This window comes from Lissotriton helveticus, chromosome 2_2 (assembly GCF_964261635.1).
Source record: "Lissotriton helveticus chromosome 2_2, aLisHel1.1, whole genome shotgun sequence".
NCBI classification, from domain to species: domain Eukaryota; kingdom Metazoa; phylum Chordata; class Amphibia; order Caudata; family Salamandridae; genus Lissotriton; species Lissotriton helveticus.
Genome location: NC_136060.1, coordinates 4,866,702 through 4,938,790, shown reverse-complemented (window position 1 = coordinate 4,938,790; position 72,089 = coordinate 4,866,702).

The following is a 72,089-nucleotide window of genomic DNA, read 5'->3' as shown; positions in this document are numbered from 1 at the left end:
AGGGGCTAGCGGTGTGCGCTCCATTGCGGTGGTTTCAATTACCTAAAGGACCGAGCCTGGTGATGTGATTATTATGTTTTAGGGCGCCATCAAATAAGAGCAAATGCTCTTGAAATTTGAGTGGTACTTCCACCTCCTTGAAAGGAGTGTACGTTTCAGGAGGTTCCTCTATTTTGTAATAGTGGAAGTACTTTGTTACAGGATTTGCTGCTGGAAAGTTTATCCATGAATAGTATACCTCTGTCTGCCGATATTCGTGTGCCTCAATTACGAATATGACTGTGCCACCTCTAGGTGTCAGTCCGTTTTCTATAAGTTTTAAGGTTATAGATTTCCTTTTGATGACCGGGATGAGTATTATATCCGGGTCTGCTTCTTGCATGGTAGCATCTGCTGCCGCGAGTTCAGTTGCTAATCTAACTGCCTCTCTTTCTTCATCACTGTCTACCATTTTACTGACAGGATGGTTATTTCTTTTGTTTGCAGATCAGGTTTCTTATGGAAACAAAGATTAGATGCACAATATTTTGGAACAGTGTATCCTTCAACGTTGACTATACCAAGAACCATACATAGGAGTTCCCTCCTGCGAGGTCTGGCGGATATAACCTTTTACCCACTCCAGACGTCTTTGGAGTATTATGGGAGAAAGGGGTCTGAGTGAGAAAGCACGACTGAGTTACTTTAAATGTCTTACGTTAGTTTTATCGCCCTTTCCAAACGCGTTGGGCGCCATGTAGTGTAGTTCCTATTATCCCAATAGGCTCTGCGCATTGGAATAATACCTTCAATAGTAAAGGCCTAGACCAGACGTTAACTAGGTCTACTACTGTCGATATTAGACTTAAAGTTTTGGGTTTGCCAGCTAGCTCAGAGTTCACTAGAAACTTTCTCGAATGTTCAGGAAGCAATTAACTTCCCTGATTAGACAAGAAGGGATTTAGTTTCTGACAACCATAGAACATGACAACTTTGCTCTCCCCTAATCAAGAGTGTATCTCGAGAGTCGTGTGAACAAAAGGCAATTTATTTTACTCAGTCAGTACGTGCATTCTTAGTCTCATCAGAATGTAGAGAAAAGGAAGAGACGGGCGTGTTCAATAAAAAGGTGTTATTTATTGATCAGTCTCTTTTCTCATACAAGAGAAATGGATCGATATTATTGCAATACTTATAGCTAAGTAAAGTGCATACATTAAAAGCAATGGTATGAAATAATACTGTAAAAACATTGATATGGTTTCTAAGCCATAAGATGTTTTAAAATGAATAAAATATATTACATACACATATACATTTGACTAAACGTACTCAACTGGTGTTTCTAAATACGCCTACCCCGTGTACCTGACCTAAGCCTAATACGTGGGCGGGAATAGAAAGTTACAGTTTAACCCCTTTAAAGCGTTGTAAATAGACCTCCCCAGTGCTGCGCTGTCCATTGGAACTAGTGCTGAATGGACGTCCAACGGTTGTGCGCAGCACTGGGGAGGTAGTGGCCGTGACGACCGTTGGCCGACCGCAGCAATTAAGGGGTTAAGTTAAGTTTGTTTTTGCCAAGTGAATAACTAAAGAATTCTCTGCGAGGGGTTATTCAGTTCTGTACCTGGAATCTAGGTTGAATGAGGGATGGTATCTCTCTCTCTGGTCTCGATATTCCAGGCTGCCTGCGAGGGCTACCCGGAAGCGCCGGTGCTGGATTTCTCGGCAGGAGAAAGCAGCGCGTCTCGTTCTCAGCGCGTCAGGAAGGCGGGGCTGCGCCAGCGGGGTCTGCTCTGCTCTTCGCTTCGGCAAGTATGGCTGCTCCGTCTCGTCACCACCGCGTGTGTTTGCATAGGGCAATATCGGTAATATTTATACCGTTAAGGTGCCGAGATTGACGTAAGGATGGACATAGATACGTCAATAAGGATGTCATACGACTTGCTCGTTAGCACATTCTTTTGCTGAAGTTCTCGGTGAAATCAAAACAATGGCCGCAGGGTTTTGCCCAGGTTGTCATAGGTTTGATTTGTTATGAGAACTCCGTATGCCTTATCAGGGGCTGGAGGAATATCGCTTGTCTAATTAGATCGCAAGCGTTATGACCTAATCAGATAACACGTTCCTGTGCCGTAGTGTGACTGCGTCAGATAACGGTATCTGCATCATGGGGGTTTTCTGCCTCATGGGCTGACTGCTAGTTAACTTGTTGGTTTGTTTAACCAGAATAGGGTCAGGAATAGGGGGATCGATTCAGAACCTATAGGAATACATCACAGCGCAGGGCTTTACAACGTGACGCATCTCCTAAAAAAGTGACGCAATTGCGGCGCAAAGAGGCACAAGGGCCTCATAAATCTGCCCCTATGTTTTCAGTGTGTGTGTGTGTATGTGTGGATGTGTGTGAAACAGAAAACCTCTGAAAAAAACAAAGTTGAAAATATTTTTTTTTAGCAAAATGCATTTAACCTTAAAGAGAATGCAAGGGATTAATTTAGCACTGCAATGGAAATTCTGACTGAAGAGATCTTTTGACTATAGGAAGAGTTGTTTCAAACTGTAAAATATTTAAGGTAATTGGCATATGCAATTCATGAGGTAATTATATATTCACTATAAATAGATGAAGGTTACAGGGGTGTTATAGTTAAATTAGCAATTAATGCACACAAAACCAGAAATTCAGTAGTTAGAGTTATCTCAAGAAATATAACACATGTCCTTAAGTAACTATAACTCTTGGCCTCACCATGCACAGTGTTCTTATCAATAATTTTACCTCACATGTTGCACAGACATTATCAATGGCATAGAAGATATCAAGAGTGAGGCAATATGTGCGCTAATTATCAGTGCAAGGCAAGGGTGTGAATTTTAGTTACCTTAGGGCATGAGCCTCCTGTAATCTTAGATTTTTTGTCAATTACTTCAGTTTTTTAAATTCAATATCCTAACTGCAATGTCCGCAGCCCCTCTCCATGAACTGATTTTGGCCAGCAGGACTCCATCCCCGCAGGATCATCACATTTTGTTAGGTGAGGGGGTATGTGGTCTCTCTTCCTGGGCTGTATTTTGGCCCTGGGGACCTCATTTCCCAGGGCTCAGATTTATTGAAAATTGGGAGGGGGTACACAGCCCCACTCCCGAGGCCAAATTCTGGCCCGGGTACCCCTTCATCTAGGGCCTGACCCTATTTAGAAGATGGATGGGAGTATGCAACCACCCTCCCCATGGTCAGGCGACCCCTTCCCCCAGGACCAATTTTTATTAATAATTGGGAAGGGGGTTGCACAGCCCCCCTACCCAGGCTACAAATGATGCCCCCTGTGGCAGGTTACATTTTTTCATCTGTTTCCGTGCCTGCTTCCCTGCAGGTAGGGAAACAGATCAAAAGTCCGCTCCCAGCAGCCGAGCTCATACCCGCTCGGAGCAGACTCAGGGGTCTATTAGGAGGGCGGTCAGATGACCGCCACCTGGCCGGTGGTGGCAAACGCCGGCCCAGCGGCGGTCATCTGCCCACGATCCCAACCCAGAAAACCGTTGGTCCCATTAGCATGGTGGTGACGACCTCAGCAGTGAGATGGACTGCTAAGAATGTGGCTGGTGCAGGGCCAGGCTCCTCTGGCATGATTATGATGCCAGCGCTAGCCAGCCTTTCCGCGGCGGTGGGACCACCATGGAAAGGCATGCAGAGAATGTCTCTGGGGGCCCAATGCGGGCCCCTATTGTGTTTGAGGGGATGTGGGTGCACTGGGGGTACCTATGGTACCCCCCTACATGTCCCTGTACCAGGTGGCAGGCACTGTGCAGTGCCTGCCACGCAGTGCAGGGATATGCAGGACATGCTTTTTTGGACATTGCGGCAGTGCTGCTGGTAGCAGCAACGGCTGCAATGTTAAATGCTGCAATCGGACCGACGCATTCAGATTTTGACTGCCGAGCACACTAATTGGACCGACGTTTATGCCGCAGTCCTAGAGGTGGAGTTTACCCGCTACCATGGCGGTCGGAGGGATTTTCCAACGGCCATCCTAATAGACCCCTAAATGTTTACTCTTGCTTGGGGAGCTTCAAAATTGCTCCTGCCAAGTGAGAGCAAACACCGGTATTCCTGCATGCACCAGTTCAGGCAGGAAAACAGCTATGTGCTGGGGATGGGCACCCCAAGACATAGCTGGAGCAGGCCCTCGGGGTGGGGTCCCCAGGGTCATTAATGGCTCCAGGAGTGGTGCTGTATGGCCCCTACCATTTGTAGGCCTGACTGAGTCCGATGAGGGGGAACCACACCACCTTATTTTAATGGGTGGACCTTGGGGGGGGGGGGGTGACAGTCCCCGGGGCCAGATTGGTCCGAGAGGGGGACAGAATGACTTTCTCTCACCTAATTTCTAAGACTGGGCCGTGGAGGGTGGGACCCTATGACCCAAATTAGCATTTCCCCAAATTCTATAAAAAAATTCACCAGCCCATCCAGGACATGGCCCACCATGGGGTCTAATAGAACACAAGAGCTTGAGTCCACACATGTTTTAAAAGCCTTTTTACAGTGGATTTGCAAATCCACTGCCACTTGGGGGCAAAATTGAAAAAAATGTTTTTGGCTTCAAGCAGGCTCGCTTTGGGACCCACCGCCATTCCTAGGGGAGGGTTAGGGGATATCTACCCTGAAATTGTCTTTTTTTAAATGTTTTTTCTTGGAACTCAACTGAGTCTGAGTCCCAAGATGGCTGCCAGCACTTCCTGTTTTAAGTGCGACAGCCAATCATATTGGCCATGAGATCTGTAGAACTGGCTAAGAAGTTGCATCTCCAAATATCTATAAATCTTTTGTCTTTAATAACTCCAAAAATATTGAACGGAGCTATTTTTCTGCAACTTTGGTGCAATTCCGTTCAGCGGTTTGGGCTGTAGCGATGTTCAAAATCCATATGGGAAATTGCATTGGGAAAATGCGTTTTGGGATGCAACTTTTTCTAGGCCCCCTTGACAAATCACCCTGAAACTTTTTACACAGCAGCTAGAGTGATTATTATGCCAATTTTGAAAAGTTTGTGAAGATACTTCAAATGGCGTCAAAGTTATTAAGAAAATATAAAAAACTCTTCCTATAGAAAATAGGCCCTAACTACTTCTGCAGATCAGGTGGCGCCTAGTTGTGAGACTCATTGCTTGTAAACTGTCCGTCGGTCATGGATATCTTGGACATCTGCAGTATTATGCCACTGTTGTGTCTCTTTGCTATGAAATACACAGAGCCTCTTTAGCGTTATTAATATTAATAATAATAATAATAATAATAATTATTATTATTATTAAGCGTTGTTAGATCATAGAACACTGAAATGATTTGCAACGTCTTTTTAATATACCCTAAAAGGTATTTATTCATTGTAAGACACAATTACACTATAATCCTTCCCACAAGCTACAAACTCCTTGGTGTCTTGTAAGTAAGGAAATGGTATGGTAGCAGACAAGAAAGCTAAAAACAAAAAGTCTGAATTAATACAATGCTTTAACTCAGATTGTAAATACATAATACAGAGAGAGGCTATCTTTTCTGTAATGACACATAGCATGCAAAATTAAACGTTTCCATTAATATCTAATTTCTGCTGACTTTTTGTTTGAGATCAATGGATCAGAAGAATGAATAGCTAGTTCTTCTTTCCATTGAGTACAGTGAAGCTGTAATTATGTTTCATGACCCGTGGTTACCACTTAGCTGTATAACCTATTACAGTACAGTTTCAGCAGTTTAGCCATTTTTGTATTACAGATGTCTAGTACTATGAGGAGTATGTGTTCCTATGTTCATTGTTACATGCTAACTCCACACAGTACAGATGGGTAAATCAGACACAATCCTGGATTGGAATCACTTTTGTCTGGGCCTGCACGCACCATCAATGGATAGGTCAGCCTGAAGAAAACCATCCAACCACTATTAGGTGTATGTACTGATGAACATGACCACACAGGATATGGAGCACTTGAGCATCAGGCTGGTATAGGTTTTTTATCTGGTGCTTAGTGACTCTTTATTCATGCTGATGTCTTATGTGTATACTTGTGTTTTGGAATGTATTGCCCTAGATGTTTCATTAGATACTTTGCAACATTATAGCAACTATTGTTTTCTAATCAATAAAGGTGAACGCATCTGAAACACAAGTCAAATATCACAAGTAAACTGTTCAATGTACTGCATGTATATCTTGATTAACATGATAAATATGGATTTTTGCACCAGTCAATTGGAACTTGTGCTTGCAATTCAATGGCATATTCTCATTCCTAACCAACCACTACAACTTTGACTTAAATCAACATTGTGAATCATCTATGCTTTAGGTAATATTCAACGAAGAATGATCTTTATCATGTTATATACATGCACCTATTGTTTAAGAGGCAAACTATTCACAGTCTCTGAGTTTATTTTATGAGCTCATTAATTTAGGAGATATTGTTTTCCTACCATAATATATTAATCCTATTGTTGTACTTCAGGCTACATCAAAAAAGATTGCATATCACCTTTCACTGTCTTTCATTTACTCAAATGATTTTAAATGATTAAATAATGCATAACAGAGGACACACACAACCTCATACCCACAGAAATGCATGCTTATACTTACGTTATAACTTGAAGCCAGCTGCACCAATTACATTCAGCAAGGTAGCAAGGTAAAATAAAATATGTGTGTTAGAGACATTAAAGCACACGTCTGTGGTTCTCATACACATTTAGAAAATTGATCCATCTCTGTGTCACCACACATCTACCTCTGGTACTAACAAAACACATTAAGAGAATTATTGAAATAGCTTGACTAGTATAAAACATTACTGAAGTAATAAACAGTGTCACCTACTTACATCTAGTCCAAGACTAAAATGTTTCACAGAGTATAACATGAATTCAACAACCTAATGTGAGTTTTTGTTGAGTTATTGACATCAAAAAACAACTAGTTAAGATTCATGCTGATACATGAACAGTAGAGCTAATTGGTTGGAAAAGTATACTTCAAAATGGTGCAGGGTGGGACAAATCCATATTGTTTAAAAGTCTTAAGTGCTCTAGTACTCATTTAAGAACAACATTTTGTGCTTTAATCATATCTAAGGCCACTGGGGCAATTCAACAAAGATATACAGTAACTAGAGGCAGTTTGAATTGAAACACGTTAGTAGTATTCTTACAGCTTGACGATTGCCACATTTCAGAAATCCACATCCTTGATCTGACCAGTCTAATTTCATTTGATTGTCAGTTAGCAAGCCACTTTAGGGACTTAGTGAATTGCAATGCTGAAATCTTTACATTCTTTGCAATTGATAGAGTGAAGACAATAGAGATAGGTGGAGCCTGGGAAAACACTCCATGCAAACTGGAATCCAAATAGATACATAATCTTAATTGCAAGGTCCCAACAGGACTGAACATTGATGAAGAACTGTTGATACATATTGACTAAGAGCTACCATAAATGTGTATAATATAGTGGACCAGTAACAACAATGAACTATCCCCTGATGTTAAAGAAGGTGGACTTAACCGTAAAAACGTCATTCCATTTGAAAACCTAGGATAAGTGTTTATAGATTGCTTCTTCCTAGATACATAACAACTGGGGTAGGAAGTTCAATGGATGAACTGTGTATTTTTCATGATATGGAATGCAGGCAATTGCATAGTCTGGGGTTTTAATAGAAAGGGGGATACTTTCCAAAGATTACATTACCGATATACAGAAACAATATATTTTTCATTTTTTAAATGTTTGGCTTGGAAATGGATTTGGTCTCCTATAGTTAATAGTTATTTGTATCCCTCCCATATTGACCATAAAAACCTTTACCTACATGTGCAGAGACCTCCACCACTGCGGTGGAAATCTCCATAGAGAAAAGATAGGAGAGGCGGAGTTAGAGCTACGTTTTTGAGTTGTATTTTGTAGAAAATAAATAGTACCATGTCAGAACCCTGTACAGAGGGCCATGGGAAAAACAGGGGTGTTAGAAATGGGAGTCTCTAGTTGGCAGAGGTAGGTACCCTTGTCCAAGTAGGGACCCTTCTTCCTAGTCAGGGTAAGGGATACACTTCTAAAGTAACCCCTATTAACCCCCTTGGTAGCTAGGCATGAGCAGACAGGCTTATCTCAGAGGCAGTATGTAAAACATTTGTGAACAAATACAGTAATAGTGAAAACACTACAAATGAACACCACACCAGTTTAGAAAAATAAGTATTTATGTATTCATTTATTTGTTTATTTGAAAAGTTTTATATAGCGCTGGCTAGACCTGGAGGTATCAGAGCGCTTTACATGAGGATCAGCGAGTTACAGGATACATAGTTATATCAGTTGAATCAGCGAGTTACAGGTTACATAGTTACATCAATTTGAATCAAAGAATCACAGCGGGAGGAGGAGGGGGAGGGAAGGAGACACGAACGGGGAGACGAGGAAAAACAATGTCAGATGACCAGCTGGGTAGGTGACGACCAATCTTTATCTAAACCAAAACAAGACCAAAATGATAAAAATCCACAAAACAGTACTAAAAATATATTTCTTATAAGGTAAAAACGGTTCTGTTCCAGGAAAATGTTGGATGCAATACTTTTACACAAAGTACCTTGGATGCGTCGAGAAATGCAATCAAAAAGGATTGCAGGGAAGGTGATGTGGCGGTTCCCGACACTCAGGGAAGGTGATGCATCGTTTTTTTACTCCAAGGGGGTAATGCGTTGGTTCCTTACTGAAGCGCAGGGAGGTGATGTGTTGGTACCTTACCACAGAGGAGGTGATGTGTCGGTTTCCTACTGCGTGGCGAGGTGATGCATTGGTTTCTTACTGTGTCCCCCAACGATGTGACAGACTTGATGCTTTGATGCGATGCGTGACAATACGGTACAATACGATGTATGAAGACCCGCGATGCACTGCGATGATTTCAGCCGCATCCCCTCCATGCGTCGGTTCTATCACAACAGGGCCTGCATAGGCATCAGTGAGGTGATCTTGGACAGTGGAGATCGGTGCACAGGATTTGTTGCACAGCAGATAGTACAGCCGGGAGAAGGCGCTGCGTCGATTCTTTGGCTGCGGCGATGCGTCGGAAATTTCTTCTCGCACCTCTGCGATGCGTTGGAAACAGGCGATGTGACGATTTTCACAGTTCTTGCATTTTACAGGCCCATAACAACCTCCAGAGGTCCAGAACACTGGCAGGCACCTCTCAGCAGCTCAGAAGTCCCTGAGTCTTCAGAACAGGAGGCAAGAACTATTTCAAGCCCATGGAGATCTTCCTCAAGCAGTGAACACAGCACACAGCAAAGTCCTTCTCCTTTCTTTGGCAGAAAGTAGCCACTGCAGGCTGACCCCAAACAGCAAACAGCACAGGGGCAGTATTCCTCCTCAGTTTCTCCAGTTCTTTTCCTTGGCTAAGGTTCCTCTTGAATCCTGAAAGTGATCTAAAAGTCTAGGGTCTGGGCTATTTATAATAAAAAATCCTTTGTTTTTGTGGCAGAGAAGCTCTTTGCCCAGCCAATAACAGTTCTGTCCCCTCATGTGCAGCTTCCTTTTAGGAGGTGGAGACAGATTTGGCCTTAGCAGACCAGGCCCATTCAGGTGTGAAAGAAATCTCCTCCCTCTACTCTGAATGCAGCCCAGGTCTATTCAGCCTAGTCCTGACTCAACTTGGAAAGGCAGGACACACCTCAAGCAACCCAAGTGGCTGTCTGAACAGAATGCACATCCCTAGCCCCAGTCACTCTAAAGCCGTACAGTCAATATACAACCATAGTCAAGGCACACTGGATGGTTAGGCAAGGAAAATCCCTACTGTCTAAAAGTGGTATTTTCAACACCAAAATGTGAAACTCACCCTAACTAAAGATGTATCTTAACATTCAGGGGTGCCATAGGCCTACCTTAGGGGTGACTAACATGTAAGAAAAGGGAAGGTTAGGGCCTGGCAAGTGGGTGAACTTGTCAGGTTGACATGGCAGTACCAAACTGCATACAGGCACTGCAGTGGCAGATCTGAGTTACATTTACAGGCAGCGTATGTGGGTGGCACAATCAGTGCTGCAGGTCCACTACCAGCATTTGATTTACAGGCCCTGGGCACACACAGTGCACTGTACTAGGGACTGACTAGTAAATCAAACATACCAATCATGGAATCACCAATCCGAAACAACAATTTACAGGGAGCACTTGCACTTTGGCACTGAACGGCAGTGGCAAAGTGTTTAAAGAATCTAGACCATGAAAAACAAAGTCCAAAATAACAGGAAGGAAACCCATTGCAATGATGCCAGGTCTAACACAAGTTACTGGACTCAACCATTAATGTTGAGGTCTTTAACTGCTGATGTCCTGGGGCCTAACCTACTATGGATCCTGAGCAACTGGGCCAAGAACCCCTTCAGCACTTGACTGAATGGCGTGGTCCAAGCAGTCCAAGGATCCCTCATTGGGGAAGGTCGGTACAGGGAGATGGACACAAGCACACAACAAGCTAGCAGCACCAATAAATGATTGTCCAGCCAAATACTTACTTTTATGATAAAAGAAGTCTTTTATTTTATTGCTAACTGCTAAGGAAAATACAACATTTACAAACAACTACACAGTCCTGTGAGGTCAAGGCTCTCGTGTTTCTTCAGGTGGTTCCCTGGGTCTTACCCCATTCAGTATAGGTGACATCGTATGTAAGTCCCACTAGTAGTCTGAGACTCAGGACTCCACTCCGGCACTATTTTGAGGTCATCTGTCTTTCAGCACAGCAAGCTCCCCAGGGTTGACTGGCCCAAAATCAGTCTTACCCGCACCTGCAGGTCTAGAGTGACTGGAATTCCTGAGCGTGCCCTGTTAGTGGGTGTTTTGAGTGGCATCAGCTGAACCACATGAGATTGTTGCACACTGCCCAGGTGGACTACACTCATTGGTTGTAGAGTTCCTCACACACAGTTGCACCACCAAACCTACCTGAGGTTCTTTGTGGCTTCTCCTTTGAGGGTAAGTTGACTAAAATATGCTACTAAGATTATATCTTGCACTAGCTATTTTTTAGGTCTCGCGACCTATCAATGCGTGCAAGCGCATTGAGGGAGCGAGAATTCAAGTGCTCAAAAAACTCGTGAAACCAAGGGTTTCACGAGTGCGGTTTTCTTTAAGTTCACGTGAATCACGTGAGCAAACAAGCACGCGCATTCACGGCCGCACAGCACATCAAAGGGCTTCGCCCAGCGTGCGCTCTGCGGCTTCTCCTCCCCTAACACGCTATCTCAGCTCTCCTGCCCCCGGCCGCACAGCACATCAAAGGGCTTCGCCCAGCGTGCGCTCTGCGGCTTCTCCTCCCCTCCGGCCATCTGCCACACTCCTTGATTTTCTGCCTCCGACCCCAGCACTTCTGGGCTCGTCCAGGCAGTGAGGGAATGGAATAAAAACAAGCACTGGCGTTGCCAATAGGTCTCGCATTAGGAAAGTTTATGTCATATACAATACCAATAGGTTAAACTTTCCTAATGCGAGACCTATTGGCAACGCCAGTGCTTGTAATAATAGGAGTCAACCCTTAGTAAGCGTAGGTAACTTAGCAAATTTAGTTGTTTTACTAATGGAAATACATTTTCTGTCTGTGAAACAAAAATGCTGTAAAAGAGTGTGTCTTTTAGAATAACTAATTTGTTTTCTACACTTCATTTTGGATTGTCTGCCTTTCTAGACAAAACATTTCGCCTGGTTCACAAACTGCATTTTGGAGTATGATAAATAGTACTCTGATAGCACATTGGGACAGAACATTTCTCCACAAGGTAATAGACATGCACCCCAGCACTGAGTGCCCAACTGTACTGATGACTGGGTCCCTAATGCTGAATTTTGTTGTCATACACAAAGACAGATAATGCATGTGCCCCATGATCCGTCTCACAGATTGTGGTCTAGTTGGACTGGGAGGGGTTCCCAAAGTGCTACCCTCATGGTGGCAGAAGTCTACAACCTTCACCAGGAGTTAAACAGTATGACTGCAGTGGTGGCAGCATACTGTGCAGTGATCAGTAGGAGTGAACAGAGCTTTTTCAACCAGTGTCACTGGAGTGAGACCTACAGGCTCACTCATTTTAAAGGTATGCTGCAGTTGCTTAACTCAACATTTGGCCTATATCAGTTTGATATGGATGGCAGTGCAGTGCAGGAGTGATGTCTCTTTAGGCTAGGTATATGTGAGCCTGGGAAGGGTAAGATACAAGGATAATACAGTACTGTGCAGTGTGTGCATGTTAAATGCAGGTTCTGGGTGTATGTGTACCTGTGATTGGTACAGTACATGAAGGATCCAGTGCTGCGCAGTGCATGTATTTTAAATGCATGTATTGGATGCATGTGTGCCTGTGAATGGTACAATACATGAAGGACTATGGGTTCCAGGCCTGCATAGTGAAACATGAAAAGAGGAGGTAGGGGAATCACCACAAGCAGATTTGTGGATGGCTGTATTCATGTAAGCTGGATGGGACACGTACTGGACAGGGGAGAGCCAGACTTCCCCCATACATTTGTCTACATTATTCAGTAAGGAGTCCCCAGGAGGTGACCAATGCACATCTCAGGAAGAAAATGGGCAGATAAGAGAATCATAACGAGTAGCGCTGGGGCCCTAAGAAACCCTTTTGATACACATATCACTGTGGCTGACGTCCAGGTATGAAATCTAGACATCCCCATGGCCTGTGTTGTGGGTCTATCAGCTTTGGAGTCACTCCTGCTGTGACAGGCTGTTTCAAGAGAGAGTCCCAACATAAACTTTAAAGACTCTAAATCACATTTGGTATCTGGAAATGACTAGAAGAAGGGGATCAGAACACTAGAAAATGTGGTCATCTGGCAAGATGCCAGACAGGCTGTGTGAGGAGGAGAAGCTCTGCAAAATGTCTGCCTGAAAACAGGAATGTGTGACAAGGCCTTCTGGTCTTCCTGCTGGGATACTAGAACAACAAGGATTCCAAGGGAATCCAAGACCTCCTGCCATGCAGCCCGGACCACCAGCACCCTGCCTGTTTGCCAAGATCAGTGTGCCCTCATTGAGAGAGAAGAGAGTTGGAGTGATTGAGGTCTGGTGGGGAGCCCTATCCAATCGACTCACTAAACAAGGAATGAGGAGATAGCCACTGTACCAAATTGATAATTGCCTGTGTGTGGGACAAAGTCAGCTACCCTCCTATGCCATAGGAGGGCTGCCAATGAGCCATGTGCATCGCTGTGCTGATCCGGACCAAACTTGTTCTTATTGAGGAGCTAGTGGCCCCATATGCCAGAATGAGCTTCCACCAGAAGACTACTGTGGTGTGAGGGACCTTGTCCTTGTGCAACGGTGGGCCATGACTCTTTATGGAAGTTGTGGCAGCTGCCAAGGACTTGGCTGTGCTGAACAGGCACAAGCCCATGTACATTTAGAATACTGGGACCCTGTACTCCAGTGGAGGGTCACCAGGATCAGCAAGATGTGAGACTTGACCAGAGGCCCCTTTTCAGAGTACTAAGGCTGATGTGTGAGCATCTGTGCACCATCATCAAGGTGAAGGTCCCACTTTATAATCGTTGCATTACTTCCCCATCCTGGGACATACTGGACATGTCTTCTGTGAACAAATCATGTAGGGCCAGATGTAGGAGAGCAAATACCGGTTGGTAACGGCAGATTTTGGCCGTTACCGACCGGTATTTGGTGTTTGACATGTAGGGGCCATCATTTTACAGAATCGGTACATTTACCGAATCGGTAAATTTACCGATTCTGTAAAATACCGAATCGGTAATTTTACCGATTCGGTAAATCCATATGTAGGTGACACTCCTAAGAGTGCCACATTCCCTTAAGAGTCGGTATTTTACCACCCAATCCTATTGGGTGATAAAATACCGAATTCAGGTGTGCATGCACATCTGTGCATGCACACCTGTGCAATGTGACACACAGACCTGCCATTAGGGCATATATGTGTGCCACATGTCATACATGCCTGTACTTGGGGTGCTAGAGGGTGTCAAAGTGACACCCCCTGCACCCTTGAAGGATTCGGTATTTACCCATTCGGTAAATACCGAATCGGTATTTCCCATTGGTTCCTATGGGCTTCAAAGCCCATAGGAATCAATGGGAAATACCGATCCGGTATTTACCGAATCGGTAAATACCGAATGTTACCGATTCGGTAATTCAAATTTAAGAATTACCTACATCTCCCACCTTCATATTTACCGATTCATAAATACCGAATCGGTAAAATTCGGTATTTATGAGTCGGTAAATTGAAGTTACCTACATCTGGCCCGTAATGTGTTCTAAGCAACAGTGCCAAACCCACATTGATCAGTGTGTCACTCAAGCCTCCCACAATTTATAAGGTAAGTAATGGTGAGTTACTGCTAGTGAATGGTAAATCCCTAATCAGCTTCCAATTAAAGATTCACCTCGAAGATCCAACCTAGACCTATCTGAACATTCACTCGCAAGAGTAAACAGTCCTTTCCATTGAGGACAAGAATCAAGCATATTATGTGTGGGCCCACTCAAAAAAGAAGTAGATATGGCCAAAAACTTTTCGACCCTCATTAATTCAGATTCTGTCTAAGGAAAGCTGACCAACACCAACACCCAAATCCCGCAACAATGCAGACACCGTTCAAGGCAGTCTAACACCAACAAGGGAGGCTGACTACACCAAAGCACAATTCCTGCAAGTGGAGTGTGATCATGGCCCTCCTACTTCCCACAGCAACAGCCTTTTGTGGTAGTATAGGGGACAGGGACCATGGAAATTAGGAACAACATCCTCCTTTCACTGCTGTACAAGGCCAACTAGGAATAAAAAAGCTGATATAAAAATATAAAATTCTTTAATACTAATCAGATGCCTCTCAGACCATACCAGAAAGGGGACATACTTAGGTAAGACTGAATAACGTAATATTCTGTGAACCTTCTGAAACATTTTAATATTTTGTACTTAAAAATTGGTCTGTCTATTTATGAGGATAGTTTTAATTTTTTAATGACTGTATATTTATTGCATACGAACTTTTATGGTCTATTTCGACCAAAATAAAGTATATGAATGGAATGGAATAACTTAGCGAAAGGATAATGCAGTTTTTCACAATATATTTGGGTAGGGTCCTACCCAGGCAACATATTGCTTCCTGTGCAAAAACAAAGCAGACCATCATTTTTCATCTGTGTGAGTTACATAATTATTAGTAGGGTTGGATGATAGTTCACTATGGGTAAAAAGGTTAGGTCCAGTAAAAGGTTTCAATAATTTAACCTGAATCAAACACCTTGTAACTGTGGAACAGGGCAGTCAGGCTTAACCTAGGAAAATGTGTTAATTACTACCAAAATTGTTTAAAAGTCAAAAAAACAACAAAACACAAATCAAGAATAATTTCATGAACACAATTAAACCAAAATAACAAAAATCCAATGAGAGAAGCCAGTGATATGAAATAAGTAAAAATAGGGCCAAAAAGCACAAAACAGCATGCGTGCAAATTGGTTGCGCTAGATTCAGACCTAGGAATTATTTCAGGCCGAGTGCAAAGTTGAGTGAGTCAGATATACACATCAGTTTTGAATGGAGGAAGATTTTACAATGGGACCTGAGGCCAGATGTAGGTAAAATAGATTTACCGATTTTAAATTACCGAATCATACCGATTCGGTAATTAAAAATCGGTAAATCTAAGGGGTTGAGATGTAGGAACATCCAGATGTTCCTGCTACCGAATCGGTAAAAATCTGTATTTACCGATTCGGTAAATACCGACCGGTAATGGCCCATTCATTCCTATGGGCTTTGAAGCCCATAGGAATGAATGGGGCATTACCGGTCGGTATTTACCGAATCGGTAAATACAGATTTTGACAAGGGTGCAGGGGGTGTCACTTTGACACCCTCTAGCACCCCCAAAAAAGATTCGGGGGCCATGTGGCAGGCATACCTGCCCTAAGGGCAGGTCTGCCTGTCATATGGCACAGGTGTGCATGCACACATGTGCATGCACACCGGAATCGGTTTTTTACCATGAAGTTGGATTTCATGGTAAAATACCGATTCTGTAAGGCTTGTGGGACTCAGAAGAGTCCCACCTACATATCAAAAATACCGATTAGGTATAAATACCGATTCGGTATTTTACAGATTCGGTAAATTTACCGATCGGTAAATTTACCGAATCTGTAAAATAATGTGTCCCTACATACCGATTACTGAATACCGGTCGGAAACGGCCGAAAATACCGATTTTCGGCCGTTACTGACCGACCTACAACGGGCCCCTAATCTTTATTCTGGACGTCAAAATATTTCAGTGGGGCAAGGCAGCAGGCTGTAGTCAAGGAGGGCTGCACAATTCCTGATGTGTGTTGGACATGGCCCATTGAAACTGTTGGGTTTGGCAGAAAAATCTCAAATAGGGAAAGTTTTATTTCATGCCCAAGGAAGGGCTCTCATCAGTCAGATATTTTTGGCAATGTCGCTTGTTCAAGATTTCAACCTTTAAACTTACTCTCATTTTTGGAGCTTGAAATTTTCAGGTTGGGCAAAACTGCAGGCTGAATCTAAACAGGGCCAGATGACTAACGTCTCAATGAGGTCCGGTCAATCAAATTTGCTGCTGTGGAGAAGCTCAGAGTGGAAAAAAACGTGTTTTTTCATTCTAGTGGCAATGCACATTGAAGCAATCAGCTTGGGGAGTTTATTCCAGTCTTCTTGAGGTCCAAATATCTTCTAAGTTGGAATTGGGGAGCACAGCTCTTCAGGACAAGTCCACCTATTTCTCAATGTCATCCTGATGCTTATATAGGTGGTCAGCCAACTTATCCTTGCAGTACATCCTTTGTCCTGGGTACAAGTTGGAGCAAGTCCAGGCGTTAATGTCTCCTCACAGGTCTCAACAGCATATTGCCCTTCTTCTGTCTTCCATAGGTCTATTAGTGCTCTAAAGAGGGTGCTCAGTGGTGCTTCAGTTATGCCTGGCAGAAGCCTGCAGGTGGAGTTAAACCCTTGCACCTTCCTAACCAATAGGGAAAGTTCCCATTTGTAAACCTATTCACTTTTGCAGCAGTTCCTGTGTGCAATCCCACAAGTGTCCGCCATTCATTATATTCAAGTTGGAAAAACCCTTCATGCCTTGTGCAGAGACTATGTGCCCTTCCAGAAGAGTGACCACTTCCTTCCTCCTTGGTTACTCCAAACCATTTCTGGGAGCAGTTTCCCCCCCATTGGGATTGGTACCTGCCTGAATGGTAAGAGAAAAGAAGGGGCTCTTCAGGTGCCATCTGACATCGGCTTGTTAAAGGAAATTAAGTTCCTGGGCACTAGCCAATTGGATTTCTTCACAGAGAAACTAAACACCTCCCCACACCCAGGCCATTGCCTCTGCTCTAGGATCAGATTCCATACTTCATCACATCTATTTACTAGCTAGGTGACAGTTGGAGACTAATACAAACTAGCCTCCAGGAGCACTAGGAAGAGCAACCTACCTTTCAAAAAGTCCCTATTTCTCAATATTTATTAGAAATCTGCCTTCAATTATTTTTCCAGCTGGTCCCTGAATTAATACTTAATATTGCTTCCCAGTGTTTCTATATGGTATGGACCAGTCAGACTTCCTACAGTGAAAATAACTTTTTGGGACTAGTCACTGTAAGGGCATGTCAACTTTAAATGTCTACATGTCCTTCTTTAAAAATCATTCACCCTGCCTTGCAGCCTACGAGCTCTACATGTGGTGACCTATTAATATTTACAAGGGATGTTTTATCCGGTATAAAGGGTTTATTTTTAATGGTCAGGTTGCAGTTTTAAAAACTACAGCAGATAGGCTACAATGGAAGGCCTGCAATCCTGTTTGCTTTGTCACACTAGTGGATGGCACAGTAGTTCTGTAATCCGTATGTGAAATGTAACATTCTATGCCATGGGTGTACTTAGGTGTCATACACTATGACCTTATAGGAAAGCTAAATATGCCAATTAGACTTTGGCCAATTTCATCATGGGTAAAGGGTCAGAGCACTTGCACTGGGGCCTGGTTAGCAGTGTCTCAGTTCACAGAGTAAAAACAGCATAGAAGGATCAGTCCACAAAATAAATGGGGGTAACTACGGAAGAAAAGGCACTTTCTCACAATTTAACTATATCATTTAGGTCAATAACTTGATTTATTCCTGCTAGTTTACTCTTAAGAGCCATACATTTTGTTAAATCCACAAAGGTATTCCTTGGGAACTAGAGAATGAAGAAACACTGGGACTGGGAAAAGGTGAAATAGGGTCTATTCTTCCCTACCTACCCCTCCCAACTAGGTTAGTAAACTTGGTAAAAATAGGATTCTTTATAGTCCCATAAGTAACAGGACTGTACCCGCAACATTATAAGATGAAGATAGCGGGTACAATCCTCAATAAGGAGCATAATTCAACAGAATATTTGCTTTCACAGGGGTTTACATTTGTGTTAAATTATCAAATATTATGTTTTTGGGGCAGGGTCCCTTAGTATCTGTTGCTTCAAATGCAGACAGCGCTTTGTTGATTGTGTATAATGGTGCCTCTGTCAAATGCTTGTAAGGATTTATATTGTTAAGACCCTTTATCGTTGAAATGTTATACCACTACTCCATGCGAAATTACCAATCAAGGCAGCAATTGAACAAATATGTACTAAAAGAATAGTTGCAAAAACTGGTCACAAATTGTGAACTGATTCTTTATACGCCTATTGAATTATTAATTAAGCAGAAGGCTATTGGTGACTCCCTGTGATTGCCTTAAAACACTGGCATGGTATCTGGCAAGGAACATCAGATTACTATAATTTCCTTTGCCTTCCCAAACTGGAATAGGTTTAGGCAGTCCGTATTCCTTAAACCAATAGTAGAGGTTATAAAAACAAATATGTCATCCAGCAAGACTTCAAGGGAGCAGTCAATGGCTTGTAGACCACTGACTACTCCTACAAAAGTTGCCTGACATGATTCTCAAAGTGGAAGCTGTCCTTTAGGGACGACTTCTCCTTTGCAAATCAGTTACCATCTCCTTTGAAGAGTCAGTTACTGGTCAATGGTCTGTGACTGACATCATGGTTGCAAACTGTTGCTACATAAAAAAACTAAATAGCTATTAGGAGGATTCGCCCTTTCATGCCCCATAATAATTACAATTCAATATGTTTCACAAACGCCAATAATTACCGGCTTGGAAAAATAGTTTTAGTACGTAATAAAAACCCATTTTGTGGTTTGAATAGGTGTGATTTTGTTAATCACAGGTTTTAGAAAGGCAAAATTACCTGGTACAAAAAGGCCTTACCGTTGCAAAGCTTTCAAACACCAGAGAGTCAGTAGATAATGTAATCGTCAGCGTTTTCTTATTTACAGTGCCTCATTGCATTATATATATATACATTTTATTTGATTGCATATTTCACAAATATAAATACATGTTAAAAATGACGCAAAAGTGTTGCCAGGGGCTTGTAAATCTGCCCCATGGTGTTTTGCTCAAATATGTTGTTTCAGGTTTGCTTTAAGGAAGCTATTACTTGCTATGTGCAGATGAAGTATTAACCTGTGCTTCGTATTGTTTAATGTTGATTTGTTCAGATATGCCACTTTGGACGGTACAACCTTTCTCATGTATTTCTGAATCCATGTCTGTGTGGCGTTGGAAAGAGGGAGGGTGGCAGCTGTTGAGGGATCTCTATGTTAATGGGCGATTTATAAGCCTTGAGGAGGCAGTGACTTCCTTTAACCTGGGAGCAGGACAATTTCTGCAATACGAAAAGGTGTTGTGTGTTGCGAGGGAGGTCTGGTCATACTTCACTGAGGAACACCCAGCACTAATATACTGAAGGTAATGTTGTATATGGCCCAGGGGCTCCGATTGGTGGGCCTTACGAGTTGACTTACCAGGTGGGACTCTACTCATGCAAACAAAATGGGACAGACTATTTGGGGGATCCCTAACGGAGGGGAAATGACTGAAGGTCCAAGAAGGGGTCGAAAATGTAAGCTCAAATGCACATTTTAATCTCCTTCGATATAATTTTGTTGGGCACATGCCCATGATGTGGGTCACCGGAGACAGATTTTTTCCATATGATGTTGGCTTGTTCGTCCCTTACCCCCTACTGGGAGGCCGTACATGTTCGCCTACAGGAAGCTTCAGGTTGGTTGGTGCCCATGGAGATCCGACAGGTGCTGCTCGGTCTACTTCCCACCCCAAAAATCAAGAAACTAAATAGAAGATATGTTCTTCTAGGATTGGTACTAGCAAAGAGAAGCATTGCTATCATGTGACTTTAGCCTATACACCCGCTCATTGAGACATGGTTGAGAGACATGTATGAATGGGCGTCTGCAGAAGCGGTGCAAATGAGAAATGTCCAGAAGGATTAAAAACTAGAGGACTATCTTCAGGCATGGTCCTATATGTTATATGAGAAAATGGGAAGTCTTACAGCAAGTAAGAACTACCCTGAGCACTCTGAAGGCACTGAAAGTGCGTCAATGTGGATAAACTTGAATTGGAAAACGTAATGTTCAAAGCTTCATGAATATTTTATTCATCAAAGTAGTTCAAGTAAATCCAAAAACGATATTCATTAACACATATTTCTTCATATGTAGATTAAGCTTCTAGTGAGGATAAATCCATATCAATTCATGGTACATATTCAACTTAAGGTGAAGTGGAAACCCCAATGCATTTCGTGCTAGAACAGCACTTCTTCAGGGGGATACATTTCCATCACCAAGAACGGGCGTGTGAGCAGAAGGAATCACAACGGTAGATCCGAGCCGCAACCCAAGTCTTCCGGGTTGCGGCTCGGATCTACCGTTGTGATTCCTTCTGCTCACACGCCCGTTCTTGGTGATGGAAATGTATCCCCCTGAAGAAGTGCTGTTCTAGCACGAAATGCATTGGGGTTTCCACTTCACCTTAAGTTGAATATGTACCATGAATTGATATGGATTTATCCTCACTAGAAGCTTAATCTACATATGAAGAAATATGTGTTAATGAATATCGTTTTTGGATTTACTTGAACTACTTTGATGAATAAAATATTCATGAAGCTTTGAACATTACGTTTTCCAATTCAAGTTTATCCACATTGACGCACTTTCAGTGCCTTCAGAGTGCTCAGGGTAGTTCTTACTTGCTGTAAGACTTCCCATTTTCTCATTGTCGCGGTTACACCTTTTTGGAACCAGAAGGTGTTTCCCTGAGTACCTAAAAAACTGCTATTTGGGACTATTTGATTACTTTTTTCTTCACATTTCAGGAGTGCAGCGGTTTTCTCCAATCCTATATGTTATATGACATGCGGAAAAAACACAGACCCCAGGGGTGTATGCTACTGCTGGTCACATAGAGACCTTGATACCCCAGAGCGGTGATTGTTTCATGGCCGATGACAGGCAGAAATTGAGGTTGCACTGGGATACCTAGGGCACATTTATACATGGTATTGTTCTCGTTGACACAATGCACTGACACAGAAGTTGAGTGGGAGGGAGTGGGGGAGTTAATTTGCTAAATGTTAGCATGGAGATCCCTACATAGTATAGAAGAGTTCTTCACTTTCTGTGCACTCCCATTGCCAAGAATCCTATCGAATTGCCTTAATGATCCTAGTTGGGAACTAGGAAATGTATTTGCATGTGATTAATATGATACTCTGCCCTCTTTGTCACCTTCTTGGAGATCATGAGAATTACTGTTGTTGCCACGTGCTGGTAATTTGTATTTATGAGGGGGTGGTGGGAGGGGACAGATGGATATTTGTACTGGGAACTCTTATAACAAAAACTGTTGTCTGTGATTCTTCAAAAAAAAAATATTAAATGTTGATTTTTCAAACACTCAAAAGGTGATGGGAGGAATGCTTACACTTTGTCTAATCGCTGGCAAGCACTTGCAGTAGCCTTCCAAACGATTATTCCTTCACCCACTTTGCCACATGAGATTAGACCCAGTTAAATACAAATCAGTCTTGATCCAGCTTCAATAGGAACAGCCCATCCAAACAGCCAAGTCAGGTCCTCTCTGAGCTGAATACATGCAACCCAACATTAGCTTCGGCCTGATTGTACCTCTTCAGTTGGCTGCAGCTTGGCTCAAGATGCACAGCTGAGGCAGAAAAAAACGATGGGCTGAATTGCAACCCTGTGCGATTGCTGTTAGTTACACTTATTGCAGGCATTCCTCCTATCAGCTTTTGTGTGTTTAATGTTGATTTGCACCGCTGTTCAAGTATGCACTTCAGCAGTAGTAGTTAACAATGTGCTGCAGAGCCAGAAATTAAGTAGGTAAAAGGTCATGTTGATTGTCTGTCTTGGTAACATTCAATACGATTTAACATGCTATTTGTTATCCTTAATAGCTTTCAATAAAAGAGCCCTGAAAGGCTGCTTAAGTAACTACTCTACCACGTACTTTGCCTGTCAACAATTCTTTTACAATCTAATGGTTTCATAGGTTGTTTTTATTTCCAGCTGTTAATAACTTTTTTATGCTAATCAGTTCATTATAACATCACTATATAATAGTGTGCGTTTTGTTTATATAGTCATATATAACTTAATGAATTCAAACATGACTTGAATTTCATGCATGTATAATATGGTAAAATGACTCATGCATTTTCTTTACTGAGAAATTAATTATAAAAACTGTCAGGGTAATTCACAAAGGTAAATTACACTTGTTAGCAACGGTATACAGCCTTTACAACAAAACTTTTACAACAAACTACCATTACAACGAAACTTTTACAACGCAAACCATTACAACGCATAGCGCTGGGGGGCGCTCTAGGATAGGGAATAGGTTTAATGTACTATCCAACACCTTCCCTACTATCCACGGGGACTGGTGTTGGAATAGTAAATTAAACTATTCACTATCCAGCGCCCAAAAGCATTATGCGTTGTAATGGTATGCGTTGTAAAACTTACGATGTAAAGGTAGTCGTTGTAAAAGTATGCGTTGTAACGTCATACATCCGTTAGCAACTTACATGTCTAGGTTCTTGTAATACTTTTGCCTAACTTTACTATTTTCAGTGATTGACAAAATCCACATGTAAACTCAAAAGTGTAGACTTACATGTCTCCACCCACAGAAAAAGGCGGTAGAGCCACGTGAAAACAAAAGATATGGAGAGAGAAACTTGCTTGGGCTGAAAGATTGAGGTTTGGCATAGAAACTGCAAACATGTTCAAGGATACTACCTCTCACCTTGAAAAGCCAGACAGCCTTATCAGCTTTGCTAAAACACTATAACAGCTGGAAGCACAGGGAGAGACAGTAGCTTCCTTTGTACGGAACAGTCCCATTGCTGTTGCATTAAAGTATGCAGGTGAGAAGCGAGGCTACCTAATAATTCTTACTGGCTCCTTTTGGTGCTAAAGCAAATTAGCTTTAAACAGGAAAGGAGGGGTTGGAGGACAAATGCAGGAACATATTGAAATACTAATATGATGTTGGAATTGTTCCTTAAATTTAGCCTGATAGCACTGTTGCCACCACTCTTTCATTTTCTATGTATTTTCTATGTACTAGAAAAGGACTTTTATCTTGTTATTTTAAATAAAAATTATAAAGAGAATTCCTGAGTGCCTGTTCTAGAGGATGTCTATGTCAGGCGAAACAGGATATAGAACCTAATAGGAAACAAGTACTCATATGAGTCTCACAGGACCGATTGATTACCACAACACACCATCTGCATTTAGTCTGCAGGATGTTCTTGGAGTTATAGTCCACCAGGCTCCCTGGTTCAGGATTGGAGTATTGACTACATCTTTGATACCAAAGGGTCCCCAGCTCAGGTGATATTCGAGAAATATCCAGAAATGTATTATGGTGGTGTCAACTTAGGGGTTAGGTGGTCCATTTGGACAATAGATCCAACTATAGCTGTCGCCTTTTTTGATCTATGTACAAAACCCAGATTCAACAGCATATGACGATAATCCACTGGTACTAACCATAGTTAAAATAGTTAAAATTGAGCACTCTATTAGGATAATTTGCTCATTTAAATACGTCCCCCTTTAAGGAAGTCCTTATTATGTTAGATTTCTTTTCATTTTCATGGCCCATCCCAAATCTCATGTGGGCTTTATGGTGCAACATGGTGGGCAGGTATTCATCTTTAGTAAGTAAAGGGAGAGCAACACATTTTCACTGGCAAATTTAAGAATAGGTACACATCTTTCATAGGAATTCACTTTAACACAGTGTAAACACAGGTAATACAGCCCTTTTAGTCCAGATTTATTCACAGGTAGTCCAGCCGTTCCAGTCCAGATGACCCGACTTTCCAGGGGAAGACCTGATAGGTACAGAGCCACACAAAGTCTGAGTTTCCTATGCCCCAGCCAGGTCTTTTAAATGTTTCTCAATGTCAGTATTTGGGTAAAATGCAGAAGTTCCTTGAACCAGATAAACCTGCTGCAGGTATACTAAAGCACTGTCTCAAAGTTAGAATTCATTCTTTCAAATTCAAATAACTGTCAGTATTTATTAGTCTGTGAGATTGTGAGATAAGATTCTTTGAAATGTGCTTGTGGTTTGATCAGAGTAGCTTGCCACTACGTCTCTGGCGTACAATGGATTAGTCTTGACTGGCCCACCTTTAATATGGGCAATGCCCAGAAGGCAACTGGGTGTGTCTTCCATATGTCGAGTGCTGACAGTTTTATTTCAGATGCCAGTGTGAAGGGGGGTTATGGTGGATTATTAGAGTCATTTGCCAGCATTGTAAGTATTACTTACGGCACTGCCATCATTTTGCGGCTTCCTTGGTGTGATGATGGGCATGGCCTCTGGTAGCACAAGGGATTCTGGTGTATGAAGGTCATTGCTTACTTCATAAGTGTTCGTCACAACTACCGCAGCAGGAGTTAGAAGAAGGGTCATATGGGTAGCATTTGTTACTCTTAGCTACCACTTAAGACAGACATATAGCTTCAGTATGTATAATTAGGCTTGAACATAATCAAATGATTCTCCTATAAATACCTGGTCTCACTATACATGTTTACAATAATCTCTTGGATAGTTTAAAGTAAATCTGATTAAGACTTTCAGCTTTGGGATCATTACCCCAATTAGGAATAAATCCAATTAGCCAATATGCTTCTGGCAGTGATTTCTAATGAGCACATCTACCACTGATAAGCATAGATTGACAAACACATAAAAACAACTTCATTTTAGGTAGGATGAGACTCAATTGTATATATTTTTGCAAAATTATTAACATGTCTGACTTTGATACAGATGTCGTCTGTCCTTATCTTTCCAAGAAACATGAGAGTGTCACGTAATGTAGACAGAGACATCAACATGACCGCTGATGCAAGAGCAGTCTGGGATAAGTGCAGTATTATCTCGCTTTCAAGGTCAAGCAAATAACAATAGCAAAAACAGGGTAGTCTGAATTGTCGTATTTTTATCTTATTTGTTTAAAAGAACGCATTTTAGACTGGCATCTTGATGCTCATTAGTTATAGCAAACATTCTTAGGGTGATGTTTGAAATTTCATCTTAGATAAGATATAGTAAAAAAGGACAGCCACTTGACCAAATATGAGCACAGGTCGTTTGCCCAAGATATTCACAAGCAAGAAACTGCCAGAGAAGATCCTGCATACTAGAGATGCTGCCCTATTGCACGTTCTACTCAAAACTGATATCGAGCCTGATCCCAGGTGGAGCTGTTGCTGAACATATGTTTACGCTCTGCAAGGAAAACACAGCCTCCTTGACACCTGATAATTACAGTGCTTTGATGTTAACAGGTATGCAGTGCGCTTTTTCTCCCTAAGAAAGTCCAGATGCAAGTCGTTTCTACTCAATTTTCTCCTACCGTAGTGCACAGAAATAGGTTTTAGGGTGTTAGGTTTTTAGATGACATTTTAACCATGGAAAAAATTTTACTTTTACATTTGTTGGTTACAACATGTATTTGAGCTGTTTTAATCATTTTCAGAGTGCGGGTTTTAGATATGCTGAGCAACAGGGTGCACTTGTTGAAATAAATATGCTTTGTAGTTAAAAAATACTTTTTCTAAGCTCAGTTTGTGTGTGTGGTATTAAAGAGAATGAAAAAGGTTTGCTTCTAATCAAGAGAGTATAGTGGGTAGGGTTCTGCGGGGCTACAAAAACCTGTTGTTAACATTCAAGCATTGATGCATTGAACTTAGGGGCTCATTAGGATCGCGGTTTTCCCGCATCCTCCGGGCCGGCGGAAGCCACCGCCGGCCCGGAGGATGCGGGAAAACCGCTAGGGAGGCACAAAAGACCCACGGCCAAATTAGGATGGCGGTGGGTCTCAAAATCGGTCCGCAACTTTTCCGCCGCGGTCGCCTTCCGACCGCGGCGGAAAAGCTCTAACATGGCTGGCGGTGTCTATCGGACACCGCCAGCCATATTAGGATGGCGGAAAACTGATGCCTTTCTGCGGCGGCTTCTCTGCCGTGGAAAGGCATACAGAGATTTCTTTGGGGGCCCGTTGCGGGCCCCCAGGGTGACGGGGGGTGGGGGGTCACATCGCTTGCATTTGCGTGCACGGAGCGGCAGGCACCGCACGGTGCCTGCCGCTTTGTGCATGCAAATGCGAAGCATGCATATTTAACCTTGCGGCGGGTGCTGCTTCAAGCAGCATCCACCGCAATGTTAAATATTGAGGATGTGACCGCCAGCCTGGCGGTCACATCCTAATTGCACTGGAGGGACCGCCGCTGCCCCTGCGGACTGTCCCTCCTCCTCTAGGGTGGCGGACGGACACAAGTCCGTCCGCCATCCTAATGAGCCCCTAAGTTCACTCATGTCACTAGAGGGTGGGAAAACAAGCTTTATGGAGTTGTGCCAGAGGCTCCGTTTACAGAAAAGGGATAAGCATTGGAAGTACATTCTTTAAATGTTACTCTAGATGAGTGTTTATATTAATGTGGTCAGAATTATAATCATGGTGAACAAATGTCCATTGCATATTTAGTAAAGTGATAAGAAACACATACTTGGAGAACATTTCTAATTAAAAAATGCCCACATTACTGGGTGCAAAGGAATCACATAGTATCAAACTCAGCAACTAGTCCGGGAAAAAGTCTCCATTATTGGAATATGAGCAAATGTTTGATCAGTGCATTGTTGAGAAAACACACATTCTGTTCACTATGTGTTTCATTTTTCAAACTCTGCAGGATTTAAGAAACCAAGAGGTTATAAAGTCTGGCACTATTTGTTTTTTTAAAGTAAAGAAAGGATTTTATGATAGTATTGTATTTGACAGAATAGCATTAGTAAACAGTTTGTGAAAATTAAAGATGATTGCCAGCACAGGCTGCACTTTTTCAGTTTCAGTTGTTATGTGTTTTAAATCATTTGCTTGACTAGCCACTATTTATGCAGGTGTGATATGTCTGTTAACTATTTGTTTGCATTCTAACAGTTTCATATATTGCATTTAATTCCAAATAGTTGATTATCTTTATGCTAATCTGTATATCATTGTATCACGATGTGATAGTGTGTTTTTGTTTAAATAGTCATATACTGTTTAATGCATAATGTCTTTATACATAACTAGTAAAATTTGAAATGTATCTTGGCTTTGATAATCCTTATAAAAGCAGTCACAGCTATTCACAAATGTAACTCTCGTGACTAATTTGATGTGTAATTTACTCTCACACATTTGCGTCGGTAAACTGCTTTTGGCTACTCACAAAAGTGTAAAGTTACTCAAAAGTGTAGACTTGTCCCAATCTCCTGAAAAAGGGAGTACAGCTCAAATTTATGAGTTTAAGTTACATTGCCAAAAAGTAACAGAAGCATGTCCATCCCACAAATGTCCAACCACAGATACTGCAACACCCTCTTATGGAAAATAATATATAAATGGCCTTATAGTAAAACCGAAAAGGAAATTATGCTATATCAGAATAACTGATTCAAAATAGATGGATCACTGAAAGAATATCGATGGCAAAAATATAGACCTACAAAAATATTGAGTAAAATATATAGAATGCCAAAATATCGACTTCCTATCTTCAAACAGGTAAGTACAAAAATATCGAATCAAAAATATCAACCTACAAAAATATAGATAGTCAAAATATCGAATTTTTTAAATAGTTAAAAGCAATTTTAAATTAATGAAATAATAAATATAACTAACTTAAACATACTTAAAATACTTTAATAACATTAAAATAAATAAATAATTAATATAAATAACAATAATTATTTTTAAATACATGCATATATATATATATATATATATATATATATATATATATATATATATATATATATATATTCACTGAAAAAACCATAGGTTTCACACCAGTTATAGTTAGCTGAAAGTTTTACTCGCATAAAACCATTGAAATTCCCACGTTATAGTTAGTTGGACTCACTATAACTTGCGCGTGCAATGCACTGCTGATGACGTCACATATTACATCACTCATGACATGGTCAGTGACATCAGTCATGACATCACTGATGACACCATCCTTGTGACAGAGTGACAGACCTCCTTTCACTGAAATGTAACCCTTGAAACACATATTCAAAAATAAAAAGTAACATTTTCAAAACAATGGAGATACCCATACCAGTTACTACAACCAATTGAATAATTCCACCATCTATATACACATCCACTCATTCCCCAACAGTTCTATATAGTCACTCATACATATACTCACTCATCATATGTAGTGATACACATATACATCCTGTTAAACACCGGCAGTCATCCAAAAGATACTCTCACACATACTCACACATGCAAATAAACTATTGAACATCTACTTATTTGCATATACAGGTATACACATATTGCCACTTTACTTCTAAGGAAACTTACACATACTTACTCTATTAAACAATCACTTATAGAAACACATACTAATTTAAACAGGAACTCTTACAATCCCTCACTCTCAGATATACTCACTTATATACATCAATATTCACATATACTAGATTAAAACATATGTAATTACTGATAAAGACACTAGTGAGACAGTCATTCACTCACTAACACACACATATACACACTCATCCACCCATACAGTCCTACACATATGCTGTCTTCAAAACACATACAAAGAGAGAGGCAGTCAATCATGCATCTATGTGCTAAGTAATACCCTCACCAAACCATACAAACACTCATACTGATACTAAGAAAAACATCTAATAACCTATATACATACATATGTAGCTACTCATCAACCCATGCAGCCACTTATACACAAAGTGAAACACTAATACATATATTTAAATATTTAAACATTACTCACTAATATTTATTTTTCTGAAAGACACACATTCACTGGATGGTGTCATCAGTGATGTAATGAGTGATGTCACTGACCATGTCATGAGTGATGTAATATGTGATGTCATCAGCAGTGCATTGCACGCGCAAGTTATAGTGAGTCCAGCTAACTATAACGTGGGAATTTCAATGGTTTTATGCGAGTAAAACTTTCAGCTAACTATAACTGGTGTGAAACCTATGGTTTTTTCAGTGAATTTAATAGTTTTTTTAATGCTAATTCCTAATTATAACTGGTGTGAAACCTATGGTTTTTTCAGTGAATTTCAATGGTTTTTTAATAGCAAATCTTTATAGGTATAAAAAATATAAAATTTTAAAATGAATTTTATATTGTATAATTATGTCAATTTTAATTATTTTTTTATTTTTAACCCGGGGCGCGTTCCGGTGAACGCACAGGTAAGCGCAATATTGCGGCGCGCCCTGGTGCGCTTACCGGAGAGCGTCCCGTTAGCGCTATTGCCGCGATCGAAAAAACACATCGTGACAGTCGCGTAAGCGTGACGTATCGTGTAGCCACGTGATACGTCTTATGGCGCGTCACGTAAGAGCGACGTATCGCGTTGCCGCGCGATGTGTCTTATGACGCGCTGCGTAAACGCACCCGGAAGCGCTCCGCGGCGCGGCCCGGTGCGCATAGCGTAAGCGCGCTGGAGCGCGTTACGTAAGCGCATCGGGTCATGTATCTGGTCATGTGACCTGAAAATAACACTTTTCATTGGTTCTCATCATTTTTTTTCTCCAAATGATGAAAGCCCCCTCCTTTTTTACTCATTCTAACTTTCTTCATTGAGAGAGCAAGAGCTATTTTTGATCACTGCAATGGCATCACTTGTAGCTGCAGCTGGTGCACCCCCACCACCACCACCACCACCAAGAAAAGAAGGTCCACCACCACAGTTCCTTGGAGGAGAAGAAGAAGAGGAGGAAGAAGAGGAGGAGGATGAGGAACAATCAAGGCGCTTCCTGCATAAAGAACCAAGGCAAAGGCACATTAAAGTGCATTTTATTTGGCAATTCTTTTCAATTCCTGAAGACAAAAAAAAGGTGAACGCCCCCAAAGTCACCTGTCTAATTTGTGGCTCAGTCCTCTCCAGGGGCAATCCCCTAAAGAAATATTCATTTGGTAATTTTACCATGATGCGCCACATGGAGAGGTTTCATCCCAATAACTTAGCCCACGCTGAAGTACAGGAACTTCAGAACAACCCACCCCCTGTGGCCAGCACCTTCTCTACTGAAGACTCACTTTCTGGTCCTGAAGCACGCCGAATGGTGCCAAATATACAACAAAAATTTGGCACCATAAAAATTGTTTGCAGTTTCTGTGGCAAAATGTTATGTTATGGTGAACTTAGTGTCACCTTAATAAATAATGCTGTGGACAACCACCAATGCAACAAGAAAAGGAAGCACTAATTATTTTCTTTTTTTTGCTCCTGTTGAGCCATTTCCACTTCCCTGTTTTTTGTTTGTTCCCTTAAAAAACACAAAAAAAATATGAAATTGTTCAAAAATACAAAAAAAATGATCAGAAAAACAATAAAAAATTATAAAACAACAAAAAGAATTTAAAAAAAAGTTCTTTTCAGAACTACCTCACATTAATAAAATTAAACCTATATTTTTAAAGGATCTCTGTCAATTTTTTGTCCCCCCCCAAAAAAAGAAAAAATTAATGAAGCAGTTAGCATGAGGGAAGGACACAAACAGAGTTATGTTAAGAGAAAAAGAGCTACAAGATGACCACAGAGGGATTGTTCATTACATAGTAATAAATAGAGAAGGTGTAATTGGATGAAAGTGAGAAAAGTAAAATGACTAAAGGAGCGAAAGAAAGGAAGAGAGAGGAAGAACACTAAAGTAGAGATAGTGTGAGACTGTGATTGGCTGTTAAAAGAAAAAGAAAGGACAGTAAAAAATGGAGAATGAAGGGTAGTGGCTGAACCACGATAAATGAAGAACGATGAGGGAAAGTGAGAAAAGACCAGGTAGTATAAGTAAAGTGGGGTGAAAGAGGGAGAAAAATTGAATTAGGATAACACATGGGGAGTGACAAAGAGAGAGGACAAGGAGAGTAAAGGAAACAGTACCTGAATGGGCTTGAGTAAAACAGCAAAAAAAGATAAGTAATGCAGTGTGTGTGACTTATAGGGAGTCAGTGGGTGTAGGTCACGGTGTGGGTGTGTAAGGTGTGTCTGTGGGTGTGGCTGTGTGGGGTGTTTCGGTGTGGGTGGAGGTGAGGGTGTGTGAAATATGTGTGAGGAGTGTATGGGTGAGGGGTGTATATGTGTGCGATGTATGTGTGTGTATGGAATGTGTGTTTGAGGAGTGTGTGTGAGGATTTTTTATGTGTATGAGGTGTAAATCACCTCTGCAAGGATATTTAAAAAGTGACGCATGTAGGTAGATGCGTCACTTTTTAAACCTCTGCGCCACATTATACTCAAAAATGTAAAAGCCATTAATTTTCCGCAAAATCGTTTTTGACATCACATTTAGGAAACACAGCACATTTCCTATGTACAAGCATTCCATGTCATTATTGAAACCTCACTATTTTACAAAATACAATTCCTCTATGCAAACAAACTCAATATGCTTCCTACACTGAGTTAACACAGGTAACATCATTGTAAAGAGTCAAATTTATTTCTTTAAACATGCACACATTCTTTATTCCTTTTAAAAAATGTAAAAGCCATTCATTTTTCCCAAAATCGTTTTTGACATCACATTTAAAAAACACAGCACAGGTCCTATGTACAAGCATTCCATGTCACTACTAAAACTTCACAATTTTACAAAATACAATTCCTCTATGCAGTAAAAACCTTTTACCAAGCATTATCAAAAAGCATGACACAAAGCAACATTAAAAAAACACAATTTGCTTCCAAATCTTCTCCTTAGAGTATACAAGTCTCTATGTATATTAAATGAATCATAACTCACCTTTACAAATACTTAAGGAGATTCAGAACAGTGTCAGATACACACACCAATATTTCTTTAGCAGAGCAAAAGGTATGTTCTCCAGGCACTGCAAACCTTAATGGCACAGAAAACCTCTAATTCTAAACACATATTGCTCATGGTAACCAATCAAAACTCTTCCCTCTGTATTTTCAAACCAACACCCTTCCACCCCCTCAGCCCTTTCTACCTGTTACCATAGCAACTCCCTCCTCACTAACCTCTCAGATTGAAAAGTTTATTCTACAATGTTGCAAATCACCTCTGCAAGGATGTTTGACCTGCGAATACACCAGCTTATCTGGTGCAAGGTTTCTTTAAATGACTTTTTTTTAACCATTCAAATTCCTTCTTACACAGAACACAACCATGCACCCTAACTTTCAGTTTTCAACTATCTCAATCTACCAATCATTCCTTGTGATTCAAGAGCACTGAAAGTCTACTTTTTTTTTTTTTTGCAAACTCCTATTGTTCCAACTGCCATTTCTTTCCTACACTTCATCTGACAGCACCAGAATCTCTTCTCACCATGTATTCTGTCTGGATTATTGGACATAGCTATATCCACTGGGCTCAAAGGTATGCAGCTACCAGAAATTTTCACAACCTTGATTTATCAAATGTGAACATCAAATGGATTGGCCAGAGAGGATTAAGATGTCACCAATTGATTCCATTGGTGAAAACCTGTTTGCATTTGCCACACCCTGACCTCTTAATTGTGCACTGTGGAGGAAATGACTTGGGCACTTTGACTGGGGTAGGTCTGGAAATGCTTTTAAAGGACACCTTTGAACAATTGATGGCACTTTTTCCTCAAACTGCCTTGGTATATTCCAATATATGCCAAAGACAGAAATGGAAGTGGTCCAACCAATTTTGTCCACAATTTGAGAAAGCACGGAAACATGTGAATAAATCTGTTTCTGCTTACATGAGAGACTATGGAATGGGTTCAATATACAACAACAACTTGCGTTACAACATGCAAGATATTTACAGAGAAGATGGTGTGCACTTCTCAGATGAAAGGAATAGAATATTCCTCCTGAATTTAAGACTGTGCATTGGTACCAACTTGTAGGTACCTAAATCTGCCACAGAACCCAAAACCTCTTCTCAGAGCTACCTTACCTCTGATCACTCCAAATGATTATGTTTTTGTAACTTTTTTCACTATTTTTCACCAAAGTACGCTGGCACTCCACCCCCCCCCCCCGCAAAAATTGTAAAAAAAATGTTTTCGCCTATATGGGCCTCCTAAGCCCCCCTCAGAAAACCTAGGGGGTCAGAGAGTGCCTACCATGCCCCATTATACCTATTCCCAACGTTGTTTGTCCGCCATTATCTGTCTCAAATCTACCGAACCCCAAAATGGAGGACTCCCGTACGCGTACCGGGGCACGCACCAGGAAGCGCTCTAAAAAAAATGTTAAAAGTTAATGTACATAAAAACCACTGGAGACACTTTCACTAAATATAGAATAGCTCATACTACATACCAATCCCTACCATTTTCCCAAATTCGATGGAATTCCATTGAGCCATTTAGCCTGTAGACCTCTCTAAATACCCTGAGGTAAATTACTTCACAAAAACACATCTGAAGTGTTAGAATTGACAACCAATTAAAATGTTACTTTCATTTTCTACTTTTTTTACCTGACATTTGATTGGTTATGTACATGAATATATATAAAGAAAGAGAGGGAAACACAGCCATTTGTACACCTACTTCCTGGTGTACATTTCAAAAGGATTTTCACTAATAACTTCAACTTCTTTTTAAAGGTAAGTTGTTATTTTGAAAACTGAAGTATATTGTGCACTTTAAGTTAATATGGAAAACTTTTTCTGATAGTTATATACTATCCCTCTGTAATAGTTATAGATTTAGATAGACTTCTCTGTTATAGTTATGGATGGATTTAGGCTTGTCTTGTATAATTATAAATTTACTTAGGTTTCATCACATACACTTTTTTATATTTCTACTTCCAGTCTGATACCATACACTGCCCAAAGATAAATTCACTGTTAAAAACTACCTATCTAAACTTAAACCCAACAGTGCCCTATCTCTACTGATATATATTTTTTTATGCAAATTTCAGCCAAAATGGAAGGAGAACAAAAAATTTCATTTGAAATTGTCCTTGCAAAGAACAATGAAGAAAACATTGAACCAAATGATATTGAATTCATGGACGATTCACGAGACCATGAACTTCTACAATGTGTAGAATCTGTGGATTTCCTCCTTCAAAATGAGGACATTTCGGACAGTCAAATGTTAGACGTTATATTTAATTTGGAAAATGAATCTCAAAAATAAATTTATATTTAATAATTCGAAAATAGTTTGAGACATTATTCATTTTTATATGTAATTCTTAAACTAGTACCAAATTGATTATAATGTAAAGTCAGACTTATAGTATACTGTGCAACTTTTTTGTGTTACATAGTAATTTTGCTCATAGATACTTCCTTTCTCCCACTATATTATCTCCAATGTGTATTTGACATCTCTTTTTCATCTCCTGCCTCCATATTCTTTCTGCTTTCCTGACAGACTATGTTATGGATTCCATATAGCACAATAACTTCTGTAACAACATGCAAGATATCTACAGAGGAAACGGTGTACATTAAATTTAAGACTCAGCATTGGTACCTATATGTTGGTACTTAAAACACCCAAACAACACAACAACTCTATTCAGAGCTACCCTACCTCTAAGCACTTTAAATTATTATTTTAGTGTTTCACTGAGTTTTCCCCATGTGTGGGGTAGGGAGGTGTGTGTGGGGGATGTGTGGGGTGTGTCTGTGAGGTGTGTGTGTGTGTGTGTGTCTGAGGGGGGATGAGGTGTATAGGTGTGTGTAGGTGTGTGGGGTATGTGGGTGTGGGTGGGGATGTGAGTGTGTAAGGTGTGTGTGTGGGTGTGGGTGTGTGGGGTGTTTGGGTGTAGGTGGGGGTGTGGGTGTGTGAGGTGTGTGTGGGTGTGGGGGGTGTGGGTGTGGGGGGTATGTGTGTAGGATGTGTGTGTATGTGTGGGATGTGTGGGTGTGTCTGTGAGGTGTGCGTGTGTGTGTGTGTGTGGGGGGAGGTGTGTGTGTGGGATGTGTGAGGTGTGTCTGTGAGGTATCTGTGTGTGCGTGTGTGTGTGTTGGGGGGTGAGGTGTGTGTGTGAGTGTGTGTGTGTGGGATGTGTGGGTGTGGATTTGTAAGGTGTCGGTGTGGGGGCGTGGGGTGTTTAGGTGTGGGTGGAGGTGTGCGTGTGTGAGGTGTGTGTGGGTGTGGGGTGTGGGGTTGTGTGCGTGTGGGTGTGTGTGGAACGTACTTGTAGGTACTTAAAACAGCCACAGAACCAAAAGCTCTTTTCAGAGCTACCCTACCTGTAATCACTCAAAATGATTATTTTACACTATTATTTTCACTATTTTTCACCAAAGTATGCTCCCCGGTACGCTCTCCGGTACTCGTACCGGCCCCCCCCCCCGCGAAAATTGAAAAAAAATATGGCCCCCACATCAAACCTAGGGGGTCAGGGGGGGTGTACCCTGCCCCCTTTTGGTCATTTCCCCCTTTGTTTTTCGCCACCTCTTGTGTCTCGATCCTACCGAGACACAAGATGGCGGCCGCTGCGGACTGTTTCGAATGTTTACAGACACCCGAGAGCCAATCAGCTTTCCGTGCACAAGTCGCGTGGCGCGCCCGGAGCGCTCCCCGGTGCGCGTACTGGGGCACTGCCATAGATATATAAATTTTTTTGAACCTAAATTACTCACAATCCTCTGGAGCACATATCTTGAGACATAGCAAAGGCACATCGGGCTACCAGTCCCTACAATTTTGCCAAGTTTGGTGAAAATCCATTCAGCTGTTCGAGCTAAAAGTGCGACCGACCGCCCTATGGAAATTAACATGGGGAAAACACGTTTTGGGACCCCCCTTTTATCTCGGCCCCCGCTTGACGAATCCCCCCCAATCTTTCAGGGAAGGAGCGGAGTATCGCGAGGCAAAGTTGCTGAAAAATTCAGGCAGATTCCTCAACCAGCGCCAAAGTTATTCCCAATCGAATGTTGCGATTTCCCTATGGAAATCAATCCTAACTATAACTACCTACTGACGACCGCCAGTAGGTAATATATATATATATATATATATATATATATATATATATATATATATATATATATATATATATTAGATCCACAGGTTGCTTTGAAAAGCATACAAGACGCACTCAGGAAATTGCAGAAAAGCGGATTTATTATCCAGCAACACGCTACGCGTTTCGACAAATGTTTGTCTTGATCACACGTGACGTGTGATCAAGACAAACATTTGTCGAAACGCGTAGCGTGTTGCTGGATAATAAATCCGCTTTTCTGCAATTTCCTGAGTGCGTCTTGTATGCTTTTCAAAGCAACCTGTGGATCTAATTTGATTTTCGGCTTGTGGTTCGCCGAACTTGGACGCCACCTGACTTGGGAGCAAGGATCCCGGTCGAACACTTTGTGCCTATATATATATATATATAGATATATATATATATATATATATCTATATATATATATATCATCAAACAAAGTCTGCCCTTTTGAATAAAGCCTCACAGCCACAGGTTGTATTTCAGCCATTTAATCAGGATGTGAACAACAGCCTCCAAGTAAAAGCGATGTCCTCCAAATTCAAACGCCCGACGCGTTTCGTGCTTCCTGAGCACTTGGTCACGGGCTGGGATGTGAAAGCAGTTCAAGAGTCAATTGGCACCACCTGTGTTCAAGTACCATGCCCCAGTGGGCGTGACAGCGAGCGCTGCCTGCTGGTCTTTGTAGTGCCAAAAACGTATTACTCCAGTGAGTGGCTCGTGAAGTGCAAGATAATCCATCAAAAATTAAAACCTCAGTGGGGTGAAGACAAACGTCTTAAACTTGAAAGGCTGCAGAGTAGCGTCAGCATCCAGGCTCCGATGGCCCTCCAAAGTGCTGGCGTCATCAAACACCAGCGGAGATCCGCAGCGCGGCGGGGCTTCATTCGCGACCGAGCCTGGCCGCTTTAAATCATCAAACAAAGTCTGCCCTTTTGAATAAAGCCTCACAGCCACAGGTTGTATTTCAGCCATTTAATCAGGATGTGAACAACAGCCTCCAAGTAAAAGCGATGTCCTCCAAATTCAAACGCCCGACGCGTTTCGTGCTTCCTGAGCACTTGGTCACGGGCTGGGATGTGAAAGCAGTTCAAGAGTCAATTGGCACCACCTGTGTTCAAGTACCATGCCCCAGTGGGCGTGACAGCGAGCGCTGCCTGCTGGTCTTTGTAGTGCCAAAAACGTATTACTCCAGTGAGTGGCTCGTGAAGTGCAAGATAATCCATCAAAAATTAAAACCTCAGTGGGGTGAAGACAAACGTCTTAAACTTGAAAGGCTGCAGAGTAGCGTCAGCATCCAGGCTCCGATGGCCCTCCAAAGTGCTGGCGTCATCAAACACCAGCGGAGATCCGCAGCGCGGCGGGGCTTCATTCGCGACCGAGCCTGGCCGCTTTAAATCATCAAACAAAGTCTGCCCTTTTGAATAAAGCCTCACAGCCACAGGTTGTATTTCAGCCATTTAATCAGGATGTGAACAACAGCCTCCAAGTAAAAGCGATGTCCTCCAAATTCAAACGCCCGACGCGTTTCGTGCTTCCTGAGCACTTGGTCACGGGCTGGGATGTGAAAGCAGTTCAAGAGTCAATTGGCACCACCTGTGTTCAAGTACCATGCCCCAGTGGGCGTGACAGCGAGCGCTGCCTGCTGGTCTTTGTAGTGCCAAAAACGTATTACTCCAGTGAGTGGCTCGTGAAGTGCAAGATAATCCATCAAAAATTAAAACCTCAGTGGGGTGAAGACAAACGTCTTAAACTTGAAAGGCTGCAGAGTAGCGTCAGCATCCAGGCTCCGATGGCCCTCCAAAGTGCTGGCGTCATCAAACACCAGCGGAGATCCGCAGCGCGGCGGGGCTTCATTCGCGACCGAGCCTGGCCGCTTTAAATCATCAAACAAAGTCTGCCCTTTTGAATAAAGCCTCACAGCCACAGGTTGTATTTCAGCCATTTAATCAGGATGTGAACAACAGCCTCCAAGTAAAAGCGATGTCCTCCAAATTCAAACGCCCGACGCGTTTCGTGCTTCCTGAGCACTTGGTCACGGGCTGGGATGTGAAAGCAGTTCAAGAGTCAATTGGCACCACCTGTGTTCAAGTACCATGCCCCAGTGGGCGTGACAGCGAGCGCTGCCTGCTGGTCTTTGTAGTGCCAAAAACGTATTACTCCAGTGAGTGGCTCGTGAAGTGCAAGATAATCCATCAAAAATTAAAACCTCAGTGGGGTGAAGACAAACGTCTTAAACTTGAAAGGCTGCAGAGTAGCGTCAGCATCCAGGCTCCGATGGCCCTCCAAAGTGCTGGCGTCATCAAACACCAGCGGAGATCCGCAGCGCGGCGGGGCTTCATTCGCGACCGAGCCTGGCCGCTTTAAATCATCAAACAAAGTCTGCCCTTTTGAATAAAGCCTCACAGCCACAGGTTGTTTTTGGCACTACAAAGACCAGCAGGCAGCGCTCGCTGTCACGCCCACTGGGGCATGGTACTTGAACACAGGTGGTGCCAATTGACTCTTGAACTGCTTTCACATCCCAGCCCGTGACCAAGTGCTCAGGAAGCACGAAACGCGTCGGGCGTTTGAATTTGGAGGACATCGCTTTTACTTGGAGGCTGTTGTTCACATCCTGATTAAATGGCTGAAATACAACCTGTGGCTGTGAGGCTTTATTCAAAAGGGCAGACTTTGTTTGATGATTTAAAGCGGCCAGGCTCGGTCGCGAATGAAGCCCCGCCGCGCTGCGGATCTCCGCTGGTGTTTGATGACGCCAGCACTTTGGAGGGCCATCGGAGCCTGGATGCTGACGCTACTCTGCAGCCTTTCAAGTTTAAGACGTTTGTCTTCACCCCACTGAGGTTTTAATTTTTGATGGATTATCTTGCACTTCACGAGCCACTCACTGGAGTAATACGTTTTTGGCACTACAAAGACCAGCAGGCAGCGCTCGCTGTCACGCCCACTGGGGCATGGTACTTGAACACAGGTGGTGCCAATTGACTCTTGAACTGCTTTCACATCCCAGCCCGTGACCAAGTGCTCAGGAAGCACGAAACGCGTCGGGCGTTTGAATTTGGAGGACATCGCTTTTACTTGGAGGCTGTTGTTCACATCCTGATTAAATGGCTGAAATACAACCTGTGGCTGTGAGGCTTTATTCAAAAGGGCAGACTTTGTTTGATGATTTAAAGCGGCCAGGCTCGGTCGCGAATGAAGCCCCGCCGCGCTGCGGATCTCCGCTGGTGTTTGATGACGCCAGCACTTTGGAGGGCCATCGGAGCCTAGATGCTGACGCTACTCTGCAGCCTTTCAAGTTTAAGACGTTTGTCTTCACCCCACTGAGGTTTTAATTTTTGATGGATTATCTTGCACTTCACGAGCCACTCACTGGAGTAATACGTTTTTGGCACTACAAAGACCAGCAGGCAGCGCTCGCTGTCACGCCCACTGGGGCATGGTACTTGAACACAGGTGGTGCCAATTGACTCTTGAACTGCTTTCACATCCCAGCCCGTGACCAAGTGCTCAGGAAGCACGAAACGCGTCGGGCGTTTGAATTTGGAGGACATCGCTTTTACTTGGAGGCTGTTGTTCACATCCTGATTAAATGGCTGAAATACAACCTGTGGCTGTGAGGCTTTATTCAAAAGGGCAGACTTTGTTTGATGATATATATATATATATATATATATATATATATATATATATGACTATACACATAGTATTAATAAAAAATATACAATATATTTACCATACGATAGCGAGAGGGTTAATTTACTATTCCCACTCCAGTGAGTGCAACAGTAGGGAAAGCGTTGGATAGCGGGTGGGTAAAAATTACTATTCCCACTCTAGAGAGTGCAACAGTAGGGAAAGCGTTGGATAGCGTAGGGGTAAAAATTACTATTCCCACTCCAGTGAGTGCAACAGTAAGGAAAGCGTTGGATAGGTTAGGGGTAAAAATTACTATTCCCACTCCAGAGAGTGCAACAGTAGGGAAAGCGTTGGATAGCGTAGGGGTAAAAATTACTATTCCCACTCCAATGAGTGCAACGTAGGGAAAGCGTTGGATAGCGTAGGGGTAAAAACTACTATTCCCACTCCAGTGAGTGCAACAGTAGGGAAAGCGTTGAATAGCGGGAGGGTAAAAATTACTATTCCCACTCCGGAAAGTGTAACAGTAGGGAAAGCGTTAGATAGCGTAGGGGTAAAAATTACTATTCCAACTCCAGTGAGTGCAACAGTAGGGAAAACGTTGGATAGCGTAGGAGTAAAAATTACTATTCCCACTCCAGAGAGTGCAACAGTAGGGTAAGCGTTGGATAGCGTAGGGGTAAAAATTACTATTCCCACTCCAGTGAGTGCAACAGTAGGGAAAGCGTTGGATAGCGTAGGGGTAATATTTACTATTCCCACTCCAGAGAATGCAACAGTAAGGTAAGCGTTGGATAGCGTAGAGGTAAACATTACTATTCCCACTCCAGTGAGTGCAACAGTAGGGAAAGCATTGGATACCAGGAAGGTAAAAATTACTATTCCCACTCCAAAGAGTGCAACAGTAGGGAAAGCGTTGGATAGCGTAGAGGTAAAAATTACTATTCCCATTCCAGAGAGTGCAACAGTAGGGAAAGCGTTGGAGAGCGTAGGGGTAAAAATTACTATTCCCACTCCAGAGAATGCAACAGTAGGGAAAGCGTTGGATAGCGGGAGGGTAAAAATTACTATTCCCATTCCAGAGAGTGCAACAGTAGGGAAAGCGTTGGATAGCGTAGGAGGAAAAATTACTATTCCCACTCCAGAGAGTGCAACAGTAGGGTAATCGTTGGATAGCGTAGGAGTAAAAATTACTATTCCAACTCCAGAGAGTGCAACAGTAGGGTAAGCATTGGATAGCGTAGGGGAAAAAATTACTATTCCCACTTCAATGAGTGCAACAGTAGGGAAAGCGTTGGATAGCGGGAGGGTAAACATTACTATTCCCACTCCAGAGAGTGCAACAGTACGGAAAGCGTTGGATAGCGTAGGGGTAAAAATTACTATTCCCACTCCAGTGAGTGCAACAGTAAGGAAAGCGTTGGATAGGTTAGGGGTAAAAATTACTATTCCCACTCCAGAGAGTGCAACAGTAGGGAAAGCGTTGGATAGCATAGGGGTAACAATTACTATTCCCACTCCAATGAGTGCAACGTAGGGAAAGCGTTGGATAGCGTAGGGGTAACAATTACTATTCCCACTCCAATGAGTGCAACGTAGGGAAAGCGTTGGATAGCGTAGGGGTAAAAACTACTATTCCCACTCCAGTGAGTGCAACAGTAGGGAAAGCGTTGAATAGCGGGAGGGTAAAAATTGCTATTCCCACTCCAGAAAGTGCAACAGTAGGGCAAGCGTTAGATAGCGTAGGGGTAAAAATTACTATTCCAACTCCAGTGAGTGCAACAGTAGGGAAAACGTTGGATAGCGTAGGAGTAAAAATTACTATTCCCACTCCAGAGAGTGCAACAGTAAGGTAAGCGTTGGATAGCGTAGGGGTAAAAATTACTATTCCCACTCCAGTGAGTGCAACAGTAGGGAAAGCGTTGGATAGCATAGGGGTAATATTTACTATTCCCACTCCAGAGAGTGCAACAGTAAGGTAAGCGTTGGATAGCGTAGAGGTAAAAATTACTATTCCCACTCCAGTGAGTGCAACAGTAGGGAAAGCGTTGGATAGCGTAGGGGTAAAATTTACTATTCCCACTCCAGTGAGTGCAACAGTAGGGAAAGCATTGGATACCGGGAAGGTAAAAATTACTATTCCTACTCCAAAGAGTGCAACAGTAGGGAAAGCGTTGGATAGCGTAGAGGTAAAAATTACTATTCCCACTCCAGAGAGTGCAACAGTAGGGTAAGCGTTGGATAGCGTAGGGGTAAAAATTACTATTCCCACTCCAGTGAGTGCAACAGTAGGGAAAGCGTTGGATAGCGTAGGGGTAATATTTACTATTCCCACTCCAGAGAGTGCAACAGTAAGGTAAGCGTTGGATAGCGTAGAGGTAAAAATTACTATTCCCACTCCAGTGAGTGCAACAGTAGGGAAAGCGTTGGATAGCGTAGGGGTAAAATTTACTATTCCCACTCCAGTGAGTGCAACAGTAGGGAAAGCATTGGATACCGGGAAGGTAAAAATTACTATTCCTACTCCAAAGAGTGCAACAGTAGGGAAAGCGTTGGATAGCGTAGAGGTAAAAATTACTATTCCCACTCCAGAGAGTGCAACAGTAGGGAAAGGGTCGGATAGCGTAGGGGTAAAAATTACTATTCCCACTCCAGAGAATGCAACAGTAGGGAAAGCGTTGGATAGCGGGAGGGTAACAATTACTATTCCCATTCCAGAGAGTGCAACAGTAGGGAAAGCGTTGGATAGCGTAGGTGGAAAAATTACTATTCCCACTCCAGAGAGTGCAACAGTAGGGTAATCGTTGGATAGCGTAGGAGTAAAAATTACTATTCCAACTCCAGAGAGTGCAACAGTAGGGTAAGCATTGGATAGCGTAGGGGAAAAATTACTATTCCCACTCCAGTGAGTGCAACAGTAGGGAAAGTGTTGGATAGCGGGAAGGTACAAATTACTATTCCCACTCCAAATAGAGCAACAGTAGGGAAAGTAAATACTTCATATATGATTAAAAATAAATGAAATATTAATACCAATTACAAATTATATAAAATTAATTCCCAATTTAAGATACTATAATAATTATCCAATTAAAAATAATAAAATTAATCTAATTACTAAAAAAGAATTACCTATTAATACAAAATATTTACCAATAACAATACATTATTATAAAAATTTAAAATAATTACCAAATAATTCAAAATAATTACCAATGTATATATTAAAGTTTTTAATTATTTACAATTAAATGACTTCACACCCAATTCCCCTATAAACCCACAACCCACTACAAAATTAAATAAATAAAATTCACAGAATTATCAATTAATCAATTAATAAAAATTAATTACCAATTATATATTAATGAAATACCAATCAAAAAACTTAAATAACAATTAATTGTAAATAAGTAGCAATAAATAAATTAACATATTTAATTATGTATAATTAAATTACTTCCCACCCTATTCCCTTATAAACCCACAACCCGCTCCAGGAAATGAATAAATAAAATTAACATTATTATCAATTAATCAATTAAGAAAATGTAATTACCAAATATAATTTAATTAATTACCCATTAAAAATTCATTAACAAATATTTTTAAATAAATACCAATAAAAAAATTAAAATATTTAATTAATTATAATTAAATTACTTCCCACCCTATTCCCCTATAAACCCACAACCCGCTCCCGAAAATAAATGAATACAATTAACATAAGTATCAATTAATTAAAAGTAATTACCAATTATATTTTAATGAATTGCCAATTAAAAATTAATTAACAATTAATTGTAAATAAATACCAATAAATTAAAATATTTAATTAATTATAATTAAATTACTTCCCACCCTATTCCCCTATAAACCCACAACCCGCTCCAGAATTATATTACGCAAAAATTAAATAACATAAATTTACTTACTTACTTACTTACCTAAAATTCGATATGTTTGCTGTCTATATTCTGTCCCTCGATATTTTTGTTGTCTATATACTGTCCATTCGATATTCTGTCTATTCTATATTTTGATTCGATATTATTGACATTCTATTCGATATTTTTGTAGTCTATATTCTGTCTTATCTATATTCTGTCTACTCGATATTTTAAACTCGATCTTTAGCTACCTCGATATTTTTGTGGTCGATATTATGTCTGTATACCAAATAAGATTAGTATTTAAATAAATACAGTTTAAAGTTAAAAAAATCTAAAAACTAAATACTTATTTGATTATAACATATTTGTTAGAGTATTTTTATTGTATCAATTAATGTAACATTAATGTTTATTAGAATATGATTAAACTGATTTAATGTAATTCTATACATAACTTTTAATAATTATTAATGCATAACACATTTATTTTCTTTAGGTCATGTGGGAATTTGTTTTGTAATATCAACATTGGAAAATAATGATTAATAACTCATCTCAGCAAGAAGGAAATTCATATAATATAGTATGCTGTCTGTTTTTATAGTATACGCTCTTTGATCATATATACTCACTATACTTATTTCAATATTATTGTTCATAAAACAGTTTATAATAAAATCTTTTAACCCCTTCCATGCTCATGACGGAACGGTTCCGTCATGAGAGTCGGGTGAGCTGTGCTCATGACGGAACCGTTCCGTCATGAGCCCATAGGCTGATTAGAACCTTCAGCACAGCGCGAAAATTCGCGCCGTGCTGAAGGGGTTAAAATGCTAGTTCAGATTTCATGAGTGAGTTTTCTTGACAGAGAGGGTTAGTGGAAACTCACTTAAATACCAATCCTTCTGAAAGGTAATATTTTTCTTAGAGTAACCCACTCTGCACTGTATGAAGACCAAGGGAAAACTAGTAGGTGTGATCAGAATTTACCCTCTTCTGCAACACAATGCTCTGGTGTTTGAGCACACCATGAATGATCTTTTGACCACAGTGTTAACATGTTGATAAACAGTCCAGTTCCATTGCATTGTAGCTTATGCATGCAAACTAAACATATTTTTGAGAGAGGTGGACTCAATACCAGGGATTTGTATTGTTGGATCTGATGTTAAAGTGATTAGGAAATATGATCTAGTTGATATCCATAAATCATTTGTAGAGGATTTAGTTACCCTCTTGTTTTATGAAATCATAAAACAATAATTATCTAAAGAGATACTTATGAGACAAACAGAGTTCTTAAGTGTCCCAGTTTCATGTGTGAGTAATTCATCCAGTCTAGGTTTATTCTAAGCATGGGCGTAAAATCCGTTCCGCTGGCGGATTTTTCGGATTTTCGGTAAATCCGCAATCCGCGAACTCTCGCGGATGTAGCGAAAATACGCAAATCCGCACGCTGCGGATTTTTTGCTTGTGTTCGCACTGCTCGCGGTCCGCGGCGCGGGCAGCAACAATCTCGCACTCGCGAAATTACAAATATTACAATTGGGGAGGGGTGAAGGAAGTGGCCCAGTCTCTAACTTCCTGTTCCTGTCCAGCAAGCTCCTCCCATAGGGGTGGGGTGAAGGAAGTGCCCCAGTCTCCAACTTCCTGTTCCTGTCCAGCAAGCTCCTCCCATTGCTTAGTCCATTTCCTGGCCACTTTGAATTCGATCTTGACTGGGAAGGATTACTTTTTGTGGATGCTGCTAGAGATTTGGCTTTGAGGCCTTTTGGATTACTTTTGGATTCGAAATTTGATTTCATAAGTAAGTTGATAAGTTGATGTTGTTTGTTTGTGGGGATTTTTGTGTGTGTTTTTCGACTTTTTGGGGTGGGGTTGGGGGCTGGCTATGTTGGTGGGAGGCCATTTTGAGGCATGGTCCTGCAGGTCCTGGCCATGTGGATGGGGTCAAGCGGCCATTTTGAAGTCAGGCAGTGTGCTTTGTGCCCTAGGCCCACCCAGTCTGCTCTGATTTCTTTCATTATGCCCAGGGGGCCTAGAACTCCCGCGGATTACCCGAAAATCGGATAAAAAAAAAAAAAAATGCCTGTGTTCGCACTGCTCGTGTCCCGCGCAGCAACAATCTCGCACTCGCGAAACTGTAAAAATTACAATTCTGCACATGATTTGAAAACTACCATGCTTAGTTATGGGTGCATGCATGATACAACTGTTTTGTTGAATTTTAACATGATTCTGGCCAGGGCATGGATGGCATTGGATTGTGGTGATTTTTGTGTGTTTTACGACTTTTTGGGGTGGTGTTGGGGGCTTGCTATGTGGGTGGGGGCCATTTTATTGCCTGGTCCCGTGTGGGTGGGGGTCTAGGGGCCATTTTTAAGCCAGTTTGTGTGCTTTGTGCCATAGGCCTGCACCCAGTGTGCTGTGATTTTATCATGCCCAGGGGTCCCAGAATCGGTCTGTTCGTGGATTTTGCTGGTTTTTCGCCACGTTCGCGTCGTGAAGCAACAAATTGCAATTCTGCACCAGAAAACCACCAGCAGGCAGCATAAACCTTCTGAAACTTGATGGATGGCATTGGATTGTGGTGATTTGATTGGTGTTGTGTTTTTTGACTTTTTGGAGTAGGGGTTGGGGGCTGGCTATGTTGGTGGGGGCCATTTTGAGGCATGGTCCTGGCCATGTGGATGGGGGTCAAGTGGCCATTTTGAAGGCAGGCAGTGAGCTTTGTGCCATAGGCATGCACCCATTTTGCCTTGCTTTCACCCATTGTGCCCAGGGGGAGTCAGTGGTACATGAAACTATAACCCTCTCTGTGTGTGCTCTCTTGGATCAATGTTAAATTCCTGTTTCCCAAAAATTTAGCAATTCTTAATTTTGAAATTTCCATATTGTGTGGTGTGCACGTGTGTATTCATAAATGCCTACTTGCAAACTATTTATTGAAGCGATACATATGCAACATATATTTACTGATGATCCTCTGTCTTCGTTTGCTTTTAGGTGCACAAAGTCAATAACTCCGCATCATCGTTGAGCATCAGTGCCAGGAAGAAGTCCTGCTGCGGCCTGCTGTTCCGACATCTGAAGAAGATGGCTCCAAAAAGAGGTGCCCGTAGCTCCTCTTGCAAGAAAGATGTCTCTACTAAGGAGAAGAAGAAGCAAGTGGCACCACTTACCAAGGAGACTGGTGGCTCGACCACTAAATTTTTATGGAAAAAACAAAGGCCCACCATGAGTGCTGCACAGGTAGCCTGTTTAGTGGTTCAATCACCAACGACCAGTGATGTTGGCTCATCACAAGAAAGTAGCAGCACACCATCAACACAGGTTGTAACTCATCTCACAAGTACTATTCAACAACCAAGGCCGCAACAACAACTGCATGGGCTACTAGTACAAGCACAAGTACATGCGCAAGGAGCTGGCCGAGAAGGAGCTGTCCGAGAAGGAGCTGTCCGAGAAGGAGCTGTCCGAGAAGGAGCTGTCCGAGAAGGAGCTGGTCGAGAAGGAGCTGGCCGAGAAGGAGAAGGCCGAGAAGGAGAAGGCCGAGAAGGAGAAGGCCGAGAAGGAGAGGTCCATGGAGAGTTGCAAGTAGAGGTCAGTGAAGAGGCCCATGTAGCGGCGCATGGAGCGGTGCAAGTGCCCACAATGGTTGTTCTTCCAGAAGTAGGGGCACAGGAGGAAATTGACTTTGGAGCCGGGGTATCATGTCAGGAAGACGAAGGCACTCCTCCTGATGATTCATTTTCTCCCAGCTCCCCAGCAAGGAAAAGATCAAGGAGTGTGTGTAGAAGTTCCTCTTCAAGCCCCGCTCTATCAGATGATCTGGATCTAGATTGGCAACCATCTCCGACGTCTGAGAGGGAGGCACACCATGAGCTGCGAAAGGTATCAAATGTTAAAAGGAAGGGCCCCGGAAAGCTCATACTTATGGATCCGAACGTCCGACTTGATGAAGTGGTGCATTCTGATGTTGTTGAACAGGATGACAGCAATGACCTAGTCATCACACACGTCATTCCAGCCACACCGGCCATGCAGCAGACAGACATTTATACCCTATCCCGACGTCATGCTGAGCGTGACCCTGGCGACGTGGCACTGGTAGCACCACCAACGCAGTCAAGTAGTACAACAAGTTCAACAAAACCTACAGCTCCCATATTTTCTCCCCAGAGGGGGACTCCATCCAGCTCGACTCCCTCAAGTAGGGTTGCTGCAATAATTGCACAACCCAGTAGATGTCTGCAAGGCTCATCCACCACTGCTTCATCTGGCATTGGCAGTATCATCTCGTGCGGCAAAACCAGAAGTTTCCAGTCCCCAGTTTGGAACTTTTTTAGTGTCCATGCAAAGTATGATAACATAGCCGTTTGTTGCATTTGTAAGACTAGAGTTAGCCGTGGTAAGACTGGTACCAACTATGGAACTGGAGGCCAGATAGGTCATCTTAAAAGAAGGCACGCTGTCGAATGGTTTGCGCACCTAGCAAACATCAAGGGAAAGCAATCCCAAAGGGCAAGTGGCCAAAATATACCCATACTAGGTGTTTCATCTGAAGATGACGGGGAGGTAGAAGAAGCGTCAGACATTTGTCCGGTTGCACCCAGTACCCCTGGCAGCACCACACCCTCCGGAACACATAGGAGGCACACTGAGAGTCTGGGAGACACACCAATGCGGAAAATGTCAACACTGAGCAGAAGTGGGTCGAAGAAGGCATCAGCATCATCCAGTAAATTTGTCCAGCGCACCATTACAAACATGTTCTCCTCAGATGCGCAATTTCAACGCAACCACCCAAATGTACGCCTGTATAACACTAAGCTGGCTAAAATGCTAGCGGTGGACCTTCTCCCTTTTTCGTTTGTCGAAGGTGTGGGTTTTCTTGAACTCGTGGCAACACTGGCCCCTAAATGGATGGTTCCTAGCCGGTTTCTATTTTGCCAGGGTTGCTGTTCCAGCACTACATAAAGAGGTGCTTGAGTTGGTTGGGGCAGCTTTGCAGAAGAGTGCTGTTCACACTATACACCTGACAACAGACATGTGGACCAGTTGCCAAGCCCTTGATTACATGTGCATCACTGCACACTGGGTCTCTTTTTCAGGGGTTGCAAAACAGATAAATGCAGGTGGTGACTTGGTCGAGATTTTTAAGGGTGCTCGTAAACATGCAACATTAGCCATGTTTGGCATGGAGAAAACTCATACTGCAGCCAACATTTTGGATGACTTTAACAAAAAGGTCTCGCAACGGCTGCCCCCAAGAAATTGCAAGGTTGGTTATGTTTCTACTGATAATGGCAGCAATGTAGTTAAGGCCATGGAGAATGGTTACTATTTCAGAGTGCCGTGTTTGGCGCACTGTATGAACCTTGTCGTGCAAAAGTTCTTGAAAAAAGAACTTGCAGTCGACAAAATACTGACCATCTGCAGAAGAATATGCACACATTTCAACCATTCTTTTAAGGCCCGGAAGGAGCTGAGGCGCCAGCAAAATGTACGTAGAATGCCAGTGAAAGCACTTATCCAGGAGGTGGCAACACGTTGGAACTCAACCTTCTACATGCTTGAGCGTCTGCATGAGCTGTTTCCAGTAGTCAATGAGTATTTCTACAACCTGGGTGGTGATACGACAGAAATGATGCTAGCGGTGGAGCAATGGCAGCTAGTTAAAAGCCTGACAGACATGCTTCGTCCTTTTGAGGTATTCACGCGTGAAGTCAGCAGGGAGGACTGTTCTTTGAGCAAAGCTATCCCATTGTTGCTGAAGCTCAAGCACCAAGTCAAGGTGGTGTCTTCAGAATTAAAAGATGCTGGAAAGAATGAAGCATATGAGTTGGCGCAGAGATTATTACAACGCCTAGTTAGCAATAAACGGCTTGTAAATATCAAGAAACAACAGCACTACATTTGTGCTACTATTCTGGATCCACGTTACAAAAAGCCATTGTTTGGCAAAGTAATAATTCCTTTTGAAACATCAGATGTTACAGAGTACAAAGGTTGGCTAGCTCAGTCAGCCATTCGTTTTGAAAGAGGAAACTGTAGGAGAAGACAGTACTACTAGTGAATCAGCAGGCCATCAGGCGTCCCAAAAAAACACTTCTGCATCTGTGCCTGTGGCAGAAGTGAGTGACTTTTCCTCTGAGCCGTTAACCACACCAGCAACCGTATCATCTGCACCAGGCCCAGGCGATATGTCTGAAGCAGATTGGCTAAGTGAGCTAGGGTTTCCTTGTCCCAGAAAGGACACAGAAGTGCAAAGTACAGGAATCCGGGAGAACATTGTTTCAATGGTGCAGGCCTATCTGGATGACTCAACAGCGGTCAATATTACTGAGGACCCATTGGCGTATTGGCATGGGAAAAGAAACCTATGGCGAGAGCTCACCAACCTGGCTATCAATTACTTGTCTTGCCCACTCGCAAGCGTGTCTTCAGAACGTGTTTTTAGTTCTGCTGGTGGCATTGTGACTTGCAAAAGGTCCCGCCTCTTGCCCGCAAATGTGGAGCGGCTCACCATGATAAAGATGAACCAGCACTTCATACCACCAGATTACAAAGTACGAGAATGCACGCAGGAAGAAGAAGACACCAACCTGCCTGAGGAAAGTTCTCCTCAGTTACCAGAAGTACTACCGACTCAATTTGCAGAGTTTGAGGACGAGCTCTGCTTCCCTGACAGCGAGTTCTGAAAATGAGTCAATGATTCATTAACTTTATTTTTCGTCCTTATTCACTTTTATTCCTGTGTGTCTGTCTTTCTTTGTTTAGCAAGTGCTTCATCACATTCACAACAAAACTGTAATCACCCAATCAAACAACAAGCCCATCAGAAGAACTGTCTTGATTTTGATGCCGCAGCATTCCTCAGGTTCACAACAGTTAGTTGACAAGAACTCAGTCCTGGTCGTCTATCCTCCTCCTCCAGACTCACCCTATCCATTTCCCGTAATGCTGATGCCTGGATTCTGCACAATGAAGAAACTTACGTTGACGAGTCCCCTAAAGAGGGACTGGAAGTAGTGAGTCCTCATTTAAATACATTTTGCTAAGTGTGACTTTTTTTCCCCAATTTGCTTTTTGGTTGTTTGGGGGGTGTCAAACTTGTTTGCACTTGGGTTTACGGGTCTTGGCTGGGCCATTGCTGGCAAGGTCTATTAAGGGATGAAATTGGTTAGGCATTTACTTTGGAAAACATTTGGCCAATTACACGTGAACGTTTAGGCGGTATTATTGCTCGCTTGCCTGTCTATGGGGTGCTGTCTGTGGGGCTTCTAGGTTTTTGGGGTCTGTGAGCACCGCTACCACATTTCTAATGTTGATTGCTTTTGTTTTGCAGAAAATCCACGCCGGGAAACTCCAGTTGGGGCCCTGCTGCAGAACGCTTTAGGACACTGTGAATTCCAGGTGGAGCCAGCCCTCAAACACAAATTACAGGTAAGATAAGCGTTTGGATGGGAGGTAGGATAATGGAGTATTAGGAGAGGCGAGAGAGTGACAGTGGTACTAGTAGTAAAGTCCTAGGACTCTTGAATTAACAAACTCTGTGACAGGCATTTACTTTGGAAAACATTTGGCCAATTACACGTGAACCAACACGATGACAGTGTTCAGTAAAACGAACTTACTGCAAAACCACCACCCACCAGGCTCAAAAGTAGTAAAAAACAGATATGCTCAGATAAAGTTTGAAAAAGTACATTTTTATATCCCTAACAAAATAAACTCCCGCAAGACCCTCCCTAACCCCAACAAATAAATAGTCCTTCAAAAGTCCCCAAAAACCCCAACTCCCAATTCCCACCCCCCAAAAGTCTCTAAAAAACAGTAAATTTGTCCAGCGCACCATTACAAACATGTTCTCCTCAGATGCGCAATTTCAACGCAACCACCCAATTGTACACCTGTATAACACTAAGCTGGCTAAAATGCTAGCGGTGGACCTTCTCCCTTTTTCGTTTGTCGAAGGTGTGGGTTTTCTTGAACTCGTGGCAACACTGGCCCCTAAATGGAAGGTTCCTAGCCGGTTTCTATTTTGCCAGGGTTGCTGTTCCAGCACTACATAAAGAGGTGCTTGAGTTGGTTGGGGCAGCTTTGCAGAAGAGTGCTGTTCACACTATACACCTGACAACAGACATGTGGACCAGTTGCCAAGCCCTTGATTACATGTGCATCACTGCACACTGGGTCTCTTTTTCAGGGGTTGCAAAACAGATAAATGCAGGTGGTGACTTGGTCGAGATTTTTAAGGGTGCTCGTAAACATGCAACATTAGCCATGTTTGGCATGGAGAAAACTCATACTGCAGCCAACATTTTGGATGACTTTAACAAAAAGGTCTCGCAATGGCTGCCCCCAAGAAATTGCAAGGTTGGTTATGTTTCTACTGATAATGGCAGCAATGTAGTTAAGGCCATGGAGAACGGTTACTATTTCAGAGTGCCGTGTTTGGCGCACTGTATGAACCTTGTCGTGCAAAAGTTCTTGAAAAAAGAACTTGCAGTCGACAAAATACTGACCATCTGCAGAAGAATATGCACACATTTCAACCATTCTTTTAAGGCCCGGAAGGAGCTGAGGCGCCAGCAAAATGTACGTAGAATGCCAGTGAAAGCACTTATCCAGGAGGTGGCAACACGTTGGAACTCAACCTTCTACATGCTTGAGCGTCTGCATGAGCTGTTTCCAGTATTCAATGAGTATTTCTACAACCTGGGTGGTGATACGACAGAAATGATGCTAGCGGTGGAGCAATGGCAGCTAGTTAAAAGCCTGACAAACATGCTTCGTCCTTTTGAGGTCTTCACGCGTGAAGTCAGCAGGGAGGACTGTTCTTTGAGCAAAGCTATCCCATTGTTGCTGAAGCTCGAGCACCAAGTCAAGGTGGTGTCTTCAGAATTAAAAGATGCTGGAAAGAATGAAGCATATGAGTTGGCGCAGAGATTATTACAACGCCTAGTTAGCAATAAACGGCTTGTAAATATCAAGAAACAACAGCACTACATTTGTGCTACTATTCTGAATCCACGTTACAAAAAGCCATTGTTTGGCAAAGTAATAATTCCTTTTGAAACATCAGATGTTACAGAGTACAAAGGTTGGCTAGCTCAGTCAGCCATTCGTTTTGAAAGAGGAAACTGTAGGAGAAGACAGTACTACTAGTGAATCAGCAGGCCATCAGGCGTCCCAAAAAAACACTTCTGCATCTGTGCCTGTGGCAGAAGTGAGTGACTTTTCCTCTGAGCCGTTAACCACACCAGCAACCGTATCATCTGCACCAGGCCCAGGCGATATGTCTGAAGCGGATTGGCTAAGTGAGCTAGGGTTTCCTTGTCCCAGAAAGGAAACAGAAGTGCAAAGTACAGGAATCCGGGAGAACATTGTTTCAATGGTGCAGGCCTATCTGGATGACTCAACAGCGGTCAATATTACTGAGGACCCATTGGCGTATTGGCATGGGAAAAGAAACCTATGGCGAGAGCTCACCAACCTGGCTATCAATTACTTGTCTTGCCCACTCGCAAGCGTGTCTTCAGAACGTGTTTTTAGTTCTGCTGGTGGCATTGTGACTTGCAAAAGGTCCCGCCTCTTGCCCGCAAATGTGGAGCGGCTCACCATGATAAAGATGAACCAGCACTTCATACCACCAGATTACAAAGCACGAGAATGCACGCAGGAAGAAGAGGACACCGACCTACCTGAGGAAAGTTCTCCTCAGTTACCAGAAGTACTACCGACTCAATTTGCAGAGTTTGAGGACGAGCTCTGCTTCCCTGACAGCGAGTTCTGAAAATGAGTCAATGATTCATTAACTTTATTTTTCGTCCTTATTCACTTTTATTCCTGTGTGTCTGTCTTTCTTTGTTTAGCAAGTGCTTCATCACATTCACAACAAAACTGTAATCACCCAATCAAACAACAAGCCCATCAGCAGAACTGTCTTGATTTTGATGCCGCAGCATTCCTCAGGTTCACAACAGTTAGTTGACAAGAACTCAGTCCTGGTCGTCTATCCTCCTCCTCCAGACTCACCCTATCCATTTCCCGTAATGCTGATGCCTGGATTCTGCACAATGAAGAAACTTACGTTGACGAGTCCCCTAAAGAGGGACTGGAAGTAGTGAGTCCTCATTTAAATACATTTTGCTAAGTGTGACTTTTTTTCCCCGATTTGCTTTTTGGTTGTTTGGGGGGTGTCAAACTTGGTTGCGCTTGGGTTTACGGGTCTTGGCTGGGCCATTGCTGGCAAGGTCTATTAAGGGATGAAATTGGTTAGGCATTTACTTTGGAAAACATTTGGCCAATTACACGTGAACGTTTAGGCAGTATTATTGCTCGCTTGCCTGTCTTAGGGGTGCTGTCTGTGGGGCTTCTAGGTTTTTGGGGTCTGTGAGCACCGCTGCCACATTTCTAATGTTGATTGCTTTTGTTTTGCAGAAAATCCACGCCGGGAAACTCCAGTTGGGGCCCTGCTGCAGAACGCTTTAGGACACTGCGAATTCCAGGTGGAGCCAGCCCTCAAACACAAATTACAGGTAAGATAAGCGTTTGGATGGGAGGTAGTATAACGGAGTATTAGGAGAGGCGAGAGAGTGACAGTGGTACTAGTAGTAAAGTCCTAGGACTCTTGAATTAACAAACTCTGTGACAGGCATTTACTTTGGAAAACATTTGGCCAATTACACGTGAACCAACACGATGACAGTGTTCAGTAAAACGAACTTACTGCAAAACCACCACCCACCAGGCTCAAAAGTAGTAAAAAACAGATATGCTCAGATAAAGTTTGAAAAAATACATTTTTATATCCCTAACAAAATAAACTCCCGCAAGACCCTCCCTAACCCCAACAAATAAATAGTCCTTCAAAAGTCCCCAAAAACCCCAACTCCCAATTCCCACCCCCCAAAAGTCTCTAAAAAAGGGGCAAGGGACACTCTAGGGATGCATGGTGTTGACTTTGGCCTCCAGGGCATCATGCCTTAGGGCCAGGGCATCGTACTGCTGTCGCAGGGTGGCGTGGTCTAAGCGGAGGCCCTCCAACACATTTTGATATTCTTTCAATTTCCGGACCTCCGCCTCCAGGTCGGACACTCTGTGGATTGCACGGTGCTAGCGAGCCTTTAGAGTACTGTGAGGGGCAGCCTTTGCTGCTCGGCGGTGGCGTCTGCCAGCACGGCTCCGTTTCGCCGGAGCACTGCGCTGACCGGCAGAACGTGGTGTCATGGAGGAGGATGCAGATGTCCCATTGGATGTACTGGACTGCGTGTCCTCCCCCTCCAGTTCCACCAGCCGCCGATATTGGGCAACAGTAGCATCCAGCCTCCGTTGCCGGGCCAGTACAGCCTGCATACTCCTTGTTGGTTTTGATGTTTTAGTATGACCAACTATATGAAGAAAGAAAGACAATCTGTAACCAATGCTCTTTAAGAATATGATTAACACAAAATGATTCAGCAGGAAGTTGTGTCACAGTACAACTAGCAACTAGCCAGAGCAGTACAAAACTATTCAGGCCAGTATCATGGGCGTCCGCAGGGAGGGCAAGGGGGGGCGCTTGCCCCCCCCTGGATCGCAGGTCCATCCAGTGCTGGCCCAGTGACAAATTACAATATGGTAATTACAGCAGGCTGGGACCGACAGACAGATAGAGGCAGAGACAGAGAGAGAGGAAGACAGAAGGAGAGAGAGAGAGGGAGGGAGCCAGAGGGTGACAGAGGGAGGGTGAGGGAGGGAGACAGAGAGAGAGAGACAGCGAGGTAGAGGGAGACACAGGGAGACAGAAAGAGGGAGACAGAGAGAGAGAGAGAGAGAGGGAAACAGAGAGAGGGAGGGAGACAGAGAGAGAGGGAGGGAGACAGAGAGAGAGGGAGGGAGAGAGACAGAGAGAGAGACAGAGAGAGAGAGAAAGAAAGATGTGTGTAATGTGTATGCCAGGTCTGGTGGCTCAGTGGACGAAGGCATCCGCTGCAGGGGCATGAGTTCAACCTCATGGTCATAGTTTTTTTTGTTGCTCTAGATCCTCCCCCCTCCCCCACTGACCCTGCCCCCTTCGGTGCGGCCCTTGGCCACAAACCACACTGTCAATTTGGCCCCGAGAGAAAGTTTGTGAGGACCCATGCTCTATAACCACATCCTCCTGATTTAGATTGAATTGTTTTTTTCTGGCATTTTTTGTTTTCCCTCTGTTTTAATGTAGTTGCCAGGTCGTCTGCTGTGGTGTCGCACAAGATTTTTCTCTTCCCCCTATGGGGTTCTTTGTTTATTTAAGCTCTATGTCGTGTTAGATTTAAAAAAAATGTATTTAATACTTGTGCTCAATCATGTCAGGAGTAGGACTCAGGAGATGGTGATGATGTTGCACCCCCCCCCCGGAAACATTTCATAGTATTTTCGTAGTTCATCCAGTGACCGTCTACTCTCTGTAGATACACATCATATGCTATCTAAGAGTCAGATAGTACCATGATCCAGCTTACCTGTACCCACCACCACCACTGTCTGCTTCCTCACAGTCTGTTCTTGCGTCGCCTCCTCCCCAGAGTTGTCCTCGGAGTCGATCACCACCACCACATCCGAGCTGGCCCCGCCACCAGATGTTCCACCTACAAAGTAGATTTAAGAATGTTAGATTACACCACTCACTAGTATTTGGTCTAGGAATGAAGAAATGTGAAAACAACAGAAAAAGTAATTGACTTTCTACTCTAGTCTAAAGTAAAAATGTCCATCCTTCCAGGGAAGGCTGTTGTCTTGCTGTACTTTTTTGTCACAATTGATGAATGCTTGCTTAATTTTAACACACACCATTTTTCTCTGAACAGACAGAAGCTGGACTTCTAAGGACAAGAGCAACATCAACTTCAAACCAGGTGAAAGCTCGGCTCGACCACAAGAAATGTGTTCCATTACTCATCAACTCAGCACCAAGCACTTTTCCATTTCCAGCTAACTTTATTTTAATATATGTGTTTACTTTTACTTTTAATAAAGCTTTTAAACTTGAATAGACTCTGTGGTTTTTGGTCCTCCAGACTAGAGTGACTGAGCGAAAGGTTTTGCAATTTTTGCAAGGAGGAGTCCGTGCCGCTGACACTACCAGGTTTATACAGTGTGCCAAACACGCCACTCTGAAATATTATTACTCTGGTCTTTGGTGTCCATAGTTCGGTTTGTGGAGAATTGTCCCTGCAACAGTAGTATTATGGATTTTGTTCCTATCTAAACACTATTTCGAAAACATTAAATTAGGAACGCTTGGACAACAATAGGTCCTCTATATTTAAATGAAAACTTACTGGGGCCAGCAAAGGAGCACTCGCCGCCCTGGCCTGCATCCTCCTCTTTTGGAGCCACAGCATCCACCTTTTCCGTCCGCTTGCCCCTGGGCGGACCTGACGTACAACATGAAAGAAAGAACAGAAAACATTGATGATTGCTGCTTGTCGATGTCCTTGTCAACCAAATCAAACATTTAGAAAGAACAAGAACCAACTATTTCAGCCAAAAAGAGGGCTACAAAGGAAGGACTGCACCTGAGCCTCTACTCTAGGGGCAGATTTACAAGCCCCTTGCAGCTCTTTTGCTCCGTTCTTGCGTCACTTTTGTGATGCAGCGCCACAACAAGAGAGGCGCCATGGTGTGGCGTATATTAACAACGTGACGCATATGGGAGATGCATCCCATTCTAAAGCCCTGCGCCATAAGGGAGCGTTCCAGCGCAAGGGAGGGCGTTCCTGCGGAGGAACGCATGCTAAAAGTGGCTATGGGGAATATATAAAATTTCAATCAGTCATTTAGGACAATGATGCGTCACTGAAACCCTGCGCCTGCATGAAGCAGACGTACGGCTTGACGCAGCATTGCTGGAGCTGCGCCATCGTTGCAACGCAACTCCATCAATGAGCCGCCTTTACGGCACCGATGTGTAACGCTTCGGTGACGTTTTGGGACCATGGTGTGCCGCATTGTAAATATTGCGCACCATGGGTGGTGCTCGCGTGCCGCACACTTTGCAGGGATGCGCAGGTAATTGCTAATCTGACACTTAGGGGCATACTTACGAGTTCTGGGCTGCACACCTCCAGAGGTGCACCAGAACAAATGCGTAACGCAAAACTAACCTTGCGTCACGGCAGATGCGCCGCAATTACAATGAGGCAAACCCTGGCGCAAGGGTAGGCAGATGCGTGACGCATCTCGTGACGAAAGAGTGGCGCATCTCTAGAGTCGCGTCGCAGGCGCGATGCAACTCTAGCAATGCTCAGGGCTGCCCAATACTCAACATACCGCATCAGTCCTTACGCCTGCTTCAAGCAAGCAGGCATAAAGAATTGACGTAGCAGCGTCGCGGAAGTGCCTGCGTTAAATCTTGTAGATTTCACGCAGGCACTTTTGCGAGGCGCACAGCTGCCTGACCGCCACCTCCCCCCCCCCCTGCGTGGGAACGCACCCATTGTGGCGCAGGCCCAGGCCTTAACGTGGCGCATCTCCCTAGATGCATCACGTTGTACATTACTCGCAGGGATGCGCCACGTTTACGTCGCTGTGCGTCAGGTAAGGCAGCGTAAACGTGGCGCAAGGGGCTTGTAAATCTTCCCCTTTGTGTCTAGCATTACGCAGTTCTGTAAAGTACACTCATACATTACTCAGCCCAATTAAATGAACACAAAATAGAAAACAAATAAGCAGTGGCACCACCACAGAGAAGGAGAGCGGTGCACCTGAAATGCACAGAAGATTTTGAAATATTAATTTACCTCTCCTATCAATGTAATCGGCAGCATTATTGTTCTTTGTAAAAAAGTTAAAACAAACATTTGCAATATAACACACAGAGCAGGAGAAAAAACAGAGTAGTGAGTGATGAAAAAATTGCTACTACTACTCACCAAGCCCGGGGACCTACACTCCCAGCAGGTCGAGCAGGTCGCGCTCCCAGTCCAGGATATCGGTCCAGCGGTGGGTCACCTGGTTGTAGGTGCGCTGGACCCCCGAGATGTCAAACAGGGCCCGGCACACCTGCTCCCACCGCTTCCGTCGCTCCTGGCGGTTGATGTAGCCACCAGCGATCCTGCCGCCTGCCGCGATGGTCCTGGGGAGGCGGCGCTGTACATAGAAAACGAGTGCGCCCACCTCCTCAGGGCTGAAGATGTCCCTGGGCACCACCATTTCCGCCCTCAAACGGCCACACGGGAGCCGGGCACGGGCTGCGGGGCCCGTCTTGGGCAGCTTCACAGCTGGCTTCACCATGGTCTGGGCAGGTGTTAGCAACAAGGAGACAAAATGAAAAAGAATAAGACTAGGGAAGAAGAAAATAAAAGTTTAAAAAAGTAGTTGAAAAGTAAACAAAAGTAGCCTAAAACACAAAAATATAGACCTAGAAAACTAGAGGGATAGAAAAAAAGTTAAATAGATCAAAAAAATATTAAAACAAGCAAAGGATGGCAGAGATATAGAGAGGATAGAAACACCATGCCCAGACACATAGGAATGAATGAAAAACAAGATGGCGGCCCGATCACGTGCGCGTAAGTAAGTTCGCACGCGATATCTCTCGCGAACTCGTGCGAACTTGCATTCGCAAGGAGCTCATTCCGCGAGATTACACATAGCGGACGGAAACGGAAATACGTCACGCAAACAAAATGGCAGCGCCCATACTCAACCTTGGGGTAACTCGCACGAGTTCGCGGCTTCCACGGTCGATTTTGCACGACGCCGCGCCTCGCGAATAGCGCGAAATTACCAAAAAACGAGTTTTGCAAAGGCAAAACCAACGAGCAGGTGCAAAAGTTCGAGCTCATCATTTGTAACCATTTCCCTGTAGTGCTTCCTGAAGGGGCCCTCCAGAATCCGGTTGCCTACTTGCAACTATTGTGTGACCCTGCTCTGACAGTCACAGAATAGTTAGAAGTATGCCATTGCATCCTGTTAAAAAAAAGTTACATTGCAACAAAAAGGAAAGGGAGCAGACAAGCAGGTGCCAGCCTTCATTAATGTCAGTTGGGGCAGGGCAGGTGTTGTTGTTTGCAAAACTTAAAGCACTTAGCAGGTGTGCTTTGCTTTGCCACAATAATGTACACTCACTGGTCAATCAGAGGGTGCTGTGATGACACAGAGCGTGGCATGGGTGTGCCAGCCAGAGGGTGGCATGGGTGAACCAGAGTGCCAGTGTTGACAGAGCATGGCAGTGCTTTGCTTTGCCCCAATAATGTACACTGGTGAACCAGAGGGTGCTGTGATGACACAGAGGGTGACATGGGTGAGCCAGAGGGTGGCATGGGTGAACAAAGAGAGTGCCAGTGGTGACAGAGGGTGGCAGTGATGAAGAAAGCCTTGCAAACAGGCTGGGCACGTAGAAACAACAAGTTCGCAAAACTGGCGACCCGACAAGTAAGTTCGCAATTTGCGAAATTGTACAAAACCCTCGCGAACTTGCAGAAACCCGTGCAAACACACACCCAAAAAAAAAATCCGCAAAATCCGCGAGAATTCGCGGATTTTGCGGATTTTCGCAATCCGCAAATTCGCAAATCCGCAGATTCGCGGATTGCGAATCCGCAAAATCCGCCAATGCTTAGTTTATTCTTTGCATTCTGGAAATTGAAGCCCTGATTTTGTAATGGAACCAACAGGACTAGAATACTATGAAGAAACATATGAAGAAACTGTGTCTGATGAGCTCCTCAATCATGGAAATGGGAAACCTGCGAGGACTAGGGAGCATATTTATGAGAGATTTGTGCCATGCTTTCACCATGCAATGTGGTACATATGTGAGGCAAACCTTTAAGTCATATTTTTGAAGTCACACAAAGCCATTTTGCGTGGCTTTGAATGGCTCAAAAATATGGAGTAATGCAATGCAATACTATACCCAAGGGAGGCATTCCATGGGTGTTGCAGTGAGCGCTCCTATGCAACTCTCACATTTTTTATGTATTCCCAGATTTAATAGACATAGTAAACCTGGGAATGCATCAAAAAGGTACACCTCCTCAGGAGAGGCGTAACAAGGGGAAATATGTTTATTTCTGCTTGTTACTTCCTCTTTCTATGTGTGCTGCATTATACAGCCCACAAAGTAAGAGGACAATTTCTCTATGGATTGCCTTTGTACAGGAAAGTTCCCCATTGCAATGCTGGCATCCTTGTGCCATGGTGCACGGGTGCCTGACTTGGCGCAAGGCAGCCCACTGTACACCAATGCAGGGGGAAGGACAGGAATGAGCGGTATACCTTAAATACAGTGCATTCCTCCCATTTCCTACGATGTAGGGCAGTGCAGCAAGGTGACTTGCTGCATTGTCCTTCATCACATTCTTCATAAATGTGGCCCTAAGTGCTTTTCCACTAATGAATGAAATTGGGATATGTTACAAATAGCATGCCAAATAACGTTTAAAGCATTGGATAGGCTGGGGCTAACTCCTGAAGAATACTTTTATGTTGCCCTTGTGTTGCAGGAATAATCAGTAGATCGATGTGAGCAGAGTGGGAACCTAGAGCTGATAAGGATCCTCAGATTTTCACCATTAATATTGGAACATCCAAAGAGAAACCCCATGGACACGGTAAAGGGTTTTCAACATCTTGCTGCTGGTGGATTTTCAAAGTGGTGGGGCGGAAATGTCATACCCATGTAGAATGAGTAATCAAGCGCAGGGAACGAGACTGAAGTGTAAGAGGAGAGAGTGGGGGTGCTCCCCGCAAGAACATTTTGGAAAAAAAAGATTCAAATGCTTGATTGTACACTCCACATCTCCTGCAATTGGTTGAAAAAAGGGGACCCAAACATAGCATTTTAAAGCACAAGTGTGAAAAAGACATTAGAAACAAGTCCAAAAGTGTGCCCAGTCCTCAAACTGGTATGCTTGCAAAATGATTCCTAAGCCAAGCACATTGAACCAATGGAAATAGGCACTTACCTGCATTACATCTCTGCCTCTTTACTGTATTGATTTATCAAGTCATCCATGCCCAGACCATAAGTAACACTGTACATGGCAAATACTTCTAAAATTAGATGATGACAGACAGATAAATATATTGCATTTCATCCTTCAGTTTTAAGCATTCCCCAGGCTCTGCTTTTCACATTTTATTTGCTTCACATTAACACCAGTTACTTTTTTTGTGCAGGTTTATTTAGCGTCAACACCACCTAAAGGTTTTGGAGCACTTTACATTAGTACCAGTTACTTTACGCAAGGGCATATTCATGTTTGTAGGCATGAGATGATTAAGTGATTTGCAAAAAACCAAGGATGTGAAGCCGACGTCAAAACCTAAACCCAGTTTTCCAGCTCAATAGTCTGCAGTTCTGGCAAGTGCCACATCCTCTCCTGAAAGGACGCCATATCATCTCCCTAGCCTTGGCCTCATTTTGTGATGATTTATTTTTTTATTTAAGAGTTTTATATAGCGCTGGCCAGACCCGAAGGTATCGGAGTGCTTTACAACATTTACCATGATGCAATTGATCACAAAGTATATCAATAATCAGCATTGTCTCGTGTCAAATCCTTTTCAGGAATGAGGGGCAATGAGTGAGTCAAATGGTGGGTGGTGTAGATGCCTTCTTATCGAACCTTCTATATTCTGTGCCGGTCAAGATTCCTGTGACAGAGGGATTCTGTCTCTTTAGGCGGCAGCTATCTATTCAATTGGGTTCGGTTGAGGGAGAGGTCTTTCAGCTGACTTTTAAAGTTTAAGAAGGAGGGTTAGTCCTGATGTGGACTGGGATGGAGTTCCAGATTTCTGTCGCATTTCCAGAGAAGAAGCGTGATATGGCTTTTTGTTTGCGAGTTTTCGGGGGAATGAGAATTAGAGTGTTGGTACTCCTGAGATTCCTGGCCTGTCTTATTAAGTTTGGAAGCCAAGTAGGCAGGTTTACCAGTGTGAAGAGCTTTGTGTGTGAGACAAGCAGTTCTGAAGTTGGAGCGCATTTCAATTGGGAGCCATCTTAGCTCTCTAAGGGGCATATTATCAAGACTTGCGATAAAATTATAGCCACTTTATCGGCAGGAAACTGCTGATAAAGTGGCGATAATGGGCTTGATAATATGCTCTATGGAATTCCAATCGAAGCTCATGTTAAATGTCCTTCACATCTAACATGAACTTCGATTGGAATTCCATAGAGCATATTATCAAGCCCATCATCGCCACTTTATCGACAGTTTCCTGCCGATAAAGCGGCGATAATTTTATCTGCGAGTCTTGATAAGATGCCCCCAAGAGAGAGAGAGATGTGGTCCACCCAGAACAGGGAGATTAACATGTAGGGGGCATTTGTGGACTACATGGTTTACTAGTTTACGTGGCTAATCCAGACAGGGAAAAGGCCAGCAAGAAGAGTGCCAAGGGGGTCAACCTGTTTAAAGTGCCCATGCTGATACCATTCTCAACATGAATGTGCTGAGACAAAGCTGGTAACCATCATGAAAACCACCATCCCACGCACGGCAAATAGAAAGATAGCAAGGGGTAGGTGGGTGAGACTGCCACCTGTTTCTGGCAACCGTCCCATTACCCCCATGTCTAACACAGACATGATTTAAAGAAAAGTGTAAATGAAACGTGTGATTGTTTAGTTGTGGAACTTTGCTTGCACATAAGAATACATTTCCATGGTTTAGAGCTACTTTATGTCATCAGCTTTCCACTGGTCTGCCACCAAATGAAGCAAACATTGCAGGAAAATCAAAAAAATTAGATGGCACAAAATAAATCTGCCCTATTTACAGTGCAAAGTAGGTGGCTATCCTGACCTTTGTTGGCACAGCCATAGACTCTTGATCATGGCATGGAGTGCTTGCAAGTACTTCGCCCTCCTGGATCCAAGGGGTAACTCAGCACTATATGGAGAACATTTTCATTTTAGCAGGAGCATGGGGTGCTGCACATAGGGCAGTTTGCATGTGAAATCCAGATCTGAATGCATTACAATGAAGTGGATGTGATGGGGAGAGCTGGTTAAAATATACAATTTAGGCAGAACTACGCAGGACACTACACAGTTTGGCATTTTAAAAGTCCAACACATTTTTAAACTGTGGCACATGAAGGCGGATGTGAAAAGAATCACATGATTTCTATGTGAATTGAGAATGTGGACTGGAACCCAGATCTCTGAGTGCAGATGAACAACATGAACCATTTGTGAAAAGTTTCAGCGTCTGAGATTGTGCCAAGATGCTGATGCCAAGAGATTTTTTATCAAATATCAGTGAAAAGATCATATATAATGGACTTTGGGAGTAAAGACTGAGTACCACTTTAGAGGTTGTTCAGTATTTTTCAACATTAGCGGTAATTCTACAAGCAGGCATGCTCCACTGATAAAAGCTTCCACTGGTGCAACTTAAGCCACTTACCCACAAAGTCAAAAATATAAATACCAAGGATTTTGCACTGCTGTCATTAAAAATATTATTTTTTGCAAGCAAAGGAAACAGAATTCCTGCTAACCAAACTCTGACCCTTAGCTCAGTGTTTCCCTAACTGTACTGGATGGTTGCGAGCCAATTTTTGGTGGGTCACGAAAGTCCAAGCAATAAATAAATAAGCCTTTAAATTCTGTATGTATCATGTCACATTTTCTGCTCTTCAAAGACAGAGGTCAAATGTCACGCTATGTCTTATTTTTTAACATGGGGACTGGTGTTTATATACTCGTCTCACTTTTCAGTCAGGGAAGGAATAGTTAAATGTCTTCCTGGGGTACATGAAGTGTGACAGGAAAGGCGGTAGGGTGTAATTCTTTCAGAACACACAACAAAATGGAAATACCGGTAAATGAAATGTACACATTGTGCAGTTAGAAAAGCGAAAATGAGGCACATTTTTTGTAATTGTTAAGTGTGGTATAAATATTGATTCTAAGAGGATCAGAACAAATCGAGACACTTCCCTTGGTGAAGAAAAATAATTAAATATTACCACTGATTATCGGTGCAATATAGTTTATCAATAAAACTGTTTGTGCAAATGTAGTCACCGTTTCAATGGAAATGCGCTCTCTGTAAATGACAATGTGCTTACCACACATTGATTTAGTTACATTAAAAAATCGTCTACACCATGTCCATTAAAGCTAGGCGGATCACGAAGGTTTGTTGTTCTAAAAAGTGGGACATGGACCCAAAAAACTTTGGGAAGCACTGCTCTGGGTGAATATTCTTAAAATATCTACTTATTCAATGTCATTAAGTTAAGTTTCTAAACACAACAAGCATTGGCAAAACCAGTTGGTAAAGGACCCGAAGCCTACTGAGTGGGTCAGGTTCTACAATAACACATGGTTGAAGCCATGTGTACAGTTACTTTAGGACTGAGAACGAGAGGGCTTACGAAAGGGAATGCAGAGTGAACTGCGGCAGGCCAAAATAAAACTTCATACTAAACTCACTCACCTACGTACTTATTCTCCCTTGGGCTGGTGACTGGACTACAGTGGCAAAAACTATTAACCCTACACTGTTGAAGAACCTAAAAGAAAACTGCTGGACTCCTCCCCCAGACTCCAGCCTACCTATCATAACAAAATCAACAGGATTTGCTGGGTGTCAATGGAAGAGGCAAAACGCTACTGACAAACACACTCCTACATTGTCACAGACTGTCTGCCCTGCCCCAGGCCAATGAGATTAATGGAGGGCTTCAGATTCCTTCCTGGGCCATGTGACTAACACCCAAAGTAAAGGTCTATTCTTGGCAATAATACTCACACATCTCACCCGCCAATGTGTCATCACTATCCTGATTTATGGCTCCATGTCGAGGAAAGCCTCGCCCAGTCAATGCATGCACAGGGCCAAGGGCCATCCTCCCCCACCCACTAAAAAACCCACAGATTTACACATCTTTTTCACAGAGCAACACATTAAATATATTGTTGGCTGCCCGGTGTTTCTTCTCACCCTTTTGCTACATCCCCAGGGTGGCAGGGTGATGCCCATCATGCCCCTTAACACCAGCTGCCCCTGGTTTTAAAGTTGAGTTTCTCATTAATGGGGAGTCAGCGAATTGCCAGCAAAAGAGGAGAGACATGAACCTTTTTTGTTCACATTATAATTCTAGCATTAACATTTGCACCAACTGTAATTCGGTTAGGAAATAAGCTGGGTCCGCAATGTATTCATGGGACATTCATTTAATCTAGTTAAACCCCAATAAGTGCCATACATGTCAGATAAATGGCAATACATGTTCTCTCTGAGCAAGAAGGGAACATTTTGTGGAAGATGTGTGTCTTATAGAAATTGGGAAAGGTTATCTGTAGGAAGTAAATAGTTCACCTCAGGAGGCGAAAGGCATTTATCCGGATCATGTCACTACGACCCTCACCGCCTGTTTGGACTTTTATGAGTTAAGTTTCAATCAATTTCTGCTCAACTAACTTTTTGTGGCCAGTAAATTAGGAGTAAGATGAAAAGCTACTTCAGGGAAGACTGCCACTGAGTATCAAGCATATCTGAGTGCTGTTTGTCTATGTTTAGAATTTAAAGCCATTACAATGAATGATGGTACCTAATGTCAGAAATAAGTTTAAAAACCAGAGCAAAACAATAGGCCACAATCAACTGGGAGCAGAGGGGAAAACCGGCAAGGAGAATATATGGAGCCATTCAACAAGGTATGAGCAAAACTATTGCAGCACCACAATCCTGATGCCTATCCTGTATTAGTGGAAAATGAAAATGGCATGGTCAATGGTTTCAAATGCGGTAGGCAGATCAAGTAGTCCCCGGGTGAAATCAGTGAATTCTGTTAACTGAAAGGAATCATGCTTTTCCTTTTTTGTGCAAGATGAAGGTAAATGAACTTCTAAGGAACTTGTAAAACTATAAGGCACTTTTGTGCATGAAAAGGTCACTGGCTTCAATGTATTCTTACATACATGTCGTTTCTGAAAACCAGGATATATATATGAAATATGTATTTATTTTATTTATGTGTCTCTTATATGCTCTGTGGCCCGCTTTTTTGGAATGAAACAAGTCTTTCATACGATTGATTTCACCCAGGGCAGATATCCACAGTTCTTTTTCTGGCTTCAAAGGTTGTGTGAAGCAAATTATTGAGATACCTACGAGGAGAGGAGAGTTTAGTCCTTAGGTCCAAGGTACATGTCGTTTCCCCTTGAACATGGGTACAGTGAGTTGGTACAGGGCACGTCTTGAGGATATTTCCCACTCCCAATATGCCACCTGCCACCAAAGGCCTTGTAAAGTGGGTTCTAGGCTGAAGGGACTCGTGTACAGGTTATGTTGCAAATGGCTGAATGGAATGCATGGTTTTTGCTTCCGTTGCCCAAAAAGCAATAAAAGAAGTTTGTCAAAGTGAAGCGATTGCTCGTTACTCAGCAGCGAAAAGACTGTTAGGAAATAATACATTTTGCCTAAAATAATCTTTATTTTTATAAGTACTTGAAAATTCGACAAATATAGAGCATGAGTCACAGAACTAACTTAAGACAAAATCCTAAACTTACTACTTTTGGTATTCACAGAAGGCATTTAGTAGTCTTAAGTTAGGATTTTGTCTTAAATTAAACTTAAGTTTAACTTAAGTGTGTCTTAAATGTAACTTAAGACAAAATCCAAATTTAAGACAAAATCCTAATTTAGGACAAAATCCTAATTTAAGACAAAATCCTAATAAAGGACAAAATCTTAACTTAAGACAAAATCCTAACTTAGGACAAAATCCTTACTTAAGACTACTAAATGCATTCTGTGAATACCAAAAGTAGTAAGTTTAGGATTTTGTCGTAAATTAGTTCTGTGAATCGGCCCCATAGAGAGCAATGTAGCACACCTATGTTAACTCCTCTCAAATAACTGCTCATGAACTTACACATGATTTCACCTTTCTTGAAATATTCTAGTGTGGGATGTACAATGAGTATTTTAAAGACGTTTGTATCTCAATGGTCCACTTTAAGCCTGTCTCGGGCACAATCACTGTATTCCATGTCTCAAAAGTACCAGCATTGTTATGTTAGCGAAGCTTATAAAGCGTACTTCTACCCATGGGTGTCCTGGCACTACACACTGACTAACAGTAAGCGGGGTGCCTAAACCGTGAATAACCAAGTCTTCAGTCCCTTTCTCAAGGAAAGGAGCTCTGAGGCCTTCCTCAGATGAACTGGCAGACTGTTCCAGGACATTGAAATACTTAACTCAAATCTGAAGGCAAAAATAGAGGTTTTCACATTTTATTTTGATATTAGCATCCTTCGCCTCTCCTGAAATCCAAATTAAGCTTGACGTATATTTATTTGTATGAGATTCGGGATCTCTGCAGAACCATCAGAACATTTTGTTAGCTGTAGCACAATGATTTTGAATGGTGGTAAAAAATACCTATTCAGCATTTAACACCTGACCCAGATGCAAAAGGCCAGATGGATTGAACTTTTACTGTTGATCTATAGTGAGCTAACCTTGGCCCCGGAAAGGCGGCTGTGACCATACATTCGCAGTCGCTGCAATGCGTGATATATTATATATCATTATAGCATACTACATGTGGGGGAGCCTGTATAGCAGGCCCAAATCCTCTCTAGATTTCAGAAATAAAGGGTCCCAAACTAAAAACATGTGAGACATTATGCATATTATATATTATATATTTAACAGGCACAAACTGTTATTTCATGATATTGACAGAAAAACGTTCTTCTCTTGGTTTTGAAAAAATAAGTATATTCTTTTAAAAAAACAAGAATTGTGATTTGGAGTGAGATGGTTAGATTCAAAATATTTGAACCGCTGTTTAAAAAAGTATATATTTCTGTAGAACATAATGGTTAATATGTTTTTAATAAATCGATTGGTGACAAACAGATTTTCTTTGGATGTCATTCAACATGATGCGGAGGGTCTTGATCGGATAAAACAGTCATACCATGCAGTAAGATAAAAAGTAACGCTAAGTGGTACCTGCAATGTATTGAGAACATACGGGAGCCATTTATCCTTGAAATGGTGTATAGGAAATATAGAATGTCTCTGCAAGGATGACATAAAAGGGAATCACAATAATATTCACTCTTCTTTTTCTGTGAGGGCAGAGGAGGTCTGGTTAAATAAGTCATATGCAGTCGTCTATTATGAATTAGAAGTCATTACTTATCTACAATGTTTTATTGAAGAAGGCAAAGGAGATGGGTGACAAAAGTTGGAAGGTAATTGTCACTGAGGACAAATTGGATCTGTGCTGTCAATATTCATCCAGCAGCCCAAGTTCTATATGAGATTTCCAAGGTCGTTCCTAACAATCGCAAACACGAGCCATACATATGTTATTATCTAAAGCAGGTACTGGGGTCCTATTTGCCGAAAAAATGCAAACATGCATTTAATGGGCTGTTTATTTCAAGGTGATGTTGATTTCTCTTTGCACTGAGTCAATTGAATGCAATTTGCTCTGTATACGCAAGCAATTCTTACACACAAACAGTCTTATTTATGCGAGAGAAGGGCACATTCATCTTTAGAAATAAAAGCACTGGGCCATAGCATTGGTCCTTTGGTGAGCCACATTTTTCAAACATATGTGGCCTTCATTTGCTTTATCTGTCTGCTGCAATACCCCGTGAGAGGCAGTGTATGTTTTGAAGAAGTGATGATCAACACATTAAAATCAAGAATATTTTGTCCGGCTCTGTTCATTTTCAATACTGAAACGTGTGATTGAAAATAATTTAAGCAACCATATGCATGCCAGCCTGCACTGAAGAATGTGTGACTGTTTTATTATGAAAACAATCATCATATTGAACTGTAGCTGTATATAGCTGCACACTGCATGGAATCCCCACCGTTAAGAACTGTGGGTTATTATTCATCTCCAGTGACTGACTACTGTTTTTCATTTGAATAGTATTTTTCCTTTTCGAATGAGACACATCTCATCATGGTACCTGGACAAAATCTTTCAGTTCTTGCATTTGCATCCGCTCTCTGTTTTCTCTTTTCTGATAGATGTCCAGCTAAGCAGTTATCATTTGGTAGGAAGCTTAAAAATGTGTTTCAACCACACAACATTTCCACTTAGGAGAAGGCAATGAATTGAATCGGAACACTTAAGACCTTTTGTGAGGTGACATTAGGCTAGAGGATCTGTAATAATTCCCAAATACGCAGTACAATTTAAAAAAATTTGATGCATATTCGGTTACTTTTTGGGGCTCATTATGATGGCGGATGGACCGCCACCGCCAAGCCGGCGGAGGCGATCGTTCTGCCATCGCCATGAGATTTTACCCCCACCATATTATGATGGCGGGGGGTACCGCGGCGGAGGGAAACTCTGGCTGCCGCTTTTCCGCCAGTAGCAATCGTCACAATTGCCCAGTGGAGTGTTCAGCATACTCACAATGGCGGCGGAGCCCAGTAGGCTTCGATGGCACAATTATGATGCCGGCGGTAGCCAGTGTTTTTGTGGTGGTTTAACAGCCATTGAAAGGCTGGCAGAGGATGTCTTCCGGGGACCGTTGTGGGCCCCTCTTGTGTTGGAGAGGTGTGGGTGCACTGGGGGGGGTACCCATGGTATCCCCTACATTTCACTGCACCAAGTGGCAGGCACAGTGTAGTGCCTGCCATGTAGTGCAGTGAAATGCACAACATGCTCCTTTCACAATCAGTGGCGGTCCCATTATAACTGAATAGGCGGGACCGCAGCACGCATGGCGGTCTGACCCAATCACTGCTACGGTGGCGGGCGGATCAAATCCGCCCGGCTTCATAATGTGCCCCTTAGTTCGGTATTTTCACATCAAGGGTCATTACATTGCAGGTAACTTTTACATAGTGAGTCCATTACTTCACATATAAGTATTTGTTAAAAAGGTTTTAATGTACTTAACTGTAAAAATGGTGTACAGTTACCCTGTGAAGCAAGATCTTGGAGACTAAATTGTGGTCAGTAGTATGACTTTGGGTCAAGCTGGAAATTAGATTAATTATCGGAAGTAATTTGAACGATACACACGCCATTGAAAACTGATTGGTGGTAATCAATGCCCTGATGATGTCCAACTAGGACGAAACGCGTAGGCTGTGTCAAATGTGATTATCATTTCAAGAACTATGAAACGCTGAAATTTTGATTTTGAATATTCTACATCGGACTGTATACATTTTGTTCTGTTGAACAACCTTGAAAATTGGAATAAGCAGAAAATAAAGAATTGATGCACTGCAGCATTGGACAGAAAAACCTTTTTTTCTGATTTTGGGCACTCCTTCTCTGTTTATTTCTAGTTTTGGACATTTCTGTGGCTTGGACGGCGAACCACAAGAAGTTGAGTGCGAAAGGAGATATAAAAATTGTTTGAACTTGATTACTCTTTGAATATACCTTGGTGCATACCTGGCTTAACCCTCGCTGTCATTTTTTTGATGAAATAAAAATTAGCTTTTGTATTCTCATAACACATTTAGAATAGTAATATCACACAATATACACTGTGCCAACTGGCACTGGGCAATATTCACAAGGTATTAATTACACATGACAGGGCCACATGGACTACTGTCAGAACCATCTCAAAGCGAACCTGGTAAAAGTAACACAGATCATAAAAGTACAACCAGTAAACACTGGTAATCACTGTACTTAGCGTCAGCCTGTAACATAACCTACATTCTGCACAGTATCACATCAGGCGCAAATTACATTCTGCACCAACCTCACCAGCATAAACACATTATGCAATGTTCTCACAAGTCTAAACACATTAGACCCTAACCTTCGGAGTATAACTCACATTAGGGGCAAAGATCACTCGGAGGGAAATGATCTCACTAGCATAAACCATGATATGCAGAACAACCTCATCATCATAAAAGACCACATTTTAGAGATATAACGCAGGGTGCGTAAAACACACTACATGAATTACATTTCCTACACCAAAATCACATTAGG